Consider the following 72,089-nt stretch of genomic DNA (forward strand, 5'->3'; position numbering starts at 1 on the left):
CCAGATATCAAGAGATGTGGCTGTGCATGGCCAGCCTTGCTGCTGGACTGTTGTGGACAGTGGAGCCTGCTTGTCGCTGCAGAGCCCAGACCCTGCCGTCTTCCACTTGAGTCATTCTGGAGGCCTGCCTGGCCCATGTGTGCCTTGGCCCTGATTGTCCACTCGCCCTGGGCTGCTGCTTGGGTTGCTCAGACTCAGAACCATCCTGCTGCACCCAGTGAAGGGCCCCATGGGCTTTCCCATGAGAGCTGGGCCTGAAGCCCAGACTCAGGACCCAACCTTGTAGAATTTGATAGTTGGAGAAAATGTGGGTGAGATTCTCAAGAGAGAAATACTGAGTGCAAAGTTTCATAGGGCATAGGATCATCCTCAGGTAATTTTAGAAAAATGCACATATGGAATGTTCTCTTATTGTCTGAGTCACTGCCTCTGTCCCTTTATCATCATATTTGCACAGATGTTTCAACACTGAAGAAGTCCATCAAGTGTGCATTTAACTTCAGCAAATTCAACTGTATACACTCTGAAGAAGAAAGGAGTCCCTGGTTGATATTTTGCATATGTCTTCAGTCCCAGTATCTCATCTACACCTCATTCATGATGGAGGGGAATCCATGTCATTCCCACCCATTATCCCCACCTTATCCCACAAGGGCTTGTATACACAAACCCTGTTTACTGTACTTTGTGCATGATTGATAGGATTTCCCAGAGTAGTTCTGACCACACCCAGTTCTTTTTTCATGCATTGATTTAAAACCCAGACCTGGTGATTCTTGGGGAGACAAGGTGATTCCTGGGGAGAGAATCTGGAAGAAGCAGCCAAGTCAAGGCCTGCATGGAACTTATATTCTAGTGGGAGTTTTTAGTTTGGCACCATGAGCATTCAAATTTGGGCTTGCCAGTCTCTAAAGGCGGTATGCTTCCTTCCCTGCGTCTGAGGAACTGAGCTAGCAGATAGCCCACAGGCGCCAGCACCGAAGTTTCTGAGACACCTTGGAACCATGTAGTAGGTGAGAAAACATGGCAAAAACACAAACAATGAGAAGTTAACAGGACATTTCCTACTTGTTACCTGTGTGATATAAGCCATGTGTTTAACCTCTCTGATCTCAGGTTGTGTAATGGGGCCCCTACGTGGTGTTCATGAAGATTAGAAGTAGTAACAATGCCCACCATTTTATTGGACATGTATTATATTCTAGGTTCTGTGCTCAATATTTACATCCATTGCATCACCTAATCCTCCCAACTATCTCACGGATAGGTACCATCATTATCTCTAGTTTAAAAGATAAATTGACGCTCAGAGGAGTTTAGTAACCTATCCAAGTTCACACAAACTTTAAGTGGCAGAGCCAAGGTTCCAAAGGTCACAAGGAAAAATGATTCTGTAGATGAGGAAAAGGAGCATTGAAGAGGCTGAGTGCAATGGCTTACAAAGTTGATGAGAGTGTAAGATGCAATGATGACAACTCACATGCTTTAGACCAAGCTGAGAGCTTTACATGCAGTATGTGGTTTGGGAGGTACTGGCGCCATAAGTATTGACATTTTACAGATGAAAATGCTGCAGCTCCAAGAGGAGAGAGATCTGAGCCACGCTGTGTTCCTGGGCCCATCCTATGCCTGCATATAATACACCACAAATGTACATGGCAACTTTTCTATTGAAGCTGTTATTAAATTCCTAAAAAATGATTGGGAAAGCAGTTCATGGAATGGTAAAATGTAGAAACAGAGTGGCCCTTTCTTTGTAGTAATACTGTCTGACACCCTGTAGCCTGTGTGAAATGCCCTACTTAGACACTCTTCTAAGCCCTTGACATATAATAACTCTTATAATCCTCACATTTTACAGATAGGTAGGGGAACTGAGGCACAGAGAGGTTAAATAACTTGCCCAAGGTGACACGGTAAGCAGCCAAGCTGGAATTCAAGCTCAGGCATTCTGGCTCCCAATCCTCAACCCTAGACTATGCAGTTCTGTACTTCCCATCCTCAGGCCCTCCTCCTCCCCATGCTATATATACATTATAGCATATCTTGCTGAAGGGGCTAAATGATAACAGAAAGTTCTACCTTGTTCTTTTTAAAAGTTGCATGGATGAATCATAATTTATTCAACAGTGTTTTGGTTATTTTCATCTATTTGGTATTATGAAGGATTTTGTGATGAATAATTCTGCAGAGAAACCTTCATATGTCTATGGATGGATATCAATAGGGTAACTTCCCACCTGTATGAAAAAATAAGGCTTTTTTACATGACTTCTTGGAACCTGGCTTCATCTAAGCTTGATGTGGATTTTATTTGGGGCATAGCTCATTGATAGAGTAAGATTTCTTGTCTACATTGTAGTTCATTTTGGGCTGAGCCAAAATTGCTTCTTAGTTGCCTCAAAATGGCCACTCAAAATGCGGGTGCCTGAGCTGAATGTACTTTGCATGGCACTGGCCTCAGAGTCTAGGGCTGAAGCGCGTGCTGTGTTCAGAATTGATGATACCATTCCCTATTAGTCCAATCTCCTTTGTAATGCCTCCTCTGGAAGGAGGGGCGAGTCCAGGGGGAGGCATTATGCAGGCCATATGCGCAATGATCAAGCTCAAAGTTGGTTTCCATCTTGGCTTCACCAATTACTGCCTGGTGACCTTGACCCTGTGTTCCTCATTTATTAAATGCAGGTATAAGGAGAGCATCCTACCCATAGGGTCATTGGAAAGATTCAAAGAATACACACATTCAGGACGGTTCCTGGTTCCTGGTTGGCCCTCAAGAGATAGCAGGTATTATCACTGACTTTAGGGCAACCACAAAAAATGGGATTTAAAAAGTTGAAGTCTCCCAAATGCTGTTGTTAACCTCTCAATCCATTCTAACTCTCTACCTAATGGTCTGGTAAAGGCTCGGCAATAGAGTTGGTAAGACGAACTTCTACCCCACCCAACTAATGGACCCCACTCCAGATCCCACCTTCTGGGGAGCCAGCTCAGTGTGTCTAAAGTTGCTATCCTGTGCATGTCATTGGGACAATATTTTTGACTATTTACCCAAATATATGTGCATAATTTAGCAATACATGATGTTTTCATTTATGATTGTATTATTCACTATGAATTATAAATCATAAATTACACATAAGTACTAGGTTGAAACATATGAAATTGCCATTTTTGTAGCTTATAAGTCAAATATCTACAGTTTCCTGTGGTTTAACACCCCCCCCACCCACAATTTTTAAAATTAAAATTTTAGGAAGTGCAAATTTACTTTTTTACTTTTAGACAACACATGTAACAGGAGCTCTAATTCTTTTTGGAGACTTGGGCAAAATATTTGCAACGGCAAATCTTGACTTCTTATCTGCAGAGATAATAGCCCAACTTCATATTAACGTAGTGGGATTAAAAATTATATATGTAAATTACTTATTGTCGTAAGGGTGTAATCAAAGTTAAGCTATTAGTTCAACATTCTAAATTCTGTATATATTTATATGCTTGTTTTACAAAAATGAAGCAATTCTTGCCCTGCTGTTTGTTAACCTAACAGCACGTGTGGCATTCACATATAATCCTCAGTGTCATGCACAATGGCTGTAGCACATTTCATCATAAGGATTTTTAACAGTTTTTAAACTGAGCCCCTGTGATGGCCCATTTTGGTTCTTTGAATCTTTCACATCCTTGGAGTTTTAGCTTTGTGCATACCCTGTGTTTTAGTGTAAATCCCCGGGCAAGGCAGTGTTTTCTTCTGGCCCCACCCTGCTGTTTCCCTCCCTTCACTCTGGGAAAGGAAAGTTTGTTTGAAAATGACAAAAGAAGGTCTTGGCCAGGGATTTTGTGCTGTGGAAGTAGGGCGGGGACTCTGCTGCCCCAGGTAGAGCCAGATAAAAAGGCTGATTATGCATGCTGATGGAAGCCCAGATAACCTCCAGTTTACAGAACCCTCCTCAAAGATAGTTTAAAGATGCCTCTTCTTTTGTGATTTTAATATGTCCCAACTCCACCCACCAACTGAAACTTAGTTCCAGTTTGAAGGCTACAAAGAGCCAGGGAACCAGCAATCCCTATCTTTCTCTCTTATCTTCCTTCTTTGTCTATTTTCAGCCCACCAGAAAGACCTTGTTTTTAAGGTTTTTCTCAGGGAAATGAGATTTTTCACATGTTTGGAAAGAGAAGCATGGCTTTGGGAAAACAAACTGATGGAAGTGCTTCCTTAGACTGATTTGAGCTTCTGCTCCATGCTAGGGCTGGGGCCCTGGGTGTGAATGCCCACTTTTGAAGATTTGAGGGTGAAACAGGTAGAATGCTAGTAAGATGTAGGTGTAGGGTGGGCTGAGCTGTTTAGGGTTTTCTCATGAGAAACGGGGACCTATCTCGGGTTCCCTCATGAGAAACGGGGACCTATCTTGGGTTCCTGCGAGATTAAGAAGCAAAAGCCATCGTATTCAAATCCTTTTACCAATGATTGTAAAACTACAAACAGAAATCAGTCTCTCAAGGAAAGCTTGAGCACGAGGCTTTCGCTTAGATTTGGAGGTGCTTCCCTGGGAGACAGCCAGACCCGCACACAGCCTTTTCTCCCCTCTAATCACACGCTAGTACAAGTACCCCTCCCTGTTCTCCCAACATGCCAAGCCCCAAACAGCTTCAGAACCTTTGATGTGCTGTTCTCTCTGCCTGGAACACACTTGCCCCCAATCTGATTGGTTCTTTCTTGACTTTCAATTCCAAGGTTAAATATCTCAGAAAAACCTCCATCACTCTCTAACTACCTCCTTTAATTTTTCTTCACAATACTTAATTGCTTGCTGAAATCTGTTCACTTTCTGCTCCTAGATCTGTCTTTTTTTCCTCCCCCGGGGCCTTGTAGATAGTCAGTGCTCATCCAGCGGTACCCCTGAGGACACGCACTGCGTGGAGAACCTTGTTAAAGGTCAAGGGTTCGGAAGTAGCTCTGGGGCAGCGCCCAGGTTCCTCTCCCAGGCAGAGATGCTGCGTAGGTGGACCACGCTTTGAGCAGCAAGGTTTAGGAGTGTTCTTGGTGATACAAACCCTGCATGGCAGGTCAGCACATGCGTCACGGAGAAGACCCTGGCAGGGAGTAAGATGAGCATTGTTTGGAGTAAGACTTCTTGGGACCTTGGGGTCATTCGAGCCCTGATGTTGAACACTGGACTTTGGGGCTCCCCTTTCCATGGCTCCCCGCCCCCTGCTATCAGCACTTCCCCACCACTGTTTTTTGGGGGGAGGTTAAGGGAGATACTGGGGATTGAACCCAGAACCTCATACATGCTAAACAGTGCTGTACCACTGAACTAAACTTAGAACCCATACCCCTCCCGCATTATTGATCTTCACACCATACCTTCTTTGCCCCGCATCTGACTATTGTCCCTACATTTGGGTGAGCTTTCCAAAGTACTGGGCTTGCCGTGGCCTCAGACGCTGGACTACTCAGCCTGGCAACGAACAGGTGCGTGAAAACATTTGCTGACTGAGGGATGAGGTGATGTCACAGGGCCACAATCACCTCTGGGGGCTCTGTTGTCCCTCCCCTCCACCCCTCATCTGCATGTGAGAGCCTCCCAGCTGGATTGGAAAAAGGTTTAGTTCCTCCTTTCATTCTGTAAGCAAGCTCTGCATAAAACTTTTAAATGGAACAATAGGCCCCCTGCCTTTGAAAAAAAATCTTAATATCTGTTATTCTGGCTAATTCTCAGGTTCTGCTCTCTCCAAAAGCCACATGTTCTCAGGGGATTAGGGCCCAGGCTCAGGGAGCAAGTCCGGGCTTCCCGATTCGCGCGTTTTAACTTTTTTATGCCTTGGTTTTCTCATCTGTGTAATGGGGATCATAAAACATATCTTAGATTGCTGGGAGGATGGTAAGGAGTTAAGACCTGTAACTCAAGTCGAATGGCACCTGACACCATGAGCCTTTGATGGGCATTAGATGTTACTGCTGTTATTTTGTTAGCAGAGTGAGCAACACAGACTGCAAGAAGCTCAAGCCTGCCTACCTTGCTAGTGGGAGAAGGGGTGGAACAAATTCCCCCTTGATTTAGGATTACGGTGGAGATCAGCTCTATGGTTATGTTACACCCCTGCAGATTTATGCTGGTTGCCCTCCACAAAGAGATTCTTAGGTTTGACTCTCTGTTCATTCAGATTGATGAATTGGGCACCTACTGTGTGCAGACACCACTCTTAGTACTGGAGAGACAACCGTGAGCAGGAAAAGTTCTGGTCCTCATGCTAATCGTGATGATAAGGCAAATAGAAACGGTGCAGCTCGTAAGTCCCTATCTTCCTCATTGCCAGGCACCACCTGGTGACAAACTCCGTCCCCTCCACTCATTTTACAGATAAGGAAACTGGTAACTTGTCCGAGATCCCACAGCTAGAAAGTGCCAGAGGCAAGATAGAAACCCTCTGTCCTTCAGAGCCTGAGCCCCACAGTGTGTGTATTAGTTTGTTTTTGTTTTTGTTTTTGTTTTTTTGCTGTTTGTGGCTTAAAACAACACAAATGTAGTATCTTACTGTTCTGGAGGTCAGGTGCCGAAATCGTTCTCACTAGACTAAAATCAGGTGTGTTCCTCTGGTGGCTGCAAGGGAGAATCTTGCTTCCTGCCTTCTCTGGCTTTTTCTGCATTCTTTGCCTTGTGGGCCCTTGTTCATCTTCAAGCCAGAAGTGTAGCATCTTCTAATCTCTCCTGACTCTGACCTTCCTGCCTCCCTGTTATAAGGACCCCTGTGACTACATCCAGGATCACCTCCTATCTCAAGATCCTTAACCTTTTCACACCTGCAAAGTCCCCTTTGTCGTGCCAGGTGGCATATTCACAGGTTTCGGGCATTAGGACTTGGACATCTTGAGGAGCCACTGTTCTGCCTCCTACAGTGTGTAGAGCAAGGGAGAGCATGGCTCCCGGTGCCGGGGTGCATCTTAGATTGGTTACTGGGCCCCTCGTGCCTCTGTTTCCTCACTAGTATGAGGGGGTGAGGATGACATCCATCTTGTGGGGCTGATGGAAGAGGAAAGGAGTTGACAATTTCAAAGTGCTGACCGTGTGCCTGGCACTGAGGACGCATTCGCCGTCTGGCCAGCCCGCATCTGTCCTCGTCCCTGCCCGTAACTAGGTATTACTTCGGGGGCAAGTACCTTGCCCACCTTTGACCACCCCACCCTGGCTGGATTCCCTGTCACTCCAGTATGGGGGCTGGCCCACGTGACTTTAAAGTTCTCTTTCAGTTTTGACACTTGATTGCCGGTGGCTCTGTGGTGTGTGTGTTTGTGTGTGTCTGTGTTTATGGGGAGTGAGGGTGGGTGGGACGGAGGCCGGGAAAGACACTCTGTGAAATGTTTATATTTTATGTCTTTTGATGTAATTCCAGTCAAACCAGACCTTAAAACATGCAGCAGGAAGCTCCTTTAAATGTTTAATTTGTTGTTTTTCTTAGAAATGATTATTTCCACATTGAGCCCAGAGACACTCCAGTCTCATCCTGTCTTCCCTTCTTTTATTGTTCCTAAAATTCCCCAGGGAATCAGCTCTTTACTGCTGCCAATCAGGTGGGCTTCGCACAAACCACGTTCTTGGAACTTACAGTTGCCCCCAAAAAAGTGACACACAGAGAAACTTGGGTCCACCCTGTCACTTGGGAAAGCTGTATATCTTTAGGGGAACTCTCTGCAATTTGTCCTGGATCGACTGGGTAAGGGGTATCATTTAGAAGAAATCCAAACTGTAGAATTCCTTGCTAAAAGCCCCAGTGATGTTTTACAAGATGGATTAAGAGGGAGAGCTGGGGCTGGGGGTGAGGGGGCAGTGTGGAACTAGATTTCTTGGGGGAAACTTCTCAGAGTTTAATTTTTGGTGCCAACAGCATGGTCCTGATTATGAACAACAATGGAGGGAAGAAGAAAAAAAATCATGTAAATTTAGTAAGAATTGAGGCAGGAGATACTTGTGTTCTTTAAGAGACTTAAACCCCAAACAAGTCACAGGTGGCCGCTGGCAGCATCCCTGGCCTTTCACCTGATGACCCAGGAGGATGTCAGATGGAACTGGGGAATATTTATGAACAGGGATGGGGGGTGCAGTTAATACCTGACCCAAAAGAGAGCTGACATCAAAGGCTTGTTATTTACAGGAGAGCAAGGACACTGGGAGCCCCTGTGAGGAGCAGGGGAGCCTCTAGGGGCTGGGTCTGCAGGATTCCACACCCAGGGCTCAGAGACATGGTCAATGAAGGATTCTACCATGTATCCACACGTATTGTCAATGAATTTAAGCAAAAGATAAAATATTCAGAATTTGAATTCAGCTAAGTCATTTTGGATACTTATTTGCAGCAGAGGAGGAGTCAGGACTCTTTGGTAGCTAAGTGATGGAGCAACTCATTATGCATTTCGTAAATGTTGGAGTGGTGGCAGTTCTTAGCAGCTCCTGAACGAGGGACCCCACATTTTTGTTTTGCACTGGGCCCGGCAGACTCTGTGGCCAGACCTGGTGTTAACTCCTTCTCCCCCAGCCAAGTCTCCAGCCACCTTGAGGTACTGACTCCCTCCTCTCAGAGCTCCAGGGTCTCTGCACATGTGTTTACAGGATTTGTCTCTTCTTTTGAAGCAAGGTTTGCAAGTACCAGATGTAGGCACAAAGGAGCTGGGGGAAGAAAAACACAGTTCCAAGGAAAGCCCAAACTCTGTCTCAAGGGGCCATTGCCCCTCAGATCCAGCCACACCCTCTTGACTTCTCACCGACAGCAAACCTTCAGATTTTAAGATAAATATCAGACTTTTAAAGGTTGACAGCAATTCATATTTTTTTAGAAATGCAAATCCAAATTAAGAGACTTTCTACAAAAAACTAACCTGGACTTTTAAAAAATTGCTCATGTCTTAAAAGACAAAAACCAAAAATGACAGCAGACTAGTCCTAGATAAAAGGAGACTGAGGAGATATGACAGCTAGGTGCCAGACAAGGGAGCACAAAGGACATTATTGGGACAGCTGGGGACAGGGGGATGTGGGCTGTGTATTAGGTAATGGTATGTGAACTACTATGTTGGTAGTAGAACAAGCCATGTGCTATTATCACGCTAATATGTGTATTATATATAATATTCCACACTAAATAGTGTGGAAACTGTGATGTGGTTATGTAAGAGAATGTCCTTAGGAGACATATACACATCTGGCTTGTGAGCCCCCTGGTTTATGACATCTGACACGTGGGCAACTTCCTGCCTGACTTTTACTTCTGTGAAGCCTCCCTGACCCTGAGAGCTAAGCTGATAACTTGTACTGGTCACGTACTGTAGTTCAGGCCACCGGTTAGAGATAGGTGCCTATTTGTCTTCTCTTAATGAGGCTATAAACGGAGAAGGGAATGTTTCTTACTCACTTTGGTATCCTTCTCCTCACTCCTCTCTTCTTAGGACTGGAATGAGCTACTAGGAATTCAAAGCCCCCAAATCACAGAGATTTGGACAAGAGAAGTGTTTATGTCTCTCATATGCTTAAAAGATCATCAGAAAGGGGATCCAGGTCTGGTGTGGCGAGCACTCCAGGGAGTGAACCTTTCTGTATTGTTGCTCCACTACACAAAGCTTCCATTCCTGAGGATAACTCATGGACCAGGATGGCTTCTAGAGCTCCAGCCATCATATCCACGTTTCAACCATCAGGAAAGAAAAAAGGACAAAGGAACAACTGAGGAATGGCTATGTGCTAGCCACCTTTTGGGAAAGGTTCCCAGAAGCTTTCACATGATACTGCATGATTCACATGATATTTGCATCTCATTGGGGAAACTTCCCTACATGGCCATGCCTAGCTGCAAGGGAGGCTGTGACATATAGTCTTTATTTCAAGATACCATGTGCCCACCTGAAGTTCAGGAGTTCTGTTCCTTCTGAAGGGGAGAATGGTGACACTAAGGGATGAACTGCAGCCTCTGCCACACTCCCGAACCAGCAAGTGGCCTGGCATATACTTAATCAAGAGTCAGCAGACTACATCCCATGGGCCAAATCTGGCCAGCTGCCTATTTGTTAACAGTCCATGAGCTAAGAGCAACTCTTAGATTTTTCAGTGGTAGCACTGAAAATGGTTATGTGAGAGACTACAGAACAGCCTGTTGTTTCTTAGCCAGTAAAGCCTAAAATATCTACTGTCCCTTTGGGAAAACTTTTGCTGACCTCCTGTACTAGATGATTAATAAATTCTTGTAAAGATTCACCTTTTCGAGTACCAGTCATTTGCCATGTACCAAGCCCTGGAGAGGCAGCAGCAAGCTGTCCTCATGGGGCTCAGGGATAGTAAGGGACAGAGATAAGAAATAACTAGTCAAATGTAATTAATTAATTACAGTGGTGCTTTGTGCTATGAAGCGTATGGGGTACGATGAATGTATTGGATGGGGGAAACTAATCTATTTGGGGCAGGACAGGGAAGGGCTGAAGAACGACTGGCTGAAATGTGAAGTAGATTAGCCTGGTTAGCTTGGACATGTGTGTAAATTGAGGAGAGGGGAGCATTTCAGGCACAGGGGAAGATGCATGAAGCCCACAAGGGGGGAAAGATCTCGATTTTGTCTGGAAGTGACGTACAGCCCATGTGGGGTGTTGTGTACGAATGCAGGGAGAGGGTAGAGGGGCAGCAGAGAAATGAAGGAAATCCTTCTCTACTGGGAAATGAAGGAAATCCTTCTCTACTGGGATGTGCAGGAAACCTATCACCTGGGGTGATTCACATTGTCTCCATTTGTTTTTGTCTCAGCAGCCTCTCAAATCCCATGAAATAATCTTATTTCCAAAATGTACCCAGTGCCCTCCTTTCTTTTCATCCCCACTGCCTTCCTCTGAGTCTCTTATAGAAAAAAAAAAATGCAGGAGTTCCAGAAAGACTGGTCCAGTCACATGGAAAGCGGCCCAGAAAACTGCTTGGTGATGGCTGCAAATGCCGTGAGAAGAAAATTATCCTGTAATTGAAGGGGAAATTCTTTATTAGGATTGTTGAAGAGTTCTACAAGCTTCTTTCATCTGTAGCTTGCTCCATGCTTTCATTAATTTGGATTCAGGAGGCTTCCCAAGCCGCTGGTTGCACCATCTCCCTTAGAACTCAGGCTTTGTGTTGCAGGGAGAGAAACTGAGGCCAGAGAGACCCTGGGATGTGGAGCTGCGGGACAGGTCCTGCATCAGACCTGCATCAGGTCCTGGTTTCTGTACGTGTCAAACCTCAGGCTTTCAGGAAAGAGCTCAACAGCTATTCCAAAGAAGGGGAAGAATTTCTATCAAAAAAATGTTTTTATTATAGAACTGGTTAAATCACATTTTACATACGACTGGAAAAAAACAACATAAAAACACATGGAATTCATTACCTCTTTTTATATTACAACTGGCTGACGTTGCCCCTGGGTTGTTCTCCTTTTTCTTTATTTCTAACTGAAGCCCAACTCAAACTGGCTTAAACAAAAACGGTAGTTTGTTGTCACCCATAAACAAGAGGGACCCGGAGGTAGATCTGCCCTCAGGCATGTCTGGTTCCATGGGTTTAAGTGATGTCACCAGCTTTCTCTCTCTCTTTCGAATGATCTTTCTCTCTCACTTCCTCAAGTATTCTCTCTCTTTTTTGCTTTCTAGACGATGAGGTAGCTTCCAGCAGCTCACAGAGGTTTTTTGCAGCTTCAAGAGGAAGATGATTTTTTCTTCCCAATAAAGCCATGAAAATCCCAGGAGAGAATAATTCTGAGAGGCACAGCGATAGTAAAGGACTTCAAAGAATTTTGCTCATTGCTATCATAATATTCCTTCCCTTGGGCATTTTCAAGAGACTTTTGTAAAGTTTCCAATTACTTTCAACTTTTTGTTTTGTTCTATTTTGTTACTGGACTGTTTCTTTGAAACTATGTAGAAAAACAGGCACACACCAATCACCCATTATCCTACGAAGTTACTGCAATCACCACTGTATCATATTGAGGGGTGTGTCTTCTTGACTAGGTCCCAAAGCATTTCTGTACCAAGTGTAATTGTGGTGGTGGTGTGGTGGGCAACACTTTATGTGGGCTTTGGAGCCAAATGGACTTGGGTCTGAATCCTGCCTTTTTCATTCTTAATAAGTGTGTGATCTTAAGGAGTAGAAGAGAGAGAGAAAGAATTCTTTCCATCCTTGGACCAAAAAACCCTGAGCTCCATGATGATTGGACCACCTCTGACCAATGCCCGTGGCCAGGGGAATGCCACGTGCTGATTGGCTTAGGTGTGAGTTATCTAAACCAATCATGGTGGAAGTCCAGGAGGGAGCATTCTGATTGGCTTAGACAGGTGGCTGCAGTCAGGGGGTCAAGCTGCGAACATCCTGCTGCACTGTGAAGTCCGCATCCCCAGGGCTGGCTCCGCGGCAGGCAGGCTGTGTCGCCTCCCCGTGCGGGACATTGTGGTCCTTAGGAGTGACGGGAGTAGTTGTTGGTCCATCTTAGCTTCCTCCCCGTGGTCTGTGGCTCAGCTTTCCACCTGGGACTTGACCCGTGTCCTTTGCTGCACTGCCCACCCTGCATTGCTGCACCCTCACCTCCACTGCAAACCCCCAACCCCGAACCCACATCCCTAAGCCAGGGTTGCACCATGTTCTCAGCCTACACCTTTCTCCTGAACTCAGGGACAGTCCTCGCTGCTACAGTTTGGAGGCTAGAGTTTTGTTTGTTTTCTCCATGACAAAACATGAATCCTCTCTTGTAAGATAATAAAATAACTTTTTTTTTTTAAAGAAAAAAGAAGAAAGGGGGGAAAAGCACATAAAAATGAAAGCCCAAATCCCAACTCCGGTAGCAAATTGTACTTCAAATAACTCTTAACAAACTAGACTTGAAACAGTTCTATGAGATCCAACCAGATGCATCAGAATTAAGGTTCTCATAAAGGCAGAGACAAAGAGAGATTCTCAAGGGAAAAGGCCCTTGAGGCTTCTGAAGCAGAGAGTTCAATAACTGTTGTCAATACCTGAAGCTTACTGAGGGCTTACTATGTGCTAGACACTTACATATTATCTGTCCTCCTCTCTAAGGCCTTGTTACACAGAAGAGGCACCCGAGGCACAGAAGTCAGGTGGCTTGCCCCAGGGTACGCTTTTTGCAGCCGTGGGGCTGACACCCAAGCTTGTGTTTCTTTCTCTGGAGCTTCCTAACCACAGTCTGCCTTCATATCTGGGATTTGAGAAAGTTTGCAGGGTGAGGTTTCTGGGGTTAGTTGGGGCCTGAGGCAGACAGGGGCCCCCCACCCCCAACTCCCGCCCCTGGGTTTGCATATTCTGTTTGGTTTTGGTGTGGTCCATGTAGGTCTATTTCAAACTGTGGAGAAGGGGCCTTACTCTTTTTTACTTCCTGCTCCCTGGATTCCTCCACGAAGTCAATTGGCTCCAGCAAGCCTAGTGTCAACTATCTTTTGGGGTATTTTAGATGGAAGGGAAGCAATGTACTAGTAACCTTTCCAGTGGGCAGGTTCCCTGGACTTGGGGAGGAATGAGGATTCCTTCTCACCCTGACTTTGTCGGGGAGAGGCAGACCAGAAAGAGTTAAGATAATTTCACCCAGGGATACGTGCTGAAAAGACAAGAAAGCAGCAGGGTAGGGTGGTAGAGGGAGACTACTTCGAGTGGGCTCAGGCAACACCTCTCTGAGCAGGTGCCCCTCTCTGGGGAGACTCCTCTTGAGCGGTACTCTAAATGAGAGGGAAGAACCAGCTCGGAGAGAATCTGGGGAGAGAGTGTTGCAGGCAGAGGGAGCAGCAGGTGTTGAGATTTGGAGGATGAGAAGAGGGGAAGGGGACATGGGAGGGAAGGCACCCCTGGAAGAAGGAACATTCCTGTATGACCTGCAGTATCATACCTGAAATGTGTCTAAGCCCATGAAAGTTTTTGTCACTGTCAGTATGATGTCGTGTGAGTCTACGCCCAGTTGTCCCCCCAGCCTGGTGCACAACAGCCCACTCAGTGGCCAAGGAGCACAGTAGTCGGTCATTTGGGCCTGCAGAGGGTGGGGCTGTGGGTGTCACCCTGCCCTCTGTGGGCAAAGGAAACCACAGGTAAGGAAGGTGTCCCCCTCCATGGCGACGCTAGGGCTTGCGCACTAGCTGCCTTCACTCTCAGGCTTAGCAACCTGTGAGGCAGCCTGCCGGGGAGGACGCAGCCTGCCCGGCCGCCAGGCCCGGGACGCCGGGAGGGAAGAAGAGCACGCTTTGCTGAGAACGCATGAGTAGTCACTTAGAAAATGCTTTCTTTTTTCTTTCTTTTCCTCTTTCCAGTTCAGAGCAAAAGGCGCCGCCTTATCCTGGAGGCAACGTCAGGTCGTTTTCCAAAAGTGCAAATTGATATTTGCTCTCTGAGCTGTGTTGATCTTCATTTTAGTGGCCCTGCAGGCAAGCAAATAAGAAAATACCAATTTCCGGGATGGGAGAGCAGAGAGATGCCACAACTGAGGGGCAGCAGCCCAAGATTTAATATGGATGATTTGTTTAAATATTCACTGAGTCTGTTTAAACTTTCCAAATAACCAAAATTATATCCTGGTGAGGCTGCAGAGTGCATATTTAAACGGTCAAGTGCGTGGGTCATGAACACTTGGGTTTTAGTCTTCCTTTTGCCTCTTAACGAGCCCTGAGAATTTGGGCAGGTTCCTCAGCCTCTATAAGCCTCGATTTACTTGCATAAAAAGTAGAAACAATAAACCTTTCTCTTAGAATTGTTGTTCCTGGCAAATAACAGATGCTTAGTACCCACTTGCATATACGTAAGGTGCTCGGATAGTGCTGGGACATGACGGCAGTCTGTGTGTGACATTTAAACTATTCGTGTAATAATAATAATCAGTGTCGTAGTGGTGATACCGTGTGCTGGCTAGTGGAACCAGACCTTCAATTCAGTTACATTCAAGTTCAGTTACCTGGCTCTGTCACTTACCAGCTTTGTGAGTTTAAGAAAGTTACTTGGCTTCTCTGAGCCTCAGTTTTCTTGACTACAAAGTGAAGATGATAGTAATACATGGTTATTATAAAGATTAAATGAATGAGAACTTAGAACTGAGCCAGCTGCAGGGTGAGCACCTCATGAGTACTATTATATTATTATGAGTAGTCTATTGCTATTCTAGTGCTAGAGGGTATCCTTCCTGACTGCAGGGACTTGGGCCTATTCCCCACTAAATCCCGAGTGTCTGCAACACTCAGTAGGTGCTCAATAAATTTTCACCATCCTTGTCGCATAAATGACACAGAAGGTGAGGAATCATTCTTGTGTTTCTCTGCAGATGGAAAGATCCTGAGCCCTCTATATGCTAAGCATTGTTAAGTCTAGAATAGAAGCCCCTCCTTACTGCCTCCAAGTCAGTCCCTTTCATGTTCAAATCTTGTGCCCCAAATACACACAACACTCAGCAAATGGGTTGCAAGGACTCCCTGGTTCCCTGTGAACAGGCAGCACTAAACACCAACTCTGTTTCCAGGTCACTGCTGGCTCAGGAGCCTGGAATCTCATTGGAGACTCGCTGTGTTCAGTTCATTTGCATCTCTAGAGCCTTCCACATGGTGGGTACTCAGGGAGGGCTGGTAAAATAGTATCGATGCATGTAGATGGCACCCAGTAATGCCATTTTGATGGGGTTTTGTGTTTCACACATGTGATTGAAGGGGAGAAGAAGGAGCTGCATAGTTCCCTTTTCAAGCTGGGCACACTGGCTGTTGAGGGGGCAGAGCTGGATTAGAGACTGAGCCAGCTACGGAGCCACAGAGGCTGCTAGCCTCCCTAGGGTACTAACTTAGGTTGGCAGGATGAGACTTTCTGTCAGAGAATAACTGATTGTCACCAGACTGCCTCTGTAGGAGGGCGTGCCAGTAAACTGCAGGGATGCTGAGTAGGGCATGCAAGTGTAGGCCAGACCTGAATTGCTCTAGAGAATAAACCCTGAGGTCTGTCTGGCATTTTCTTGGCTTGAAAGCTAGTAGAACTTAGAGCCTGCTTCCTAAAGTGGTCATGTCTGGGGCAGGTAGTGATGTGCCAGGGGTACAGCCATAGCTTAAACAATGACATGTCTTTCAAAGCTGGTCAGAAACCCTTTTAAGACAATTTAATTGAAGTATCAGTATGTCATGCAATAGAATGATGAACTGCTTCATAGATTTTTAAGCTAAAACACAGGACCTCAAAAAAATGTCAAGCCAACTCCAGTCACATCATCCAGACCCTCAGATAACTTGTTTGCTTTTCTCTCTGCAATTAGGAAAATTTCGGCAGGCACATTTATGAAATACTGGTGTTCTTAAAACCCTGAAGTGGGACCCAGCCAACTAGCCATCTCTCTTTAATTCTTCCCGTGAGACTGATTTCTGGAAGGAGTTGACGTCTTTGATCTTGAACTCCCTCAGAGGAGCAGGCTAGAGTTAGGCTATTATTAGTACCGATGGGGCATTTAGGAGGAGAGTTTTTTGGTTTCTGGGACAAAACCCAATCAAAACTAGTTAAAGCCAAAAAAGGACACTGTTTGGCTCACAAAATTTGGAAACACAAGGATGGATTCATGGATTTATATGTTGTCATCAGCACTCTCTCGTTCTCTCTCTCTCTTTTTTTTTTTTGAAGCATAGTCAGTTTACATCGTGGTGTCAGTTTCTGGTGTACAGCATAATGTTTCAGTCACCCATGTATGTACGTATATTCCTTTTCATATTCTTTTTCATTATATTGAATATAATTCATTATATTCCATTTCATTATATATTGAATATGATTTCCTGTGCTAAACAGTAGAAACTTGTTTATACCCTCTCTCTTTTTCTTTCCCTGTCTGGTCTCTTGATATTTTTCCACAGAGGGACTTCCTTTATGCAGTTGGGCAAAGGTGGAGAGGGTCATAGACGTCGACAGAGCCAGACTTACACACAAGACCCCCTTGCCCATGGCCAGCACAGGGGCACTAGAGAGCTTGGATTTCTCAGGGTCGGCCTATAAAATCCCAGGGCAGGGCTCTGATTGGTCCAGCCTGGATCATGTGCTTGTGCCAGGAAGATGGCACAATGTGATTGGCCAGTCTGGGGTTACTATCTTTCTTTAAGGGAGGTAAGGGGGAAGTATATAACTGACAGCCCAACCAGAACCACATGGAGGAAGGGGCAGATCCATAAATATAGGAGGAAATCATTTACCAGAATTGAGGAGGAGCACTGGGCAGAAATAAAGCACAGATGTCCACCACTCAGAAGAAGGTATCCTCACTTGGAGAAATGAAAATCCAGAAGGCGAATCTTTTTATGAAATTAGCCCCAGGTAGGTGTGGGCTTCATTTAAAAACAGGAAACTTTAGGGGCTTCCACATTTGCAAGGGCCTTATCTGCCTTCGCAGAAGAATTAGAAAAAGGAAACTTAAAAACTAGAAAAATAAACTTATTTTCATGACTAGAACATGACTTTGGTTCCGGTTTCTGTACATGTTAAGAAAGGGAGAATGTTCTGGAGCAAATGGCTCAGTCTTGGTGCCAGTTTCTAATTCTGTGCATCTGGCAATCCAAAGGCTGGCTGGGTAGCTTGACAGGAGCACTGAAGAAGAAAGATTCACGGACAAAACTTTTCAAGTATTTAATAATTTTAAGCCCAAGGCCACAAAGCAATGGCATGCTTTCTTTGACTAGCACAGAGTTTAGGAAAAAAGAAAACCAAATGCTTGCCAACATTTTAAGAATTGGGATATTTCACGTGAAAGCATGGATTTCTGGCTTCTCTAGGAAAACCATAAGATCTGGCCCTGCTGGCTCCAGAGTTGCACGTGGTCACAACTGGCTGAAGCTGAGGAGCAGTAACCCCTTTAGACAGGATGGAAAAGTCTAGTTTGCCACAGTCTCCACCACTGCCTATTGCCCTACCCGACTGGCCCACTTCATTCATTCATTCCTATTACCTGTGTGGCCTCTGTAAACATTTGCCTTCTCAATTCTTGTGTTTTACAACAACAAATTCCATGAGCAAAATCTCTGAGGAACTAGGTCTGTCTTGTTCTAGTTTTGTGACCTTAGGCAAGTTACTTTCTCTCTCTAAACCTCAGTTTTTTGATCTGCAAGTTGGGCATGAAATACTCACTTCATTTATCAATCTTTACTGAGCATCTGTTTTTCCAAGTGCTGTGTTTACAGCAGTGAACAAGGAGACATGGTGGGGCCAGAAGAGGGCAGGTGTTAGTGAGGCAGGAAAGTGGGAAGCATACTCTGGGGAGGTACAGAATGACATCCTGTATTGGGCACTTAGTCCAGGGGTCAGCAAACTATGCGCCCGTGCAACAAACCTACCTGGCAGCTGCTTTTTGTAAATATAGTGTTATTGGTACACGGCTGCCCGCGTTCACTTACACATTATGTGTAGCGCCGCAGCTGTCTGTGTGTGGTGGCAGAGTTTAGTGTTTGCAGCAGAGCCCAGAGGACCCGCAAAGCCTAAAATATTTACTATCTGCCCCTTTGCAGAAAAAGTTTGCCAGCTCTTGCCTTAGCCCAAAGCCTGAATAAATAGAAAGAACTCAATAAATTGCAATTTATTATTAGTGATGCTCCCCCTCCCCACTCTCTCTTGCTGATCTTTCATATATTACTACGCCTCCCCTCCCCAGCAACTTTTTTATCTGCTTGCTTAACAGCTGTACTCCTTGTTTAGGTAAATACGCAGATCAAATATTGGCTACTTCTTCGTACATATTTCACAGAAAGTTTAATGTGGCCCTAATCAGGGGCAGGGTTGGGGTTCACCCACTGTCCCTTTCGGTGTGTCGGATCAGGTTAATCAGATCAAATTAAACACAGGATTAGGCAGGCCACAGCTTGAAGCCCCATACAGAAAAGGCTGGATCAGCGTTGACTTACATTTTTCAATGGGGTGTGTGGCAGGCTTGCTGAGGTTTTACGGTCTCATCAATGGTTCTGCCTTGTGCCAGCTCCCACAGCCCGGCTACGTGCCAGAGACTTCTGCTCTTAACCCCCCGGGAAGATTCGTTTTCACCCCGACATCATCGGCACAGACCTCTGACCTGGGTGGGGTCACAGGGAGAAAGCAGGTGTTACCCAAGAACATGGAGCAACCGCGAAGAGGCTTGTGGGCACCCGCGGAGGTCAGCAGAGTCCTTGGGTGGGGCCAGCTTCATGGGCGTGTGGCCTGGGTGCTCATGCAGGGCCCTGTGCTCAGAGAGGCCCTGCACTTAATTTAATGCTCTGTTGTTAATGTCCTGAAATTCTTAATAATTTGTACCATTCGCATTAACTAGGCCCTGTAAATTCTGTAGCCAATCCTGACCCTGAGGGTAGGGACTTGCTTAGATTCCAGTTTTAGAGGGGCTGCAGGAGGCACCATGGGACTTGGAGATGACCTGGTTTCCTAGGGGGCCTAACAGCTCTGGGTTCCTGCACTCATGAGATTTCTGGGGGTGGGAAGAGAGTTAATAACATGGAGTTGGAGACAAAAAGGAGCCCCCCTTCTTCCTCCTCTGGCAGCTGATGGGGCAAGACCATGACGACAACTGCATCATTTCTGGGGGCCAAGTGCTTCATATTTATCATTACATTCACCCCCCGTGAGAACTCTGTGAAGGGGGCATCCTTGTGTGGGATTTGAGGATCAGGCAGGTTAGGAATTTGCCAGAGGTCACACAGCTAGTAACGATGTAGAGTGGCCATTTGGCTGGCTGAGCTCAGAGCTCTGGGTAAATTATTTAATGTCTCAGTTTCCTAGCCTGAAAAACGGAAACAATTAGAGCTAACTTGTAGCATCATTGGGAAGATTGAAGAAGGGATATGTAGTGCCTAGCACACAGCATGTAGTACCTACTCCCTAGATGATAACCTGTGATGGTGGTGGTGGTGGTGGTGGTGAGGATGGTGATGGTGATGATGATGGTGGTGTTGATGATAATGGGTGATGATGGTGATAATGAGGATGATGGTGAGCACACCAGTTGTCATCTGAGATCCATCTCCAGCAGAGCTGGGCCAAGTTACAGAAACAACCCTCTGCTTCACTGTCTATGAAGCTGGCCAGGGGATTGAATCCAAATACGGACACAGCCAGGAGGAAAAGGGTGTGTCTTCCTTAAAAAGCCTTGAATAAAGAAATTCTATTCAGCACCTTGAAAGACCAAGTTTAAGTGAGTGGCAACCTGTCCAGGCAGGTCTGTGTACACAGTGACCTCTTAGAGGAGGGCGGTTTGCTGCTTGAAAGTTTGTCCCTTCTGCCTGTGGAGGAATCTCCTCAAGCAAAATCCGACACGTTTAGTTAGTTGCAATCTCTGCTTTGATGCTGCAGAAATAGGTTCCTAACTTTCCTCTGGGGATTATGAGAAGGGGCCTCCTGGGCACAGCTGTCTCATCCCTGCCTCCAGCGAGGAGAACTGAAGTTCAACCCCTAAAGAGAGTCTGCAGTCAGTGTGTCAATGAGCACGTGACTCATTTAACGAAGAGGTGGTTGGTGTCCAGCTGAGTGGCAGGAAGTCAACCGAGTCTACACTCTTGGTTGCATGTGACAGAAAGTGAACCTACATTGGGCTAAACAAACAAAAGAAGGTGACAAACATGGGTGGACCTGGAGGGCATTGTGCTAAGTGAAATAAGTCAGACAGAGAAAGACAAATACTGTATCCCACCTGTATGTGGAATCTAAAAAAACCAAACTCATAGAAAAAGAGATCAGATTGGTAGTTGCCAGAGGTGAGGGGTTGGGGGTGGAGGAAATGGATGAAGGGGCTCAAAAGTACAAACTTCCAGTTATAAGATGAGTTAAGTCCTGGGGATGTCATGGACAATAGGATGACTATAGTTAACACTGCTGGATAGTATATTTGAAAGTTGTCAAGAGAATAGATCCTAGATGTTCTCATCACAAGGAAAAAAAAATTTTTGTAACTATATGAGATGATGGATATTAACTAAATTTATTGTGATAATCATTTTGCAATGTATACGTGTATCAATTCATGTACACCTTATACAGTGTTGTATGTCAATTGTATCTCAAGAAAACTGGAAGAAAAAAAACATGAGTTCTGGATCCAGAGGGCTGCAGTTAAACTGGCTCAAGCCACTTATTAGTTGTGTTATCTTGGACTCTGTACCTTGGTTGCCTCATCTGTAAAATGGGAAAGCAATAGTACCTACTTCATGAGGCTGTGGTAGAGATTAAGTAAATTATTATACGAAAACTCTTAGAATCATCCTTGGGACACAGCAAAGACCATTAATGTTTACTGTTGTATCAGGTAGGAATTAGGGTCAACTGTAGCTACGGTTTATCTTCCACTTAATGCCAGAGATGAGCAGTTGCAAGCATTCAGTTATAGGCTCACTAGTGCCAGAGCTGTGGTGGCTGTTCTTCCTTTGGCCTTTTCCTTTAGTCCTAAGATGGCTGCTGGCGCTCCAACCATCATATCCATATTCCAATCAGGAAGCATGAGGACTGGGGAGTGGCAGAATTGCTACCTTCCAGCTAAGTCAGCTCCTTAAAGAAATCTCATGGGTGCCACACCTGCTGACTTCTGCTTATATAACAATCGCCACACACTTTGCAAAGGAGGCATCAAAATGTGGTCCTTCAGCCAAACTCATCTCAGGCTTTGATGATTCAGGATTTCTGTTAGAGAGGAGGAAGGAGACTGGATAATGGGAAGGTATCCAGCAGTCTATGCTATGGGTTTTTTTTTTTTTTTTGAAGCCATTATGCATTCAGGGTTTATTTTTTTTTAATCTTTTAAAATTTTATCTAATTTTTTTTTTGTTTGTGGGGAGGCAGTTAGGTTTGTTTGTTTGTTTGTTTGTTTAAATGGAGGTACTGGGGATTGAACCCAGGACCTCGTTCAAGTGGTAAGCATGCACTCTACCACTGAGCTATACCCTCCCTGCTTCATACAGGGTTTAAAACAAGAGTCACACAATTACATGCCCATGGACAGGTGTCCTTAGAACCATGAGGTAGGCTTCAGAGGGACAGAAGCAATAGAGAGTGGTGGGGATTGGGGCAAACTGGAGAATGTACATTCTGTCTCTGGGTGGCTATAGACCAGATATAGCTGATACTCGTCAGGTAAGAAAGAGATCAATGTTACCAGAGCCTCAGATGTATCAAGAAAAGTGGATATACACAGTTTTTGATGAAATCTCCTGATTTTTAAATGATGACAATAAAGTTTCAATTTTACCCACTCTGTCCCCTGCCCTCCAAAAATTACATGGGTCAAATAACATACAATTATGAGCTGGCTCTCACTTGGGGCTGACTTTTTTTTTTAAGTCAAGTTTATCGAGGTATAATTTATAGACACAATAAAATCCACCCTTTTTAGGTGTATAGTCCTGTGAATTTTGCAACATACGCAGTTGTGTAACCATCATCACAACCAAGCTATACATTTCCATCACCCCTAAAAGTTTCCTTAGTTGCTTTTTAGTCAGCCACCACCCCTCCTCTCAGCCTGTGGCAACTAATGATCTTTTTCTGTCCCTGCAGTTTTGCTTCTCCAGCACGTCATAGAAATGGAATCACACAGGATATAGCTTTTGAGTCGACTTCTTTCACTTAGCACAACGCAGCTGAAATTCCTTCATGCTGCTGTGTGTAGCAGTAGTTTGTTCCTTTTTATTGCTGAATACTTAGTCATTGTATAGATATACCACAGTTTGTTTATCCTTTTACCTGTTGATGGACATTTGGCTTGCTTCCAGTTTTGGGTGATTATGAATTAAACCATTATAAACATTCACATACAGGTTTATGTGTAAACATATGTTTTTATTTATCTTGGGTAAATATGGAGGGTAAATCTAGAATGTTTTCCAAGGTGGTTGTACAGTTTTGCCTTCTGTCCAATGGTGTGACAGGCTCCTAGTTGCTCCACAACCTTGCCAGCACTTGGTATTGTCAGGTAGGTTATTTTGGGGAGAATGGGGATTGTTTTGTTTGTTTAGCCGTTCTAGTGATATGGAGCATCTTTTCATTTGTTTATTTTGACATCCATATATATTCTTTGGTGAGGTGTCAGTTCACATTTTTAACAGAGTCACTTGTTTTTTATTGTTCTATTGTGAGAGTTATTTATATATTCTGGATACCAGTCCTTTAAGGAGGTATCTTTTGCAAACATAATGTCCCAGTCTGTGGCTTGTCCTTTCATTTATATGACAGTGCCTTTTGAAGAACAGAAATTTTAAATTTTGATAAAAGTCTAATTTATCAAGTTTTTTCATCTATTTTTTGTGTTTTTTTGTGTTCTATTTGAAAAAATCCTGGGCATAATCCACAGTCACAAAGATTTTCTCCAATGTTTTCTTCTAGAAGATTGATAGTTTCAGGTTTTACATTTAGACCTATGATCCACATTAACTTATTTTCTGTATATGGTGTGAGGCATGGGTTGAGGTTCATTCTTTGTATATGGATGTCCTGTTGTTCCAGTGTCATTTGTTGAATGATTTTCCCCACTTCACTGAATTGCCTTGACACTGTTGATGAAGATCAGTTGGCATTACGTGTGTGGATCTGTTTCTGGAGTCTATTCTGTTCCATTGGTCTGTGTGTTGTCCTTTCCCCAATACCACACTAGTGCCCAGACACAAGTGCTGCATCAGTGTTCGCACTTACCATATTTTTATTAATGTTTTTAAAGTAAACTTTATTTTAGAATAATTTTAGATTTACAAAACAGTTGCAAAGATAGTACAGAGGATTCCTCTATACCTTTCACCTAGCTTCTCCTAATAGTAACATTTTACACGCCCATGGTACATTTGTCAAAACGAACACGTTAACAGTACTATTAACTAAACTTTTTGGATTTTACCAGTTTTTCTATTAATGTTCTTTCTTCCTGTTCTGGGATCCAACCCAGGATAACTCATTGCCTTTAGCCATGGGTTTCCTAGAGGCATATTTTAATGTCTGTAAAGTCAAGATTCATCTTATAGTCAATACTGTCTTACAATGATAGCTGGGTGTATTTTTTTTTCTTAGTGTCACATAAAATTACAGAATGCCTTTGATTTAAAGAAATATGGTATTAGTAGTATTATTTGATCTCCTTAAGCCTCCACTTCCCCATCTGTAAAATGGGAACAGTGCTAGGGCTCACCTCATACAGATGTGGGAGGGTAAAATGAGAGACTCTGTGGAGAAGGCGCAGCACAGACCTATTCACTAATGGTTAGCATTAAACCAAAATGTCAGCTCTATCCAGAGCCTACTTGCTGGGGGCTGTGAACACACCTTTCCTTACCTTCCCCTATATCGAAGAAAAGTTGCCTGGAGCACCGATTTCTTAGCAGCTTTTGTTCTCCATGCAGGAGCCCACAGGAATAGCTACCAATTAAAATAACAAAGTTTCGGGTGACAACATTTGCAGAAAAAGCTGCAAACGTTTAATAAAAACTCAGTTGCTGGGAGAGCGAGACAGCTACGTCTACTGGAAGACCTGAAGCTGCATTTCCAGTTGGCCAGCAAATTTGCTTTTGTTAGAACAAGACCCTTCTTTGCTCAAGCTCCAGACCCTGGCCTTCTCCTTTGTGCCTCGGTTTCTCCAACTGTAAGGTAGGGATAATGTCACTCTCAGCCTTACAGAGTTGCCTTTGGAGGGTCACATGAAATAATGTACTTAACACCATGCCCAGCAGCTGGTAAGCTCTTGGAATCTGTGAGATATTATGATTCCTGAGCAACGTGGCTTTCTTGTTCCCGGAAGGCAAAGGCCCCAGCAGAGGCTGTTCTGTCTCTCTCTCCTCCAGGTCCCTCCTCCTTCCTGCACGCACAGGTCCCTGCAAACAGGCCATGGGCCTCACACTGAAGGATTCATCCTGGTCCCTACTCAGTCCTTGCTGTCCCTCAGCCCTGCCCTTGGCCACAGTGATTGGGGTGGACACTGGACAGAAGCTGGGCCAAAGTCCTACCCTTTCAAACTGGACTGGATAGAGAAAAAATAATTCTGTCCTCACAGAGCCTGGCTTTTCTGTGAATTGCACAAACCTGGGAATAATTTACTCCTGGCCATCTATCTGGTCTCTGCTTGGCTGGAAGCTCCCTGAAGGCAGGGAGACCAATGTCCTATTTGCCCCTTTGTGTTCAGTACAGAGCTCAGTGCCTTCCCATGGTGAGTGGTTAATTTGATGAATGAATGAATGAATGAATGAACTGTGCTGCTTCCTACTCCTTTTTCCATTGATCCGAAATCATTGCTTTCTCTGAGAAGACTGCAGGCTTTTCTTTCCTTCTTATTTATTTTTAACTTTTTATTAATGGACTATTTAAAACCTGAGAATAGGATAAGAAACTCCCACACACCTGTTCTCAGCGTCAACAATTATCATTCTGATGTTCGTTTCCCATATTTCCTTCCCTCCTTCATCAAGGGAGTGGGGATGGAGGTGCTGAAATATTTTAAAGCAAATCCCAGACACTGAATCATTCCACCCCAAAATATTTCTCTCTATATATCCTTAACAGGTAAGTATTTTTTCCAAGTAACCACAATTCCGCCATCACACTTAACTAAAACAATAATAATTTCTCAATACCACATAATATCCAGTCCATATTCAAATTTCCCCCATTATCTCAAAAACTTTTTCAGGTTTGCTCAAATCTTGGCAAGGTACATTCACGCTGAGGTTTATCAGGAGGAATTGTTTGGTGGCAAGTGACAGAAACCTAGTTCAAACCAGCTGAAGCCAGAAAGGGTGATTTGTTAGCTCCTGTAAGGAAACTGAGAAATGAGAAGCCAAGGGGTGTCAGGGACACTGGATCCAGAACCCCATCCAGTCAGGGCTGTCTTTCCTGCCCCTGCTTCTCTCCATCTGTCTTTATTTTCTCAGACTGTTCCAGAGAAGCTGAGATGGTGACCTCCGGCAATTGTCTGCCTACGTGCTTTGTTTCGTGATAGAAATTAGTTTACCTCTAAGCAGGCCCATTGGAAACGGAAGAATTTTGATTGGCTCGGCTTCTGTCGAGTGCCTACCCCTTCACCAATCATTGTGACCAAGGGGCGGGGCCTGGTGATTGACGGCACATACTACCACTTACTGTCTGAGTGAGGGGAGGAGCCGTTACCCAGTGGGCGAAGCATTTCGTTTACCTAGAAAGTGAGCAGGGACCAGAGCAGACAGAATGACAGTGTCTGCACGTGGGATGCTTCTAGAAACTCCTGATAAACAGGTTTCCATTGTCAAGAGGCCAGGAAAATACTGAACTGAAGATAGTTAAGCTGCTCTCCCCGACCCTTCTTTTAGGAGGCTTAAGTGTGTGGCGAATCCCTAAGAGAATTTTGCAAACTTAGTTGATCTTGGACATCTTTTTATTTTCATGCATTCTCTAATGAAGGTGCTATCTCCCCTAAAGAGGCGAAAATTGGCTCGTGGGGGAGAGGGGAGAACAATTCTTTTTATGTATAAAGCCCAGATATTCATATAGTGCGTCAACAGATATGTATCTGTGGTATTAAGATTTCATGGGATGGCAGTGAATAGGGGAAAATGTCCAAAAAGTCTCCTTAGTGGAGTGATGATGGGGAAAAAAATTGAGAAACATTGTTTTATTTTCCATCTGGGCCTCAATTTCCTCATCTGTAAAATTGGGATACTATAATGCCCAATTCAGAGAGTTTCTGCAATGACTAAAGGCACTTAGAAGAGTGCCTGGCAGAGAGGAAGCACCATGCTTGTGCTGGTTATTTCCTGGTGGTTGTTGATGATGCTTTAGGAGCATTTTGTAAGTGTTGGGAAATTAAAGAGCGCAGGTCTGGTGTCATATGAACTAGGTTTAAGAACTTCCTTTGAATTTCTGAATACTGCATTTTCTTATCTGCAGAAGGAATCAGAAAGACTAGCTTTGTAGAGTCACTGTCAAGATTAAGGGGAATAACATAGGTGAAGTCCCTGGCACATGTTAAGCCGTTGTATTATCACCTGCTGCTGCAGATGGGGAAACTGAGGCTCTGAGCCCTGGAGAGAGATGCTTGGGGAAGTATAGCCAGCCCCGCACCACCAGCTCCAGCCCTGCAGCCTTCAGTTTGCCTTTGATTTACTGCTTTCTCTGGGAAGTTGCACCTCTGCTCTTCCCCTCCAAGTTCAGTGAGCCTGCATCCACCCTGGTCAGCTCAAAGGCCTGGTTAGTCCTGACAGATGTGAGGTCTTTGTTTATATTACTTTTTTCCCCCTCCAGCCTTCAACTTTACCTTGATCTGAACAGAACCACAGTGAAGGCAGAGAGCATGCTTGTCCCTCGGCCAGGTGCTGCCTCCAGTCAACCAAAGCCTCCCGCTGCTATCTTTTCTGCTGGAGGCCGTAGAGGCAGCCAGTCTGGGTCTAGGACTCACACTTACAAACGCCAGGTCAGAACTCTCACTGGTTTTCTGGGCCTGGTTTTCTGGTCTGGGTACAGGAGCCTCTGGGTTTGTACCCAACTAACTGACTCCAATGCATCTGCCTTTTGGAACAGGGAGGCCGAGGATCTGGGCTCTCAAGCCAGATTGCAGAGACGGATTCTTTCTTTTTGTCTTCATTCCATCAGCTATGAGGGCGTGTTGCTGTGCAGTCACCTGGGTGTGACCTCTGCCTGGCGGCCAGCTCCAGCTCTGGGAGGCATGGAGGGAGGGTCAGGAATGCCCGCCTTGTCCACCACCAGCTCACACATGTCTGAAAATCAAAGGCTCTGCCTGCACTGGGGGAGGCACTGAGGGCAGAACCTTCCAGTGGCTTCCTATTGCCCTGCTATTCTTAACAGCAGAGTAGGATCTCTGGAGTTGGGCGACTTGCAATCAAAGGCTCATTTTCTTCCATCCTGTGCTGACTGAATAACCTTGGCCAAGAAATTTAACCTCTTCAGGCCTCAGTTTCCTTATCTGCACAGTGAGGACAATGATAGTGCCTTTCTAACAGGGTTGTCATGAGTGTGAAATGGGCGGATGCACACAGGGCACACTCAGCGACTGTCAGCGTTACTAATCATGTCTTAGGGCATGTGTGAACTGGCCTGTCCCCCTTGCTGACCCTGTCCCCTGACCTATGCAGCCGCCCTGGCCTTTCTTTCCCTTCCTGACACACACCAGGCTGTGCCAGCCTCAGGGCTGTCCTCCTTGCTGGTTCCTCCTGAGATGTGTTCCCCAGAACTTTGCCAGGCAGGCCCCCCACCTCCTCCTTGTCTCGGGTCACAGGTCACTTCTCCCAGGAGGCCTCAGCTTACCCCTAGCCTTGACGCTTTCTTTCTTGTGACTTTGTTTTATTTTCTTTGTAAACTTTACCCCTCTTGAAATTATTCAGCGTATTTATCTCTTTGCTTGTGTATTTTCTGATCCACCCTAGCAAAGTAAATTTCCATTTTTAGGAACACTCTCCCTGAGTGCCTCAAAAAGTGGCAGCATGTGACTGTGGAATGAATGAATGGGCAGCTGAGTGGAGTATCGATTTATGTAACTATCAAGGCAGATGCTGGTTCAGTTTTGCTATATAATGTGCCTGGCATTCTGAGAAGCCTTTTGTATGTCATTCTTCTTTTAATTCTACGATGGCCCTTCACGATAGGTGCCCTTTTTGTCTTCATATCACAGATGAGGTAACGGTCTCAGAGAGGTTAAGTAATGTCCCCAAGGCCATGCAGCTCATAAGTGGCTCAGAAAGGCTCAAGTGTGGGTCCCTCTTGGAATTTTGAGGGAAGCAGAGAAGAGAGTTTTTGCAAATCCCCATGAGAGTAACATTGCTCATGAGTCTTGTCTAAAGCATGCTTTTATTCTTCACTGATTATATTCATATCCAAAGTCGTGTGCAAGCCCCTGTGTGTAGATGCTGTGTGGGTGGGATGGACATTGCTGTCCTTGTTTCACAGGCAGGAAAATTGAGGCTCAGAGCAGGTACGGGTCTGCTCAGTGTTCTGGGGCATGGGTGGTTGTCACACTTGAGAAAGGTCTTGGCTGGGACCCTACCGCTCTGGGAAGCCTCCCTGGACCAGCCTTGGTCAGCCGATCCTCCTCCATCCCACTGCTGGCATGTCCCCCATCCGAGCATTTGCCCTGGTGCATCACAGTTGCTCATTGTATCGTCCCTCCTCCTGGGCCTGTGCTGTCCAGAGTGATGGCCAGCAGACCAAGGGTTCTCACCCAGGGGCAGTATTGCTCCCCACCTCCAGGGGACATTTGGCAGTATCCGGAGACATTTGTGGTCGTCACCTCTGGAGGGCTGGGATACTACTGGCATCTAGGGAGGCTGCTAAAGACCCTACAATGCACAGGACAGCCCCCATGACAGAGAAGTATTTGGTCTAAATGTCAGCAGTACTTGCCCTAGACACAGGGGCTGTTGAGCTCTTGAGATGTGCCTGAGCCAAATGGAAACACCAGATTTCAAAGACTTAGTATGAAAAAAAGAATGCAAAATATGCCATTAATAATTTTAAAATGTTAAAACTATGTATGGAATAATATTTTGGATATATTGGGTTAAATGAAATAGATGATGAAAATTAGTTTTACCTATTTAAAAAATGACTTTAATTGTAGCTCCCATAAAATTTTAAATCACGTGTATGGTTCTCATTGCATTTTGAATGGGCAGCGCTGTGCTTGACGGTGCATGCCATTCAAGCAGGGGTCTGTCTGCCTCTGTCTGGGTTTGTTCATTGTTGTGAACGCAGCACTAAGCAGAGAGCTGACACATGCTGGGTGCTTGGTAGGTAGTTATGGAAGAAGGAAGGGAGGAAGGAAGGGAGGGAGGGCCAGCACCCCCAGGAGCTGTCCACATAGGATCCCAAGGACTTACTGGTGAGCCCAGAATTCTCCCCTTAAGTCCAGTCTCTAAGGCAGCTGCCAAGGAGAGCTCCTTCCTTCTAGAAGGTGCCCTGCTGCCCACTGTTCTGATTCCCTGACCCCGCCCTCTGGGTCTTTTGGCCGTGTCTCCTCCCACTGCACCTAGCTGAGAGTGATCTTGAGTGAATCACTTAATCCCTTGTTTTGGAGCTTCGCCACTTGCAACCTATCCCCCGCCCCTGCCCCAACTTGGTCCCCATCAACATGAGGTTCACTTTGATTTTTAAGTCTAGCTCTCCGCCCAGGATCCTCTGGGGTATACGTCCAGACGACAGGGGAGCAGTTGCAGGCTTTCTGTGACTTTAATTATCTTTAGCAAATGGGTTGATCATCCCCACAGGAAAAAGGATGAGCCCCAGAACACATATTTGGAAACGTCTGTCCTGTCCTGACAGTGGGCTTTCTGAGAACACAGCTAACTCTTCATCATTACACAACACAGAGATGATTGAGCAAGTGTCAGCCGCAGTGAACGCCAGCTGGATTTGACTGGATTCTGTCCCCGAATATTAAAAACAGGTTGATTTTCTTCTCAGCGCTCTGAAGATTTGTGGGGTGGCTGGACATGGCTTTGAGGGTTGGACTGATTCTCAGTGGCACCGAGAGGATGTCCAGAGGGGATCTATTTTAACCATGAACCTGGCCTTTTGATTCCCCAGGCAATTGTCAACACCTAGCAGCCTGACCTGGAAATTGGAATTACAGATATAAATGACAAGTCCGTTTTACTGTAAATGTTCCTGTTTTTTTTTTTTTCCCCTTAAAAAAAATCTGAATGTGAGAGATAACATGTACATGAAATGACAAAATGTAGGAAAATGCGAAGAAAAAGTCAAGCTTACCCAGAATCCCATCACCCAGTGATTATCACTGCAAACACAATACCTTTCAGCCTTCTTTCGTACATAAGGATTCCTAATTTATTGCGTATACTATTTGATAGTATTGCTGTCCTACAGCCTGAGCTGCCTTAAACTTTTTTTTGCTTTGTATCAAGAATCTTTTGTTTTCTTATTCAATATTTGATATCAATTTAAATAATTGCATAGCCCTTCACTGTGAAAGCAAGCCAACACCTATTTGAACAATTCCTCATTGTTGGATGTTTAGGTTGGTTCCAACTTTTTTCTCTTGTACATAACTCTACAGTGAACATCCTTGAACATAGATCTTTGCACACATCTCTGATTATTTCGTTAGGGTAAATTCCTAGAAGTAAAACTACTTGTGAAATGGTTCACACATATGAAGACTTTTGATAAGGACTGTTGTGTTAGTCTGGAAAGTTTATGATAAGTAACATTTCCAACAGCAGTAGAGTCTCTTCTCTCTCACCCTTGCCATTCTTGGTATATATCAGTTGAAACACAGAAAACACAGATCCCTGATTTTTGAATTTAGTAATTTAGTATACTGTCATTATCTTTCATGAAGTATCCTTCTTTTCCATGACTTCATAATATTATGTTGGAAATCTGTGCTATAGCATATTTCACCAGTTCCTTGATTTTGAACAGATAAGGCTGCTTCCAGCTTTTCCCACAGAAATGGTATAGGGGAAAATTTCCTTCCTTATCCATAGGTTCTGAATAATTCCTTAGAAACAGAAAAATGCTAGAACAAGAAAGAATGCACATTGTAAGGATTTTAATATATATCACAGAACTTAGAGAGGCCAAGGCCCTGTTCCCTCCAGTAGTCGCAGTGTTTCTCCCATCCTTGGTATCACTACGCGTTTCTGTTCTTTTTTAATATTGCTACTCCGAACAGCATGAAAAGTTATCTCATTACAGTTTTCATTTCGATTGCTTTGATTGTTAATGAATTTAAACATTTCTCATAAGTTTACTGCCCATATGCATTTCCACTTATGTGATTCATTGCTCATTTTTCTTTAGCCATTTTTATTGATCTGTAAGAACTTTCTATATTTTGATGGTCTTAAAATTTTGTCATATATGTTGGAACTATTCTTCTTAGTTGTTACATGTTTTAAAATTTTATTGGTGGTGGTGTTTGACATCCTGGCATTTTTAATGTTTATGTTGAATCATTTTGTCTTTTCCTTTGTGGTGTCCGGCCTCATGAGCCTGGAAAAGCCTTCCGTGGGAATGATGCTAGGGCTCATTGCCACAGTGGTTGGTTGGGCAGATGTCCCGAGTGAACTAGATGTGTGTTGAGTGAATAAAATGGCCTTTGACTTTGGAGGAGCTGTGACGATCACTTGGCAATGCAGCCCTGGCAGACAAGAGCCCTCTGTCTTTTCTTAATTTTTATTAGGAATCTGTCTCTAACTAATTACGTAGTGGAAGGAGGGCTGGGCAGAGAGTCAGGGCTGCTACCTTGGGCCATGCTTACTCACCGTGGAGCTTCAGTCCTCTCATTTGTAGAATGAAGGAATGATCAGGATCTTTTCCTTTGTCCCCTAACTATCATAGGATGACCTTGAACAGGGCCCTAGCAGTCACTCCCCAGTGAAGCCCTTTCTAGGCATATAAAGCCAGACCTTCCAAAGAAAGACAAAAAGCTTTCATCATATAAACATTAAAAATTCCTGGATATCAAGAAAGACCATAGATACCATGAAAAGACAAAGAACAAACTAGGAAAAATATTTTCAACCCAGCCAATGGACAGATAATTCCTGCACATCCTCCCTCAGAGGGTGGGGGAGGGTGAACAGCCTCCAGGAAGGCACCAAGCTCCGGCGCACGGAAAGTGCTCGGTGCAGGCTTTTTATTCTCCCAAATGAATGAATCAATCAGTGATGAAACCTGCATCCTAGACAGTGTGTTTGCCTTCCTTTAAATTGAGAGGAGACAGGATGCTTGATCCTAGAAAGGCAGTGGTTTCGCTTCTGTCATTTACTGTGGGGTTCACTGCAGAACCTCCTGTTCTCCTCTGAGCTCATCTGAAAAATGGGTTTGGAAGTATTTACTCTGTCAACTCCCGCCTCCTCCCTCTGAACGGATGTCAGTTGGGATGAATCAGAGCATAGGTATTTTGGCCCGACCATTGTTTTGACAATAGGAATGATTAAACAGATAGTTTATTTATTTTATTCTCATCTTTCATACCCACATCTCCAGAAGAGCTTTGTTTGCAGGTGTAGACAAGAAAGGAACTTTCTGCAAAGTCAGAAACTGGTTGTGGGAAAAAAATGAGGGCATCTTTGGAGTGAAGGAGTTTTTATTTTTTTCCTCAGTGTTTCTTCTCACTTTAAACTGGTTCTTTTCTGCTCTTATGTGGGCTGGAATGTCTGCTGAACTCCAGGCATGAGAAAAGACTTGAGTTGCAGCATGAAAGATTGGACTAGACACCAGGAAGGACTTCCTGGTTAACAAGCTTGTGTAGGTAGAGGAAGGAGTGAAGGAGGAAAATCACACCACCTCCTTCCTTGTGAGTAGGAGGCGGTTTGCTGGGAGACACTCCAGTGCTTATGGGTGAGACCCTCTCTCCATGTTCTCAAAGGTCTGGGAAACAGTAATAGAAGCAAAGCACAGCCCTGCTGGAAGGATCCCGATAGAAAATGTAATGCCTCCCTCCCATTTCACAGGTGGAGAAACAGAGGCAGGACCATGCAACAGGTATTTACCAAGGACCTCCTATGTGCCATGCCTGTTCTGAGCACTAGTGAGTGAGACAGATGACTAGCAAACAAGGTCAGGAGTACAGAATTTAATGTTGGGGAGTGATGGGACTGGACTAGGACAGGAAGTGATGGGGGAGGAGGCGGGAAAGCATCCTTAAAGGAGTGGTCATGGTGATGCAAGATGAAATGACTCACCAGGGTCACATGAAGATACAGTCAGAGTCTGGTGTCCTGACTCTTGGTGAATGGCTCCTCCAGGGCATTTTGGTTGCAAGTGATAGAAACTCAACTCAAAAAAGGCTTATGCCCAAAGGAGATTGATTGGCTGAAAAAAGCCAAGGGTAGATCTTATTTTAGGAATGTCTTGATCCAGGTTCCCAAACAATGTCACCCTGCCTTCTCTCCATGTGTCTGCCTCTTCCATGGGGGTTTTAATGCCCAGGCTCCTTGTGAGTGCAAGGTGACTCCAGCAGCTCCAGGCCTATGTCTGAGAGTCAAGCTCAGCAGGGCAGATTCCTTCTCTTTCCCAAGCATTTTGATGAAAGTCCTGAGCCTGACTCCCTCTGCCAAGTTTGGGTCACAGCCCCATTTCTGAACCACTCACAGTGGCTTAGGGGATGTTCAGCACCACTTGTCCAGGCCTGGGTCAGAGTCTCACCCTGGAGCACTGGGCTGAGAGAGTGGAGGACGTGTTCCCAAGGTGAATTCTGAGCAGCCCAAACCCAGCTGTGCCAGTGATGTCTTCTCACCTCTCCACACTGTACCCCCACCAGCCACTTCCCTAGGCTGTATGAGATGCCTACTGTGTGCGTCCATCTCTGTTTCTCAGAACTTAGCTTTCAATATATAGGAGATACTCCCCCACCCCCGCCCCAATCCTCCAGGATCTTACAATCTACTTGAGGAAACAAATGCTATATCCTTATTTTCATCCTGCCTTTTAGTGGTTTGCTAATGACATGAATTTTCTGTCCACAAAGGGAAGGATGTCTGTGGGCTGGAGGAGTCAAGGCAGGCTCCGGAACGAGGGAGGCTTCTGGTGCATTTCAAAGGATGGGTTGTATTGGGCAAGGGTTGACAGAGGGTAAAATTCGGCAGTGCACGCAGGATGCTGGCTATGGTAGACTGCACACACAGCCACTTGATTATGATTTGTCAGGGTACGTGGTCGGGATTTGTATAGTTCTTGTACCACTGGCAGTTTACAAGATTATAAGGTGGGTACCAGGCAAATGTGTATTTTAGTAGTCAGGTATTTACTCCAAATCTGTCTTAAAAACAAATGTATTATTAAGTTATCAGACCGGGATAATATGGCTAGGGTTGGAGGGAAAATTGCAAAGAAAAAAAAGGGGAGGGAAGGAGTCGATTTAAAGAAAGAAATGGCAAACATATTGTGATGAGAAGGAACCAGATTTGAGAAATTCTTGTCTAGAGCTTGAATTCTGGGTTCAGACTTGGATTCAGGTGTCAGACCCACTGTGTATCCACAGTGAAACTTTGGGCAAATTGCTTCACCTTTCTAGTCCTCAGTTTTCTTACCTGTAAGATTGGCCCAGCTTCGTAGGGGATTTTGAGGAATCTGTGAGATAGATAGTGCGTGTGAAACACTTAGTGTGGCGTCTGATGCAAGTGAAGATTCATTCAGTTAGCTCTTACTAATCTGTGTTATTTTCACTGGAGCGGAAGGGAAGGCAGTCCAAGGAGCAAGCGGCAAGAGCAAAGGCCCCGAGGCGGGAATGGATGTGTCAGGTTGGGGGAGGCTGTGCGGGTGGGATTTGTGAAAGAACAGCAGGGATGACGTAAGGTTTGGAGGGGAGGATGTACCATTTGAAAGGAAACCCCTGAGGATGAATAGGCTCCTTCGGAGGTTGGGACTCACTGTTCCCTCCCGAATCTTCTCCCTCCCAGATGACCACCGACCACCACCACCCTCCCTCTCCCACATGGACAGCTGTCTGTGCAGACAGATCCCTGAAAACTGGGGTTGTGCTCCGTAGAGTTAATCTATGTTGTTTATCTTTTAAACACCATTAACCACAAATTAGCTGATTCTTTTGTGGCCATAAATTAATAGATTCCATTAGTAAACAGTCAATTATGGGATGATTACTTTTTCTCTTCGAACCTCGGGGTTTTTTTTATAGCTATTTGAGAGCATTTGCTTCTGTCCTCTTCCCACTCCCAGTCTCCTTCCTGGGTTCTTGGTTCATTGGACCAGATCTTCCAAATGGACTGGAGGGGCTGAGGGTGGGTGGCTTGGATTCTCTCTGTAATGAGCTTGTAAGCAGCGGCCTATTATTTGTTTTGCAGAAACAAAACCAACAGGAGGTTTATTTTCAAGAGAAATTTTATTTCCAACACAAACCAAAACAGCAATGTTTCCACCTCCTTTTATTTTTGTGTGTGCCATAAACATATCCTATTTGATTTTTCTTCCATATCTTTCCTACTTTTGGGACCTCATCCTGGTAAACCCTGATAATCTGTTTTTTAATGTTTACCCATCCATCCATCCATCCCACCATCTGTCCATCCATCTATCCTACATTCATCCAACCAGTCATCCATCCATCCATCCATGCATCTCTCCATTCTTCTGACTGTAGTACATCCTTCTGTCCTTGGCTGGAATTGCCAAGAAGGACATTGATCCCACTGTATCCATCTGCTAAGTCCTAAATTATTCAGGTAGTGATATAGAGTTAGTCTTTGGAACCCAAAGTCATAAATCTGCTACAAGGAGGGCAAACCTAGTGCCCTCAAGGGTTAGGCAGACAACTTAAACAACTAAAAGTAAAAGAGAGTCCCAGGGCTTCAGTGAATGGTGGGGTTCTAGCCATTCCTAAGGCCTTCTAATTCAAGTTAAAAGCAAAATGTAATATCTTCAGACCTTTAGTTTGTGACTTTTACTGTATCAGTCACAATTCTTCGGTTGCAAGCAATAGAAATTGACTCTTAGAGTAATGGTCCCTGAGGATGTCCATGTCCTAATCCTCAGAACCTGTGAGTATGGTCTCTTCCCTGGTAAACAGGACTTTACAGATGTGAATAAGGATCTTGAGATGGGAGATTATTCTGGATTAGTCCAATGAGGCTGATGTGATCACAAGGGAGGCAGGAGGGTCAGTCAGTAGTAGGAGATGTGAAGACGGAAGCAGATGTTAGAGTGATGCAGGGGAGGGGCCATAAGTCAAGGAATGAGCACGGCCTCCAGAAGCTGGGAAAGGAGAAGAAATAGATTCTCCCAATCCACTTTTCAGAAAGAACGCAGCCCACCATCATTTGACTTTAGCCCTGTGACTGATTTTGGACTTCAAACCTCCAGGATTGTGAGATAATAAATGTACATTGTTTTATGGAGCCACGGAGTCATGGAGTTGATGGTAATTTGTTACTGCAGTCATAGGCAACTCATCCACCAGCACCCCCCCCCCCCAAAAGAGAGAATTTATTGTAAGGGCTTTTAGAAGCCTCCAACTCCAACTGAAAACAGAAACTCAGGAAGGGCTGTATTTAGGGGGAGTTCTGGGGTTTTAGAGAGTGGAAACTGAGGAGTGGTTCCCTGGGCACCTCCACTGGGATAAAATCAGCATTTCCCGTTCTTGTTTAAGGCTGCTCAAAGTCAGATTCCTAGGAGAGGGTCTGATTGACTGAGCTTGAGTCATCTCAACCTTCTGCCTCACTAGAATGGACGTTCTCCAAAGCAAAACCAGGGGCCATGTTTGGGTGAGTTGTCCCCTCCTCATCCAGTCAGCTCTGACAAGTGGTGGGTCCGTGGACTACAGATACGATGGTTGGAGCCCCTCTTTGAGGATGGGGCTGCTGGGCAGACACTCCAGTGTGACCTAGAATATTCCCAGCTATGTTCCATCCTCAGCAAGCCCAGCTGTGGGTGCCTTCTAGTTGAACATTTGAATCCTCAGCCTCTGGGAGGGTGATTCAGTCCTTGTGACCTCAGCCTGCAGTCTCAGCCCCTTGATGATTCTTGCTGGGACGAAAGACCCACCTCCCTCCTAACCCAGCCTGGTCTTTGGTCTTTTCCCTCTCAGCCTCCGACATTTCCAGTACGTGTCCGGTTTTCTTCTTAAATACAAACATATTTAAACAGGAATTTTCAGCCTCAACACTTCTGACTTTTTGGGCCAGATCATTCTCTGTCCTGGGGCACGTGCTGTGCACTGTAGGGTGTTCAGCAGCATCGCTGACCTCTGTCTGTGAGATGTCAGGAGCACCCTCCTCTACTAGGGTGGGTGTACCCAACCGACGGCAACAGGTTCAGGCTTAACACTCTTTCCAGGCAGGCGGCTCAGTCTGCTGGGCACCTTGGGTGCTGGCCGTGGGCAAAATATTTAGCTGATGTACCCCCAAAGGCTCTTCCAACCAGGAGCATGCCAGCAATTTCTCAGACAGGGCAAGCTCTGAGTTTATTCAATATCCAAAACAATCAAATCAGGAAAAAAAAAAAAAGATGTATCCTTTCAGCCATATCCAATAGAGGAAAAACAAATACTTGCTTTCCCTATGGATTTTCTGATCAGTTGTGAGTTTTAGTAATGTTCCATACTTTGGACTGACCCTTTTGAAGGATGATGGCAATTTTACATTTGGCCACCAGAAAAAAATGAAGAGAAGCCGGCTGGCGGATGTCCCAATGTGGTACCCCATCCTGGGTCTGTGTTTTCGAGTTGATTCACGTAGCTGCCACTTAAGAGTTTTCTTCTCACCATGATGATGGGACCCCAGGAGTCTAGGGGGAGATGAGCTCCAGGGACCTCTGTGGTATACGGTTTTGCTTCTCCCTGGCTGTATTCCTGACACTTAAAAAAAGAAAAAAAAAATTTAAAAGCCTGGTCATTTTATCTCTTTGGTTACAAAAGTCTTTCATTTCTCCTGAAAGAAATGAGAACACACATTGCTATGTAATGATGTTTACTGAAAAAAAAAATCCCCTAGTAAAATCAACAGACACAATCTGGATAAAATAGATCATTCAGCGACTTCCTTGCAAACTCTGCACCTTAATCCCTGCCAGCAGCCCATGCACTTTGAGCTCTTTGGCGTTTATTTGTTTTACTATCTTGAAAGTGCACGAGTGGGGAGAGGCAGGTCCCTAATCGTGCAGGTGAATAGCGAGGACACATTCTCCGAATAGCTCGTCAAAATAGCATCCATCAGTAGTTTTTCTCCTCAGCTCATGGCAGTGAATCAAATATTTAAATGTGATTTTTAGACTTAAAGGCACATGCAGAGATTTGTTTGACGAAGGAGGAGTGAATTAGAAACCTCTGCTCCAATGACGGGGAAGAATTTTCTGCTGGGATGAGGCTAACTCACCTGCAACACATTTTGCCTGAAAACTTAATGTCCCCTTCGTGTTTTTCCAAAGGGGAAGACCCCACTGGCCAGACCCTTTGTTGGGGGTCAGGGCTGGACCCCACCAGTGGGTTTGGGGGCTGAGGTGCCCTTTGTCCTGAGAGCACGTTCCTCCCCATGGATAGTCCCCTTGGCAGCTTTCTGAGTTGAGTGCTGACAGCTCTGATTTGCCAACAAGGTGGGGAGAAATCAGAAATTATTCATCCGCCTGCTCAGTCTAGTGAGAAAGGGACTGACAGGGCTGTCAGCCCACTCTGGTGTCTCAACTGCAGAAGGAAATGCTAACGGGAGCGGACAGCTCGGGGCTGAGGGTAGCTGCAGGGGGCTGGGGAGAAAGGAACGGGATGGGGTCTGATGAGGGCACGTCAGGTGGATTCAGGCAAAACCTGGGAGGGTGGCACCGCCAGAGCATCCTCCTGGGAACCCGGCTTCTGCCTCCCCTGGATCAACAGTCCCAAGAGAGGCAGGAATCCAGGTGTGGTCTTTCAACTGTGGCTGGTAACTGCAGTGTAATGTGAGGTGGTCTACAAATGGACATTTTTCATTTAGAAAAATGCATATTAGTGAAAACACCATTAGCACTCCAAACCCATGATTTCAGGTACTGGTTCTATTTTTTTCTAATAGAAAGATCAAGAATCTCTAATTGTGAAGGCTTTGCCTCAAGCCAGGCATGTTGCTAAGTGGTAAGTAGGTATGTATGCTTGTATGAATTTATGTACACACACACCTGTCTTTATGTGGTCCTTTTAAGACCTAAAAGAGCCCTATGAAGAGTTAGCAGCATCTCCGTGTTACAGGTGGGAAAACGATACCAAAGAGCTTAAATCTATTACTGAACACACGTAAGCCCACTGGTTGATTTTTGTAACACAGCAATAATAAATCCAGCTTCTTTCTCCCTACAAATACCATCCCTGTAGGTGCTCAGTGGAAACCTGTTGATTAATTGCTCTGTTAACCCATGACCCTTGTATTTTTTCAGCCCTTTTTCTTGGACCCGTTCTATGATTTTGCTTTATTTAAACCCTGCTCATCAAAGTCCTACTGTATGTCTACACTGGAGCAGAGCTCATGGTCCCTCTTCCAGAAAAGCCTGCTTTTCTACATTTAGGAAATAATGATGCAGGTGAAATACAGGCAATTTGATCACTCATGGTTTAGAAAACAACATTTCACCTCCAGTGGGTTCGATTCTAAAGCAACCACATGCTTGCTTACGTGTGAGATCTCAGGCGTCTGCAGTGAGGAAAGGAGGCCCTTCCCCTCAAAATTCTCTCCTTAGAGCTTCAGCTTCCTAGTGGTCAGACTACACAGGACAGAAGGCAGTTCTCCTCCTCTGTCTTTGGGATTGACTGTTGGCCATTCGCACCCAAGACCTGTCTGGTAGCCCTGGAAACGGGCCCTTAAAACACACACACACACACACATGCACTCATTTACCCTCATTCTTACTCTCCCAATGCCCTCATGCACACAGGCACACACATTCACAACCAGTCACACTCACTCGTAGCCCCTCACACACTTCCTCGTAATCATTGACACACACACCCACACACATGCACCCACTCATGGACACACACACGCACTCAAAGAGGTGACCACCTGTGTGTATTTGGAATTCACGGTTAAAGCCGAGGAAATCCTCGCGGGACTGGCATATGGGGCAGGATGAGTTTTAGCAACAGTCAGTCCTTGGGTCACCTGAATCCAGCTGAATTCATCCAGAAGCTACTGCCAGGTACCAGGCTCCATGTGGGAGTCTGGGGGGACCAAAGTAGGAGAGAAGCAGCCGGTGAGGTGAGAGGAGCCCAGACTGATGGTGGATGAGGACCCATGTCTCCCAACTCTCCAGTGAGGTGAAGTCGCCTCTCTGGGCCTCAGTTTCCCCATTTGTAACGACTTGATCCCTTCGCCTCCTTCCATTCTGTGATGCAAAAAAGCTCCTTCCTGCAAGACTGGTGTCTTCAAATCCAAGGTGAAGCTTTGCCTTGTTTGCTCTGGAAAGTCCATGCCCTAACCCCTGGATTCTGTGGATATGTTACCTTACACACTCGCCACTGGCACCCTTCTCCCAGCCTCTGCTCATGAACATACTCTCTAAGTAGAAATGGCTTCCTCTGCAAATGCAGTCTTAAGACAAGCCCCAGCTTCCCTTCCATCCGACTTATCCCTGAGCCTCTCTGTACAAATTCTAAAACCCCTTTGGCTAGACTTGACCGCAGGAGCCATGGCTCTCCTCCGTCCCTCTCACTCACTTGCCAAGTGACCACAGGAAATCACCAATCCCTCTGGAAAAACTCCTGCCCGGCAGCCACCTCTTCCACTCCAGGAGAGCTATGTCACCAGACATCCCTCTGCCCTTTAACCGAATCACCTCCTAACCTGACGGAGCCTCCACTTACTCATCTGCAAACCAGGACAGGTGCAGCTGGGCTTCCCCTGAGCAGTGGTGAGGTGGGGAGTCTGCTGAAGCGGGGGTTGAGGGCGCATTGATTTGCCTGCTGCAGCCCTTCTGTGCTTCTGTGTCTTTTTTCAGTGCTTCTGAAAAAAATTCTGCTTTTGATTTTTCCTGCATCTCTTGGAAAAGGATTAACATCTTATTGCTCAGAGGAGTGGCCCGGGGAGGGGCAAGGGCTCAGAGTGAAGGGTTCAAAACCCCAAGTGATTTTGTCCAAGACAGAGGAGGGAGATTCTGAGGCAGGGAGGAGGCAGTTGTGGCGGCCGTTCCTCCTGGCTGGGCTCTCTGGCTCTCATAACAGGCCAGTGCTTATCTCCCCTAATTCTTACCCGCCACCTGCTGAGAGTTCCCCAGGCCGTGGGAGCGGGGACTTTTGCTTGTGTGCCGGTAATGTCTGTCCCTGGAGTCTGCACATAGTAGTTGAATCAGACAGAGGAGGAACATGTGGTTCCCACTCCATTGTTGGGGACCGCAGCCTCCCAGCCTGCACCCGGGTTAACCTGCTCTCCTGGGTCCTCCCCCATCTGTTCTCAGAGCTTCCTCCAGGAGCCTTTATCTCCTGAGATCTGCACCCATCACCAGCTGGCACGGGAGGGCTGTGTGGGGAGGAGGGAGGCAAGAGCCTGGTGCAAGTAACAGTCCTTAGTTCCTTCAGATGCTTATCTTCCCATTTCAAAACCTTCCCTCTGGAATAACTTGTTTGGTGAAAAAGGCTTTCTTTCCTCATTTTATGGCTGGGAGGTGTCATCAGACAGTCACTTCTGTGTGCTGGTCTGAGGCGAGGGCTGGTCAGGAAGAGCCCCTTACCCTCTGGTCTCCAGCTGCCTCTGCCTTCCTCCACTTTAAGGGGCAGGAGGTCTGGGATGAGAGATGGAAGCTGGGAAGGCCACCATGTGAAGGAGCATGTGCCACTCAGCTGTGCCTTTCGAAGTGAGATCAACTTTCAGATCAGACTCCACCCACCCCATCCCTTCCCCAGGAAAAGCAAGGCACCCCTGCTCCTGTCCACTTCTCCCCCTCATATACCTGCACTGCACCCCACACACCTGAGCTTCATACATTCCAGAGTATTCACACAACGGGCAAAAATGCATTGTTTGACCATATGTGTTCATCCTTAAAGTCAAGTCCAAGGTCATTGTCAGCGAAGAAGATCCACTCTTGTAGAATCACTTGTTCGTTTATTAATTCATTCAATAAACATTGATTTACTGCCAACACCATGTGGGCCACTGGGCCAAGACTGAGGTCAAGAAGAAGAAAATGAATAAATCAAACACTTAACCCAGCTTGGAGGAGAGACGAGGCTTTCGACAGATAAAGAGCAGGAGTGAACTGGGCACTGGCTGTATGCCTAGCGCTAAGTGCTTTACCTCTGGCACCTCATTTAATCTTACCAGAAAGCAGTCTGGTAGGTTGGTCACATCCCCAGTTAGGGCACTGAGGCCAGGAGAGGTGGAGCGACTTGCCCAAGATCACACAGCTGGTGAGTAGAAGGGCCTGGATCTGAACATGGGCTACCCAACTGCAGGGGCCACATCTGTACACCCCAATGATGAGATCATACTTACCATGAGAAGGGCTGGGTGACTCTGGGTAATTCTGGGTAATTCTAGAAAGGGGACCTGATTTAGTCTGGAGGTCATCAAGAGTGTCTAAGGAAACGGCCTGGATGCACTTGGAAAGATGGGGAGGAATCAGACACGCCAAGAATGGGAAGAAGTATGTTCCAAGAAGAGGGAACAGGGCAGCAGGTGCCAAGGCCCTGAGGTAGCAAGAACGTGGCATATGGGGGAATGCAAGACGATCCCTGTGGCTGGAGCCCTGTGCACAAGTCGCCCCCCTTCTTGTGGCAGATGCAGTTACCTACTGGACGCTCCCCTGCCATCCACCTAACGAACAGCGCTGCTCCTCCCATAGGTGAGGCTGTGCTTCAGGGGAGGCAGGCTCCAACTCTGACACCTTCTCAAAATGGCTCCAGCAATGTACCTGCTTCTACACACTCTTCCAGAGTCTCATCACCCTCCTTGAAGAGGCAGTCTATTTCTCGGTCCTTTGAACCTGGGTGGATTTTGTCACTGCCTCAGTGAAGAGAATACAGTGAAAATGATGTCGTGTGATTTCTGAATCTAGGTTGAAAAAGGTGATGTGGCTGGTGAACGCTCTCTTTCGACACTTAACCCTTGGAACCCAGCCCCTATGCTGTGAAAAAGCCCAACCAAGCCCATGTGGGTAGATTACATGTGGAGAAAAACCGAGGTCTCCAGCCAACAGCCAACATCACCCACCAGACCTGAGGGTGAACTAGCCTTCAGATAATTCCAGCCCCAGCCTTTGAGACTTTGGGCTGAGGCCCTAGAGGTGCTGAAGCAGATCCAGGCTGCCCCTCTTGTGCTCTGCCCAAATTCTTGACACATAGAATCCATTAGAATAATAAGATGACTTTGTGTTACCAAAGTTTGGGGTCATTTGTTATGCAGCCATAGTAACTGGGTTTCTATGGGAAGTCATGACTTGTCTGAGAAGCCCATTCTCTTTTCTGAGGGTTGGTTTGGGACCCAGTCCTGGCTAATGAGAAGTGAAGAGATGTCTACTGAGGGAACTTCTAGGGAAGGTTTTCTGATTTTGAAAGAGAAGTATCAAAAAGATGCAGTCTTTTTCTACCTCCAGATGAAGCTCTGTGAGGAGATAATGCCTGGGCCACTGCAGCCATTTTGTGACTAAGAGGGGAGTTACCTAAAGGTGGCAGAACAGGAAGAGAGAAAGATCCTTGGTGCATAGATTATGAGACACTGATTATCCAATCTTGAGCCCACCCTATTACCATGAAATAATAGCCCCTCCTGTTATTTAAAGCATTTTGAGTTGGACCTTTACTTACTTTCTCAGTGATACACCTTCTTTCCCCTCACAAACCACCTTTCCCCTGCTCTGGCTCATCTCTGAGATAGGGGCAGGGAAGACTGAAGAAGCTCTGATACACAGAGGAGGGTTTCTGCCTGTTTATCCTCTAAACCAAGAGCAAGAAAGACTCAGAAAGGGAATTCCAGGGGTCTGATGGTAGAGAAAATAGGTCTAGAAAGAAAGGAAACAAATCAAGAAGAAAGACCAATGAGGGAAGAAATAAAGAAGATCATGCTGTAAAGACTAGGGAAGTAGGAAAGAAGAAACAGAGAAGGACAGAGAAGACCTGGGAGGAAGTGGTAAAGAGTTCAAGATTATAAGACATTCTTAGTATCACTTTTTGATTCTAAAACCCTCTTCCTCACATCATCCCACAAGACTACACAAGACAGAGATTAAACACGCACACTCTAGAGTTAGAATTCTGACTCTTACTTTCTAGCTGAGTGATATTGGGCAAATTACTTAAGCACATTGAACTTCAGCTTCCTAATTTGTAAACTAGAGAAAGATGATAACAACACCCATCTCGAAGTGTTGTTGAAAGGAATTTAGACAGGACTCTACTAGTTGTCAGCACAGAAACTCAATTCAGACTGACAAGCAAAAGAGTGATTCTTTTGGTGCCTGTCCCTAAAAGGTAAAGGAGTAGTGGGCTTCAGGCATGGCTGGATCCAGGGGCTCAAATGATACCAGGGTTTGATCTCTGTATATCTTTTGTCTATTTTTCTTCCAATGGCATTACATTCAACTAAGCTTTCTCTTTATGGTTGCGAGCAGATGCAGCCCTATCTTCTTAGTGGGTTCGAAGGGGACAGTACCTTGTCTTTGGTCCGATCAGCCAGCCTGGTGGGTCCTGTCCTCATTCCTATACCTATTGTATAACAAGGAGATGGATTATGCTAACTGACCAGACCTGGGTCAGGTGTGCCCAGCCTGGGATATGGAGATGGGGCCAGCTCTACTCACCTGCGTGGGCTGTCATAGGGTATGTGTGTTGGGGGTGGGAGTGGGAAAGGCTTCGAGGAAAGTTGAGGGCCTCACTGGAAGAAGAGGGAGTGACCAGCAGACAGACAGCACAGCAGCATCCACAGTGAGCCCTGCGGCAGACACCGCAGCCACCGCCTTGGCTCAGCCTAGGAGGAGCAATTGCGCTGAAGACAAGCCCTCAGCCACACGTGGCTCCTCAGTGGAAAACTTGTCAAGGGAAAATGGCTTTTCAAAAAATTGTGGTAAAATACACATCACATAAAATTTACCATTTTACACATTATTAAGTATGCAGTTCCGGGACGTTAAGTACATTCACACTGTTGTGCAACAGTCTCCACCATTCATCTTCAGAATTTTTTCATCTTCTCAAACTGAAACCTTGTCCTCATTAAACAACAACTCCCCATTCCCCTTCCCCCGACCCCTGGGCAACCACCCTTCTACTTTCTGTCTCTGTAAATTTGCCTATTCTAGGTCACTCATATGAGTGGAATCATACAGTATTGGTCTTTTTTGTGTCTGGCTTATTTCACTTAGCGTAATGTCCTCAAGGTTTATCTATGTTGCAGCATGTGTCAAAATTTCATTCCTTTTAAGGCTAAATACTATTCCTTTGTATGTATATACCGTATTTTGTTTATCTAGTCATCTGTTGATGGACACTTGGGTTGTTTCCAGGGTAAATGCCTTTTAAGCCAAGAGTGTGCCCACCTTCATTTTTATAGGCAGCATGACACCTAAGCCACCATTCTGCTTGTCCCCTCCTGTCTGTCCCCAAGCCCAGTTATTTAGCTTCAGAAAGTAGTAAGAGCAAAGTGGAGTCACTTAGGAATAGAAGGGATAAGGAAAAAGAGAGAGGGAGAGGATTAATAATTTTTTTAAAAAGTTTTTAACAAAGGAAACTTACTTTTGAGAGAGAGAGAGAGGGAAAAAAACCAATTAGGTTTGGTGGCAGCAGCTCACAAAGGAAGCACAGTTGTCAAAAGGGGGGCTGGGACTTTTCAAAGCGCTTACTGGAACTAAACAGAAATGCTGAACTTTGTTTTGTCTTTCCCAAGAACATGCTCTTTTTGGAATCAAAAAGCTCTGAGGGTGGTGAAAGACTTCGGAGCATGAAATTGCATTACTGGAAATGGTTTGGGGCTTTTGTTCTTAAGGCTGGGACCTCGTGAGGGATAGGCTTAGCAACAAACCCAGCCAGGCTGCAGAGGGGCATGGAGGGGCAGGGGTCAGGCCGCACTCCTGCCTCCAGAAGGGGGCTGGTGGAACTGCCTTCCGAGTTTCTCAGCTCTTCAGACACAGAGGGAAGATTCTCAGGGGCCATGGTGTGATGCTACACTGGGGAAAGTGAGGGCCTTGTCAAATGTATCAAACAGACATAAAAAAAAAAAAAAGCCACCTAGACACAATGCAAGGGCAGCAGCGGAACAGGCAGAAGTGGGCCAGGGCTGACAGCTTTGGGACCCCTGCAGCCTACTTTGAGGTCCTTAAATACTGCTGCGTGACCACAGATATCTCCTAAAGGGTCTCCTTGCCTGTTTCTCTAAAAGGTCAATCTAATTGCATCACTTCTTTGCTTCAGAACCTTCTATGGCTCACCATTGTCCTTGAGATTGAGTCAAACTCCTTAACTATACACTCTACCTGAGCTGGCCTCTGTGTATCAATTCTTTGACCTCATCTCTTCCATTCTTCCCTTTGCACTCTCCCTCCAGCAGCACTGAGTCCCCGCTGGTTCCTCCAAGGAAACCAGCCATCTCCTATCTCTCGATTTTGCACCTGCTGTTCCATCTGCCTGATGCACACTTTCTGTTCCCTCTTTGCCCACCAACACTGTGTGTTCTTTTGGTTTTAGTACAGATGTCACTGGCTAAGGGCCTCTCTGTGCTCCTCAAGTCTGCTGGGCTGATTATAGACATATAACTTAATTATATTTATGCTTTCATCTGTCCCTCTCAGTGTGTCCCTCTCAACCTTGGCACTGCTGACATTTGATGTTGGGTAATTCCTTGTTGTGGGGGCTGTCTTGTGTATTGTAAGATGTTTAGTGGCATCTCTAACCTCTACCCACCAGCTGCCAATAGCAATCCCCCCATCCTCAGCTGTGGCAACTGAACTACATCACCTGATCCAATATGGCTGCTGGAGCTCCAGCTATCACTTCTACATTTCAGGCAACAGAAAGAAGAGAAAAGAAGAAGCAAAGGGTCTTTCATAAAACATTTTATGCATTTAATGTGCTAAATATTGCACTAGGTGTTATGAGTACAAGAGTGAACAAAATAAACACTCCTGTGTTCCTTTAATAATCAACAACATGAATCTTTCCTAATGCCTTTCAGTCTCTCCCCAGCCCTCTTCTGATCCTCTGGCAAATCCTGCCAGCTCTACTGAGATCTATGTCCAGAGCCCCCCACCCATTGTCACCTGCTCAGAGTCACCCTTACTTCACCTGGGACACCATAGTACCTCCTACGAATCTCCCAGCTTTGCTGTCACCCACCCATGCCCTGGGCTATTCTCCACACAGCAGCCTTTTTAAAACAACACAAGTTATTCTTGGCATGTTGTTGCTACAACCCTCCTGTGGCTCCCATCTCATCCAGAGTAAAAGTCAAAGACCTCACAGCAGCCCTGTGTCTCCTGCACTACCCCCCACCCCCAGCATGTGTATTTTCTCTCCTACTCCACCCTTCCCCCTTCCCCTTGCCCTCTTCACTCCAGGCCCACTCTCTTGAGAGTCTCCAAATAGTCATTGCCCTGTCCCAGGGCCTTTGCACTGGCTATTCTAATTGCCTGGAAAACTCTCCCCCTAAACATCTGCATGGCTTCGTCCTGCTCCATCTTCAGGTCTCTGTTCCTGTCACCTCCCCAGAGAAGCCTTTGCTGACCAGCCCTGCCCACCCGCACTGTCTGTTTCACTCATCCAGCTTCTCAACTCCCCCAGAAGCTTACCCCCAACAGGAATGTCCAGCTGAGAGCCATTTCCTGGTGTTTTAACTGTGGGATCTTTAATCTTGAAATTGAGCTTGACTCACAGCAGGCTCTCACTTATACCTGTGAAATGAACCCCAAGTTTTCAAGGTCCAGTCTTTGCTGATACCATTAACCTTATTTGGTAAGAGCTTTGCTGAGTGGGAAAGCCTGTCACGTTAGAAATGGCATAAACGCCCAAGCCAGAGTAGACTTTATTCTTTGTTCGGCTTTATTTTCTGCCTCTAGCTTATTCTTGCTTTTGGATCTGAGAGTGTCTTGGGATAAGAACTTTCCCCTACCTGCCACTACACCTCCAGGAATTAGTCTGATCCTTTCTGTTGTGATGGATTGACTGATGGCCAGTGTCTCCAGGCTAAATTGAACATTTGGCTGCCAGGATAACCTACACTCAGGTTTCTCAATCAAGACACTAGTGACGGTTGGGGCTGGATAATTCCTTGTGGTGGGGGCTATTCTGTGCACTGTAGGACATTTAGCAGCATCCCTGGCCTCCATTGACTAGAAACTAGTAGTACCCTCCTGCTGTGACAACCAAAAATGTCTCCAGACATTTCGATATGTCCTCTGGGGGAAAAAATTTTTCCGGTTTAGAAGCACTGCTCTATTTAATTAACAGCTCACTGTGTCAGGGAGTTGGGAGATGACTGTGGGTGAGTCTAGCCCAGTGTCCCCCAACTTCTCCCTGACTTTCAGTAAACTTTTCACCCATCAAGTGGCAGCCATGAGGGAGCTCTTGTCTTCTTAAGAGCTTCCAGTCAAAGGCATTTTGAGTACAAACAAAAAGACAACCCACGTTTCCATTGAAGCTGTAGTTGTTTCCAAAGTGCCCCAGTGCTGTTAAATTGTTCATGATGAAGAAAAATATTACTGTCCTTCTTTCCCCCTTGATTCAACAAAACAATTCTTGAAAATCACATTGAAGGCTTTTAAGAGCTCATCATAAAAATAATAAGTTAATACCAATTTTAAATGACCCTGTGTAGATGAAGCACAGTGTATTCCCAGGTCCTGTCTAGGAACCTTTGCAGAGTTACATTTAGAATTTAGAATTATTGCCCATTTTAAGGATGAAGAAACTGAGTCTCAGAGTGACTTGCTCAGAATGGTGTGGGCTTGGGACTTTCTCAGTTATGCATGTCATGAACCTAGTAAAGGCTTGTTTTACCAAAAGGGATGTGTTGGCTTAGAAAATGGGAATGTTTACTGTGAAGCTCAAAGAAAGAGAAGGCAGGTGAGAAAGAAAAGAACTGGAGTTGAGACTATGCTTCCTGCCCACCTGCCTTCCTTCTCTGCTTATCTCTACAGACAGCCTCCGCCGCGGGCTGGAGCCGCCCCCTGCAGCCCAGGCCCCATGCGTCACGGTGCGGGAAATCAGGCTTGCCTCTCCCAGTCTTCCTGCCCAGTTCCCGGGGACGGTCTCTGGGAATTGGCTCTGCTTAAATCATACGCACATCTCTGAGCCAAATCCTGATTGGTCTTGCCTGAGTCATATGTCATGCGGGCGGGGTCCCTTACCAAAATACGGAGAACTGGCAGCCAAAACGTAATAGCTGCTCAGCTCGGAACCGAGATGTGGGTCCAAGTTTGCCGTAGTCATCCTTCTGGAACATGTCCGCTGTTGCCATATATATTGGATGTTTTGAAATAAATACCTGAAAACCCCCCACAATTTAATCTTAATAATCCTACAGGCAAGAGATCACTATCTCCATTTTGCAGATGAGGAAACAGAGGCTTGGAGAATTTTTTAAAGTGCCTTGGGATTAGCTGAGTCCAGTCTTACTCCAAAGTTCCAATTTGTAATCTCTGTGTTTTAGTGCCTCCCATGTAGCTCAGGTTTGTCCCAGAGAAATATCCCCCTGGTCCTTGGTCCCCTGTTGACCCTGATTACTTGGAGAGGGCCAAGGAGGTAGGAGTGGGAGGCATATGGGGAGACACTTGCAGGGCAGAGGCAGGGCTTCTTGGAGGAGACGTCACCACACTGGCAGCGTAGGGTGAGGCTGGGCTGGCCTGTGCAGAAGTTGGGTCCAGGCAGGGGCGCGGTGCTGAGGTCCAGAAGCGAGAGGGCCTTTACCTTCACGGAGCCGAACACACTCCTTGTGTCTAGAGCATGGGAAGGAGGAGTGATGACACTGAAGATGTAGCAAGGGTCAGATCCCTCGGGACGCGGAGACTTGCTCAGGAGCTGGAATTTACACCCTCAGAGCAAGAGGGGACACTGAGGGTTTGAGCTGAATGGGAGAGCCTCCCAGTCAGTCTGCATTTTGGAAAGATGTTGCCAGCTGCGGTGTGGAAAATGGTTTGGAGGTGGGCACCGACTGTGCCAGGCACTGTTCTAGGCATTGGGGATACAAAAGTGAATAAGACAAAGTCCCAGTCCTCATGGCATTCTAGCAGACACAGAAACCAAACAAGCAAATAGATTCAGTATAATGCGTCTCACTCAGTAAGGGCTGTAAAGAGAAATATCATAGGGGCAGAGGAGAGAGGGTGATGGCAGTGGATGCTATGTTAGTCTGAGTCACAATCCAGGAGAGAGATGATGGAGGTCTGGAGTGGGGACCGGGGAGCACAGAGAATTTCATTTTGTTTGCCCCTAGCGGCACGTGTCAAATAGTGGGGAGGGGGCGTCTGGGCTTGCGTCCGGGCTTGGCCTCCAGGGAACCCGCGTTGCCTTTGCTTTGGAGCAGCTGCCGAGCCGATATAAACATTTAAAAGTGGATATAGCTTGGCTTTCATTCAGCATGTAAATAGTTGTCAAATCTTCAACTTTGAAAGGACTGCTTCCCTGAGATTTGTATAAATTTTGGACCAGAGGAGAGGCCGCCCACACGGAGAACCAGGTCTCTCCACATGAGGGACATGTCCTCAGTTTCAGAGATACAAACCTTTCAGATGGGAGCCGATTTCAGAGGTGGAGACGAGCTAAAATTAAGGAGGATAACAAAGGAAGATCAGAAGCATCCCACATCCGACAGGTGCAGCCTCCATCTAGAAAAGTAGAAACACTTAGAGATTTGATGGTTTGGAATTCTTAGATTAAAAATGCAATTTGATTTTAATTCTTATATTTCTCCTATGTTTTCCAGATAGTTAGCATTAAAGAGGATTTTCTTTGGAGACGGGCTCCAATAACTTATTCTTTTCTGAAATTAGACTTTGGAGTACCAGCCCACCAGCCTAAGTAGTCAAATTCCAGGAAAGCCAACAGACTTAGCATATAATGTATTTACCGCCACTCCAAACCCCCCAACATTGGCAGAGATGAAAGAGATGGCAAAGACTGTTTCTTGGGAAGATGAGGGGAACTTGTACCTGTTCGTGGGTGGATAAACTGAAACACTGGTTTTTGATGGCAATTTGGCAGGATCTGGCAAAATTTAAAAGAAGCTAACCCTTCAAAACCGGGCAGTTGATTTCCAGGAGTCATATCACAGAAACATCTGAAACACTGAGTAAAGATGGTGGTTACAAGGGTGTCACTGTGGTGTGGGTTCATACAGGTGTATGTGTGAGATGCATATACACTGTTTTCACTAGCCCCCAGCTGGTTTATAATAATGATTTTACTTCCCAACAATGGAATACTTTGCAACTGTTTAGAAATGAAGTAGGCCTCCGCCACGTGATTGAGGTCAATGTCAATAGTGATGGGTCACACTGACAGCCTGTGCCCTTGATTGGCTGTGATGAGAAGGGCACATCACCTCTGTGGTCATCCTTTCCCAAACCCACCCTCCAGACTGCCAAGGTCATCCAAATAAGGAAAGTCTGCGAAACTGCCCCAACCAAGAAGAGCCTAAGGAATCACAAGCACTAGATGTCATGTGGGGCCCTGGTGGGATCCTGGACCAGGAAAAAGACATTTGGGCAAGACTAGGGGAATGTGAATAAGATAGGACTTTAGTTAATAGCAACGTATCAATATGGGTTCATCGATTACGGCAAATGTACAATGATAGCGTAAGTTGCTAATAACAGGAGAAACTATTATTAATAGGGTGTGGGGTATATAGGAACTCTTTGTAATATCCCTGTAATTTTTCTGTAAATCTGAAACTGTTCTTAAAAATAATGTATATTGCAAAAAATGAGACAGAAATTTATGGATGAATGTGATGGTTGTTCAAGACTTAAGTTTGAATGAAAACAGTGGTCCCGTTTTTGTAAAGCAGAATTGCGTGTGTGTAATGGAGTTTGAAAAGGCGCTCCCTCTCCCCCCATAAGTGGTTATCTTGAGGGTTTAGGGTGAAAATGCACAGTGGGAGGGGATCTTTTACATTTCTATAATGTTTTGAAATTATTATGCACTAATTATGTATTCATGCAAGATTTTTACAATGCAAAGTTGAGTAAAGATATTTCAAACACACAAACACAGTGAAAAATAACTTCCTGGTGGGCAGAAGAAGGCAAGGGAAGTTCGCATAGCCTGCTTCAATTTCATTTCACACAAATAGGCCCCAAATTAACCTCCCTTGATTCATAATTCAGAGTCAACAGCATGGAAAAATTAGAATCCCCTCCAGGTTTCTGGGCACATTGTAACAGCCTTATTCCTAGAAAGTCAGATCTTGGCTGGGGTCTGTGGACTGTCACTGTCCCGGGGCTTGCCATGCAGTGGCTGCCACTCACTCAGTGGCCAGCCCTGGGTGGGATTCCCACACATGCCCTCAGAGGAGCCTTCGAGATAGATTATGTCATCACTACCCCTTTAAATGTGAGGCACAGACAGGGCAGATCACTTGTCACCCAGCCGGTAAGGGAAGGCTCAAAGTCTAATCCAGAGCTGTCTGTTTCCGGACCCCAGCTTAACCACTTGCCCCAACGCCTCAAAGGTAGCGGCTGTGACAAAGGGAGCTGCTCACCTGCACACAAATCCCCATCTCAGTCCCCTCAGTGAGGAGGTGCCTGTTACACAAGATGGTTCCAATGAGCCTGAATCTCTAATGCCATTGTTTATCTTTCTGGCGGAATATTTTGGTCCCATAACCAGGTGCATGTGGAATTTTGGTAACAATCAAAAAGTCCCAGGGTGTGTGAAAACCCAACACATGTTGGCTAAGGCTGGGCCGTATGGAAAGTATACATTCGTCATCAGTGTTTACATTTTACTTATTTATTTTTCCTGAAATCCCATCAAAATAAGAATCAACCATGTTCCCCTGAAGCCCTTTCTGATGTGTGGGAGGTGCCCTGGACATCATTTTCTGTTAGGGGGACAGAAAGCAGCAAAATGGAAATACACAGCAGGGTGGGTGGGGTGGACGGGCCATTGTTGGGAGGAAGAGGGACCTTTTCTCTTATTTAACCCAGGTGCCCTTTGGAGAGGAGAGCATGTCTACGAGGTGGCTGATGGGAGCAGACTTAGCGTTAAACAGACTCGGGCAAGACCTTTGGAAACTGTGTTTCCAGTGTCACTTAAATTTTGACCTTTAACTTATGCAGCCATGTGATCTAGTTCATTTTTATAGATGTGTAAAATGACCTGTCACGTGCATATAGACAAATAGCGAGTGGGGCCACATTTTTTTCCTTAAAAGATCCCCTGCTATGCCAGGATCTTTAGGTAAGAAGATCCTTCTTTTGGACTTGTTACAAGGTGAAAAGATGTCACACCTTGACTCCCTTCCATCAAAGTGCTTTTTCCTCCCCCAGCTTTATGAGATATAATTGACGTATAACATTGTGTACATTTAGGGTATACAACATGATTTTTTAAAATATATTATTTATTTATTATTTTATTTTAGTGAGGGTTGGGGAGGTAATTAGGTTTATTTATTTTTGGAGGAGGTGCTGGGGATTGAACCCAGGACCTCATGCATGCTAAGCATGTGCTCTACCCCTGAGCTATACCCTCCCCCTGCAACATGATGTTTTGACATATATATATATAAAAGTGATTACCACAATAAAGTTAGTTAACACATCCATCACCTCACATAATTACAATTGGGATGGATTTTTTTTTCAATTTGATGAATTTTGATAGATGTATACACCCATGAAACCACCACCACAATCAAGATAGCTAACATTTCCACTCCCCAAGAGGTGTAATTTTCAAATGCCCAATTTATCCCTTCCTACCTCTTTTACCCCTAGTAACTATAAGTTTGTTCTCTATGCCTATGAGTCAGTTTCTGTTTTGTAGATAAGTTCATTTGTGTCTTTTTATTTAGATTCCACATATAAACGATATCATATGGCATTTTTTCCTTCTCTTCCTGGCTTACTTCACTCAGAATGATGATCTTCAGGTCCATTTATGTTGCTGCAAATGGCATTATTTTATTCTTTTTTTATGGCTGAGTAGTATTCCGTTGTAAATATATACACCGCATCTGTCGATGGGCATTGGGGTCGTTTCCGTGTCTTGGCTATTGTAAATAGTGCTGCTTTGAACACTGGGGTGCATGTGTCTCTTTGAATTATATTTTTCTCCTGATATATGCCCAGGAATGGAATTGCTGGATCATATGGTAAGTCTGTTTTTAGTGTTTGTAAGAAACTTCCATACTGCCCTCCATAGTGGCTGCACCAATTTACACTCCTACCAACAGTGTAGGAGGGTTCCTTTTTCTCCACACCCTCTCTTTCCAGCATTTATCCTTTGAACTTTTTAATGATGGCCATTCTGACCGATGTGAGGTGATATCTCATTGTAGTTTTGACTTGCATTTCTTTACTATTAGTCATGTTGAGCATCTTTTCATGTGCTTGTTGGCCATCTATCTGTCTTCTTTGGCAAAATGTCTGTTTAAGTCTTCTCTCCATTTTTTGATTGGGTTGCTTGTTTCTTTGATATTAAGGTGTAGGAGCTGTTTGTATATTTTGGAAATTAGTCCCTTGTCAGTCGCATCATTTGCAAATATTTTCTCCCGTTCTGTAGGTTGTCTTTTCGTTTTGTTTATAGTGTCCTTAGCTGTGCAAAAGCTTTTAAGTTTAATTAGATCCCATTTGTTTATTTTACCACCAAAGTGCTTTTGTGGAATGGACCTCAAAGTGTATTCTTGGACAAGGAGCTCTGCTTCAAACTGCAAGTGGAAAGCTTTGCCACTTTCTGGCCACGTATAAGTGTCATGTGATTCCCACGTGAGGAATTAGAAGCTTACTTCCTTGGTTGCCCTCACTGACGGAAACCGAAATTCATGTTAAACATGTTTCTTGGAGGTGTTCTTCCTTTTCTTTTTTTCCCCTTTTCCATTTTTATTATTGAACTTCATCTGGTGCAAAGGTTTCTACTAGAGAAGTAATTTAGAGCATCGTGGCATTTCCTTTCTTAATTAATCCCAACTGGGGCTTCATCTAGAGCAAGCATCCGTGGTTGATGGCTTCATCACCGCGCAGAGGGCTCTTCCTGCTGCATTTGTAAACACCAGCCCGGCCACAGCACTACAGCAGGGCTCTGGTTTGAATTAAAGCCCAGACTGAAGGATCAACCCAGCTGTGCTTTCCTGTAAGCTGTCAGTTTTCCAAAGCTTGTTAACATGCTAATATAAAAGGAAATAGGACGAACTTCAAGGAATTTACAACTGGTCTTAAACTTCAAAGACGAAAGCTGCATCTATGCGCACGCGTGCACACACACACACACACACACGAAACCAATATGTCCCTCCATCCCCTCCTTCCCTAAACATAACTGAACACAAAGCAAAAAAACCCAATTAATAAAAAATTCATTTAGCAGCCCAGGGATGGCTCTAGACGCCGGTTTGAGACATTGTGGCCACAATCCACGATGTTGCAGGCGCAGTTACAACACCAGACTTTTGAGCATTGTGAAACATGGGGCAAAATTTGTAGGTCTGATTGGAGGCATGATAAATATTTCTCCAGACCCTGAGAGGGTGACGCCAACCCAGCCTACAACCCTGCCTAAAAGGTTGGCTCCCTTGTTCTTCCCCAGACAGAGCTGGCCAGATGGGTTGGGTGAGAAGGGAGGACCCGACCGTCCTCACCTGCCACCTCCCCCGTCCAGCCCGGCCCTCGAACAAGGCACAGCACATCCATCCTGACGACAGGGTCTTGTGATGAACTCAGGAGGGAGAGGCCAGGGCACGTTTCTTAGCAAACGGTGATTCATTTTCAGAGCCGTCTCTTAGAGATTCTGACAACAAATAGAAAAGCGGACTAAAAGGACTTTTTAATTTCCGTTTAATCTTCTCTTTTCTCCAGTGAGTATCAGCAGATCATATTCATCTCAGCCTGCCTGGGCGTGGATGCCAAAACCTGGTTCAAAGATTCATTAACTTCCTCTGAGCATTTCCAAATTGGAACCCAAAGAGTGAAACTGAAGGTCCCATTCATGATGAGGCTAATGGCTGTGGCTGTGACTCCCTCATTCCTCAGCCTTCTTAATCACTCACCTTGGCAGAGTGTTCACACAAATGCCTGTGTGGGTCCACTTAGGTTGTCCAAGAATTGCCACTTTGCCCACTCCCTTTACATCTTCAGCGCTAGAGATGGAGGGATGTGGTTCTCAACCTCAGCACTGTTGACAGTTTGGGCAGGATTGTTCTTTGCTGTGGGGTCCTGGGCGTTGCAGGATGTAGCAGCATCCCTGGTCTCTAACCACTGGATGCCAGAGCACAACTCCCCACCTCCCAGGTCGTGACAATAGAAAGTATTTCCAGGCGCTCCTGAATATCCCCTGGGGGTAGAGTTACCAGATAAAATACAGGATGCTCAGTTACATTTGACTTTCAGTTAAACAATGACTACTTTTATCTATAGAATATCTTATGTACTATTTGGAACATGCTTAGAACATGCTTAGAAATTATTTTTTATTTATCTGAAATTCACATTCCATTGGGCATCCTATATTTGTGTTTGCTAAATATGGCAGTCCTACCTGGGAGGCAGTGTTTTCCACCAATCCCTTCCTTCCACCGTGCCTTGAGACCCACTGACTTAGGGGCAAGAACAAGTAAGAATAACTGTGTCTGGGCTCTGGTTTGCCCCATTCTTGGCCGTATTATCTCAGAAAAGCCATTTAAATTCTTGGAGCTTTCCTCTCTTCAGTGGAAAAAGGAGTCATGATCTCTTGTTGTTGAGAAGATTCAGAGACAAACCTTCATGGTGTAGGTGAGTGTCCTGCCACGAAGCCCCATCTTCGTGGGGAACATTGCAGCCCGCCCTGGGTGGGGGGCTGCTTTTGCCCTGGCTCCAGGCTTGACCAAGCAGAGAATTACATTCCTCCAGGCACACCATCTGACTGGAGCAGAGCCAACGGGAGATACTGCGGTTTTGCTGGGAGAGTTCTGTGAGACGTGCTCTTCCGTGAACCTGACCTTGGGAGCTGTAAGGTGGGAGTTGCTGGGGCTGAGGAGGAGCCAGTACAGAGCAAAGCAGAGCTGAGGGATGGGAAGAAGAAGCTGATTCCTGGTGGAGCGACCACCAAAGCCATCTCCCACCTCTGGTCTTGACTTTGTATAAACCAGTAAGTCCCCTCTTTACCTGGAATAGGTTTGAGTTGGGGTTTCGGCCCCACCTAGCAAAGGAGGCCTGACTGCCTCCATGTGTGAAAGGGCTGGCCAGGCCTCGCCCACTCTAAGCGGTCAGTAGATGTTAGGTCTTCTTGTTGTTGCTGTGGGTTTCCTCAACTAGAATATAATGTCCTCAAGGCCATCTCTTCTCTCCTGTTGGCTTTCTGGCGGGTGGGCACCTGGGGGCCTGAATCAGAATGGATAAAGAAGTGGAGGATGGGTGGGTGGGTGGGTAAATGAACAAGCAAGATGCATGGAAAGCCAAGAAGGTAAACCCTATCCTGGCTGCACCTGAGAAGCTTTTAATGAACAATCCTGCAGGGCCTCCCTTTTCTGCCTCCACCCTCTCGTTCCCGCCCCTTGGCGCTTAGCCCTCGTGCGCTGATTAATGCAGAGCTGGTTCCCACCAAGCGCAGTTCCCACCGCGGGGCCATTGTCCTTTCTGGTCGCTTTACCTGGACCGCCCTCTCCAGTGTCTTCTCGTGGCCCGTTCCTTACAACTCAGATCTTCACTCAAGTGCCGCCTCCTCCAGGAGGCCTTCCCTCCTCACCCCTGGCAGCCCCTGTCCTGTCAGCGTCCCTGCTTTATTTCATTCGTGGCCATTATCACCATCCAGAGTTATGTGCTCTGTGTGTCAGCTGACTATCCGTCCCCTCCCTCCTACCACGTCAACTTCGCCCTTTCCCACCGCGCTGTCCCCAGCCCCTAGGAGTTCTGACCACAGAGCAGGTGCTCGATAAATACCTGCTGAATAAACGAACAAGTGAGTTACGTGTCTGGCTTCCTCTGCCAACTGTGAGCCTGTCTCACGCGTTGTTGCGGAATGAGGCCTCAGCACGTGCGTATTGAATGAGTAAATGATTTTTAAGACCACGCCAATCTCTGAGGAAGCCAGGGCGACAGAAAGGTCTTGTGGCACCTCTGTCACTCCTGTCTTGGCAGCATCAGCAGGCAGGACTGGGGGGATGGGGTCAGCATGAAGCCAGGCAGGGCAGAATTAGGGCGTCGGGGCAGCTGCTTCCCGACACTGTGGGCCTGGGTGTCGGAAGTTTATCTGTAAAGTGCGGGGAGCAGCAGTACGCCCTCACTGGGCGACGGTGAGCACTAACTGAGGCCTAGCAGTGGCCGGTCGTGCTAGCACAGAGTTGTGTTGATGTATTTGTTTGTTTGTCTGTGCATCCCCCCATCCATTGTCCATCTGTCCCTCCAGAGAAGGGAACGTACCTCCAGAGAGAGAAGGTGGTCTGTTCAAGGTCACACAGTAAATCAGAGTTTTCTGATTGACTCACGGAGGTGAAACCTCCCGCCTTGTTGCCCCCTGCCCCGCTCCACACCCCCGTACCTCCTGGCTTCCACCCTGGGCCCATTTTCCTGTAGTGAGATCCTCAGGACCTTTTTCTGCAGGGTGGGCATGTTTTATTCTCAACTGAAAAAAAATGATGAAGTCACTCATAAACTGAGCTGGTTTTCACACTGTTCTGTCTCTGACAGGCTGTTAGAACCGTTGGGAGGAGAGGTGCTACTGTTAAACTTTTGTTATTCGGTGCTAATTAGAAGGGAGCTGAGCAGTGGGATGGAGAACGGTTCCCGAGAGGCACTTACTGTTTCCATTGGAATTAAAGAGAATCCAGATTAAAGTCTTCTGATTCCCGGGCATCACATTCCAGGCAAAATATTTTGTTTTGCTTTTAAACAATTAAAATTACCTGGTCAATTGAATAGCATGGATGCGTTAAAAATTTTTCCATATTCTGAGTGTTTAAAGGCATCTAACTGTTAGCCCTTTGTGCAGCATTTATAATGAAGATGCTGAGTGAGTTTGCCATGTGGGAAAGTGTGTTTCTGATCAGCAGAAATGCACAATCTAGGTCCACAGACTGAACAGAAGAGGTGGATGAGGGTTTCCACACCTTTGAGGGAGTCAGGGTGCCGGAAGGAAGAGCTTTAGCTGAGAAGACTAGAAAGGTGGGAGGGAACTGTACTGAACATTTTTTCCTCCAAAGTCCACTCTGCTCTAATCACACAACTCAGTCTGTGTTCCAGCAGCAAGGCTGCCATGCTGGATATGGGGGTATCCTACTGAATCTCCACACTAGACCACAGGGTGGGCACTCATCATTGTTCCCATTTCTGTAGAGGAGAATGAGGCACAGAGAGGTTGTCACGTGCCCAGAGTCACACAGGAGGTACATGCAGTCCCAGGATTTGATCCCAGCACATAGAGCTCGAGTGTGTATGCTTTCGGCTGCAGTATTGGGCAGCCTTGCTGTGGGAGCGTTATTACTACCCAACTGTACAGGTGAGGGAACCAAGAGTCAGAGGCCACCCGGCGTGGAGAGGTGGAGCCCTGACCCAGAGTGGCCTCCGGCTCTGGGAAGAAGGAGGCACAAAGAATGGTGGAGGATGTGTGCTGTGGGGGCCCTGGGTCACCAGCATGTGAGGCCTGGCTCTGCTTTCCAGGGGGTGACTGCGGGCAAATGACTTCACTTCTTTGTGCCTCAGTTTCCCTCCTGTGAAGTGAGGATAACAGCAGTTCCCACTTCATAGTGGGGTTTGAGGATTGAAGGAGATGATCCACATTAACTCTTCACAGCATGCTGGTCACCTGGCCCACGCCAGTTCAAAGCTGGCTGATACTGTTACCATCATTATTAATCTCATTCTTAATCTTGCCTCTTCTGGATACCAGCATGCTGCTGGCAAAAGCTCTCTGTGATCATTCAAGTTGGATCATTCTGAGTAAGCATGTAACCTACTTTGGGCTTCAGTGTCCCCAGAGCAGAACCAGAGAGTCAGAGAGTCAGAACAGAGGACCTCGAAGGCACTGAGTGGCTCTTACTGCCCTACCCCCGAATCCTTACCACTTTATTTCATTCATTCATTGAGTGATGCCGGGCACAGTGCTAGGCTCTGGGACAAAGAGCAGTGACCCTTGTTAAGTTCCCAAGTCTTATATGTAGAAGGACAGAGATTCACAAGGCTGAGGACAGCGATAAACTCTCTGAAACCACGGGGTTTCTGCCCACCTCTCTCTGAGATGACCGATCATTAGGGATACTTGTTGGCACATTTGCTTCCCAAACTGCTTTCACTTCCGCCCTCTGGGGCAATCTTCATTACTACTTTCTGAACTACTTGGCAGACTGAGAAACTCTCATTTATTCCTATTTGACAGATGAGAAAATTGAGGTGATTTGCCCAAGGCCAGGGAGCTAATTATTGGTGGAATCGGGTCTCAGCTTTGTGCTTGTCCCCACAACATCCTCTCCTGCCTCCTCATGCCCAGTGAAGCAATAGTTTCTGGTCATGTCACCCTTGGCAGGTCTTACAAGGGCTGGTAGCTAGAAAAATGGGCTGGTAGCCCTTCAACCACCATTTTAGTATCATCTCCTTTGGTTCTAGCTCAGCAGAAGGATATGGTCCCATTCTTTGTGGAAACCACTCAATGAGTCAACCAATAAATGCTGAATAAACATTTTCCTGTACCTGGAAGGGATATAAAACCCAATCAAAACCTCCGAGGCTTATTCTGGGTGCGGCAACATAATCAAAATAAATATTGCACAGAGCACCTCCTGTGTGCCTAGGACCCTGTGGCATCAGTATCATTTACTCCCAGACAGATTAGAAATTCACTTCATGAAGTTACATTTCCAGATCTGGGAAAGGAGGCTGAGGGAGGCTGAGGGAGGCTGAGGCACTTGCTAGGGTTGCCCGATGAAATACAGGACACAGACAATTTGGGGCACACTTATACTGAAAAATCATCTGTTGTTTACCTGAAATTCACATTTAACTGGACGTTCTGTGTTCTTGTTTGCTAAATCTGGCAATTCTTCCAAGATCACACAGAGTGTCAGGACTAGAACTGAGATGATGTGGCTCTTAAGCCTCCTTTGACCACTGTGCTGTTTGTCCTGTCTGCTTCAAGAGACTGCTGAGAGAGTAGGGTCAGCCCAAGACCAGTTGAGGACATTTGACAGATTAAAGGAAGAACTTCCTTGTCAAAGCTTTGGTGTGGAGACCCACAGAAGAAGCCACTTGGTTGGGAAGAAAACTCTTGTAACTTTTTTTGTATGAGTTAAGGTGAGTGGGAGTCTGTTTCAGGATGGTGATGGGGTTTGGGACCACTTGGCATAATAAAGACAGAGAATCGGGAGTTTGTATGTTAGCAGCTAAGAAAAGAAGGAAACAAAGGAAAGGAGAAAGTGGGACGACATGGTCAGATTCTGGGATCTGAGAAGCAAGAGCCAGAAAGAAACTCCCAGTGGCAGAGCTGGTGGAGGGAGTGATGAGGGTGTGGCGTCTGTATCCTGGTTCATGTTGTCTCCTGCTCTGTAGTGCAGTAGCCACTTGGCCTGGGATTCATCCATCACCCCTGTCTAGATACCAGCTGTCAGCTTTTCCAGGGGAAATTAGTGAGGCTGAGTATACGGGGGAGGGGGGGGGGCTTGAATTCTGGGTCTTCTGGCCAGTTAGCAAAGACCATGCCTCTGGCTGCTGCAGTTGGTCTAGGGATGGACATGTGACCTGAATCAGTTTAAAGTGATCCAGTGAATGGCAGCTCTGGAACTTTGGCAGAAGCTGTTGGAAACGAGACCTACTCCTTTTGATTCTTTTGGCTGCATACACAGAAACCCAGCCAGAGTAGTTTAGCTAAAAAGGGCTTATTTTTCTTACTCACCACTGGAAGTCAGCAGTCTAGATTGGGGATGCTGCATAAAAAGAGACTTTAAAGACCCAGACCCCTATTGACTTCCTATTTCTCCATCCTTGGCATGTGGCCCTTATCCTCATGGTTGCAATATGGCTGCTATACCTCCAGCAATTGCGTCCAGACTTTAGGTAAGAAGAACCAGGGGAGTGAAGGGAAAGGGCACTTGTCAGTAGATTCTATTGCTTTTTAATCTGGGGAAAAAAAAAAAAAGGATAGCTTTCCTGTGACCTCACCCTATAAATTTACTTTATATCTTACTGATCGGAACTGGGTCACCTAGTAACCTTTATTGCAAATGAGTCTGGGGAGGCAAGTGTTTTTACTTGGGCACATTGATGACCCAAATAAAACCAGAGATCTGTTTACAAGGAAATGGGGGAGTGGATATTTGGGAGCCAACACGTGGCATAGAAGTTAAGCCTGGACTTGCCAGCAACCTCCACAGGGGGAGAAACTGATGAAGAGTAAAGCAACTCAAGGAAGATGCATCCAAGCCAAGTAGAGAGACCGCATCTCAGGTCTGAACCCTGGGATTGTGCCTTACCTGAAGTCCGAGCAACCTCCAGACATTCTAGCTACTGGAGTCCACAGTAACTAAGTTGTTGGCTCCATGCACTTCCCATACACACACATACTGTTTTTCTTTCTCCCTTCTGAACATTTTGAGTTGGATTTCCATCCCTTGCAATGAAAGAGTCCTAATAAACCCCACGCTGGGCTGTGCTCTGACCATGTCACAAGCAAACCTTCAAAGCCTCCTGGACACACAGCTCTGGGACCATGTCACAGGGTAATCCATGCAGCAACACTGGACCCTCACCCAGTACCCTCCGCAGCAGTTGCAGGACAGTGTGGCTCTGGCACTGTAGGAGGTGACAGCAGGGACATAGGCAAAGGCTAAGGTGACCCGTCATCATGGCTGGCTCAGGACTGAGCATTTTCTGGGTCCTGAAATTTTCAGTGCTAAAGGTAGGAAAATCCAGCAAACTGAGACAAGTTGGTCACCCTAGGAGAGGCTCAAGATGGGACCATGGTGGGGGTCAGTGGTAGGGCTGAACGAGGTGATCGCAGAGAGCATGGTAATGGGGGCATTGACTCTACAGCCTTTGTGAGACAAATCCCTAGGTCAAGAGCCATACTCCTTGTCTTAATCCATTTGGCTGCTGTAACAAAAATTCCATACACAGGGTGGCTTACACAGCAATTTATTTCTCACAGTTCTGGAGCCTGAAAGTCTAAGATCAAGGACCCGGCAGATTCAGTGCCTGGTGAGAGCCCATTTCCTGCTTCACAGACGGCTGTCTTCTTTCTGTGTCCTCACACGGTAAAACGGGCGAGGGAGCTCTGTGGAGGTCTCTTTATCAAAGCACTAAGCCCACGCATGAGGGCTCCACTTTCATAACTTACCTCCCAGAGGCTCCACCTCCACATGGCATCACACTTGGGATTAGGATTCAACACGTGGATTTTGGTGGGATACAAACATTCAGGCTATAGCATCCCCCAGTCTTCATCATTCACTTGGAATTTCAGGAGTTTTGCTATAGTCTTATACAACCTTACTCATAATTGACTCACCTTTCTCAGATAAATGCTCTTATTTAAAAAGAACCTCTTTATCACCACTGTAAATGGAAAGCCATTAACACACATAAGGCAGCCATACAAATAAATAAGCAGAATTGTTACAAGAAAAGAACTGTTCATCTGTGTACCGTCTACAGATCATTTCATGTACCCCAGTGTTGTACCCTCAGCACCAGACATGGGGCACCTTGAGATAAGGAGACAGAAGAAAATGAAGACCCCCTTGAGAAGACCAGGTGCTTCAGAATAGTAGTTGTAGGACTAGGAAGAGGGGGAGATCATAGGAAAAGCCAGGGAGCCTTCCTGGAGGAGGCAGGGCTTGAATGGCCTTGGAGTCAGGGCCAAGTTTGGAGCAGAGAACCAAACCTTCATTGACTGGTTTGTTTCTGGAGTCACTCTCCACTGGCTTGTTTTAGGAAGGTCCTCACTTTGCTCAGTTCTGCTGTGCACACATTTCGATGACCATGTTTCAGTTAAATAACACTAGCCCCCCAATAACTGATTCAATTTTGAGTTACCATAGTATATTAATTATGAGTAATTTTTAAAAGTACAAACTTCACGGCTAGCTCTTCATAGCACATGTACAATCAGTGCCATGTAAGCTCCCGTGGCAGACATCACTAATCAATTCCAGCACTCTGCAAAGTGCAGAGGTTAAGAAGCTTTTGCTTGAAAACCATACTGGCTGGCTTTGAATCCAGGATCTTTCACTTTCTAGCTGTGTGTCCTGGGGCAAGCTATGTGACCCCTCTGAGCTTCTATTTCTTTATCTGCAAAATAGACATAAACAGTACTACCTCACAGAGTTGCTGTGAGAATAAAATGAGATCTTCATAAAGGACTTGACATTGTCTGGGGTATCGTGCCGCTCCATGCATGCTAGCTAGCTGCAGTAGCAGCGACACTGCCAACACGAGATTCAGCTACAGAAGACTTCTCAGCCCAGCGCGGCAGACAGTCACTACCGATCTGTCTGAGCTGGCAGGAGAGGTGGAATCTGCTTGCCATCTCTGCTGTGATCCAACCCTTGCAGATAAGAAAACAGACCCAGGAAGGTGAAGCAATGAGCCTACGGTCTCATGGAGAGCTAGAAGCCTTGGGCTTTGCTCTGGTTCAACCATGTGTCAACCACGCCTCCTCCTTGGGCGCTGAGGTCAGAAGGACACCCAGTGTGCTCTTGGAGTTGGGGGAGATGTTCGTAAGTCTTGCATCTTCCCATTCAGGCAAGGTCTCTGGGAGTGGTCCGGTGTCTGTCCTTTGTTGACCTCCAGGTCTGGAGTTTGGCTTTGACAGTAGAGAGAAGTGAGGAATGGAAGCCATTGTCTCATCCTGGGATGCCGCCGAGATGGGCAGCTTCTGTCTTCCCTTGTGGAGGGTGGACCCTGGTCAGGACGATCCAGCTGCCCTTTGCTTTGCTAAGAAGTGTTCTCACCCTTGCCCAGTGTTGCTTCATAGGAACTGGTCCTACCTGGTTGCTACAGGTAGTGAATTTCAAAGTCTGCAATTGTCACCTGGCCAGGCAGGCCTGGGAGCCAGACCCTGGGTGAAGGATGTCCAGAGATGATCATATAAGGAGAGAAAACCGCCTGGACGTGCGGGGAAGCTGGCTCCAGCCAGCCTCCAGGACCGCACACCTCAGCCAGGCTCATAGGTAAACCAAGATATGAACACAAGTCTGGACATATCTGTTAGGAAGCACCTCTGCTCCACACCCATGGACAAAACCACCCAGAGGCCAGAGCAGACTCACTCCAGCTTTTGAGGCAGATGAGATAAGAGGTCAGGAAGTCAGCTGGAGAAAAGAAAGTTTGCTAATATAAACAGCAACTTTGGCAACAATAATGCCAAATCTTGCTTATTTGAGAGATTTCTCATTATCTTTACTATTTATTGAGCATTTAGTATGTGCCAGACACTTAACTGTGTTTTGCCTTTTTAAATTTCCAGGCAACACCGTGAGATATGTCTTAGTGCTGTTATTTTAAAGATGAGACAACTGATACTCAGATAGGTTGTTGGCGTGCTGAGGTCACCCAGTTCTGGTAGAAATGGAACTTGAATCCGAGACACTGTGTCTCAAAGTCCTATCTATTGTCCCCATGTGATATCCTGGATGCTGCTCCTGGGTCAGCACTGTCTATAACCAGATTTAAAGGATGGGTAGGTTTTCATTAGACAGAAAATAAGAGGGCATTTCAGGTGGAAGGACAAGTTTGAGAAAAGTCAAGGAAGTAGAAATTTGCATGGTGTTTAGACACTGTGGAAGAATAATCTAATTTGACCAAATGGTAGCCAGTAGGATATGCCAGGGATAATTGTCCACAGACAATTGTGTCTGATGGTCATAGGTCTTGAAGGGTCTTGCATGTTAGACAGAGGCTTTACAATTAAATGCAATAGGTAATAGGGATTCATAGTTGGTTCCTGAGCAGGGCAGTGGCATGCAGAAAATAATATTTTGGGGAGGCTGGTCTGGCAGCCCTTTGCAGGATGGATACAGGTGAGGGGAGATGGAAGGCAGGAAGAGCCGCTTGGAGGGATGGTCCAGGCAGTAATGTGGGGCTTTGGGAAACAGCATAGGAGGATGGGTCTGTGGCAGGTTTGCCGCCATCCTGCTGTCCCCGCAAGGCTGGTTAAGGAGTGGACATGTGAACTGCAGGAGTTCAGAGTTGGACAGGATGGGAATGGGGGCAGTGGCCGGGGCCAGGTGCCCAGAGAAGGCGTTAGAAGGGCTAGTTAAGTTCTGAGAGTCCATAAGAGTAACTTTCTAGAAAGGTCTCCCTGCAGGCCCCTCGGAAACTTCTCCCGCAGAAGCAAGATCTCTAAGATGCAAAAGCAAAACGGGCCCTTTTCAAGATGTTTAATAAAGTCTGTTGTGGAGAAAGTTAGTAGAGTTTGTTATAGAGGTTTTTGGTTTATAATGCATGTCAGAGAGTTTTAGTGGCTGCGCACAGCCCAGCAGACACGACGTGGAAGATGCTGGAGCAAAGCCTTGGCTCCTGTGGGGAAGCTGTGTTGCCCCCAGGCTGTCCGAGGAAACCAGAAGTTTCCGTGTGGGGGCAGGGCTGGGCTGGGCCAGAGGGATGTCAGAGCTTTCGATGAAATGACATCCTGAGCTTTCCCTGTGTCCATTTAATGACTGGTAGGAAATCCACTCATTTGCTGCCTCTGATGTGAGTTATGAGGGGGTGGGGGAAACACTCCAGAAACTAGACAATGTCCTTTCTTTGTCTTCACAGCTATAATTACATGTTCAGGTGTTTCCTCCCACGACTTGGACAGAGTAGGGGAGGAGGAGCAGGGGGAGGCCTTTCCAGGGCTGAGAAGATGAGCTCAGCGTTTATAAAGGGTTCTTTGCAGGAAAGCGCTCTTGCTTCGGCAGGGTCGTGTTCAGGACCGGGTCCTTTATTCCTTCTATCCCTGATGAGATAATGGTCATCTGGAATAACAGTTCCCCCTCGGTTGTTGCAATAACTGTAGCTACCATTTCCTCTACAGGCCAAGTACTCAGTATTTTTGTTTTTTCACCTCAAAACCATGCTATGATGGTCCCATTTTACAAGTGAGAAAATCGAGGGTCAGAGTGGTTAACTAACTTACTCCCAGTCACACAGCTGGTAAGTGGCAGGACTGAAATTCAAAGCCAGACCTTTAGGCCCCTGCTGCCCCGTCCAGCCTCACACCCCCGACTTCCTCTCCCTCACTGGTGTCAGCCCCTCGGATGCCTTTCTGTGTCTTCAATTCAGAAAGCTTCTTCCTGCCTCCAGACCTTTGCCTGTGTCAGTCCCCCTGCCGGGAGCACCGGTTACAGATACCTCTTGTCCTTCAGTCTCTCCCTTACCTGTTATGTCCAGAGTCTGAAGGGGTCTCCCCTGCTCTCCCCATCTAAGTGGGGACTCCCTGCTTCCTCTATATCCTTTCTTCACAACCAGTCTCACCAGTTGTAATTATGTATTTATTTACTTGTCGATTTTTTAGTCCCTGTCGTTCCCAAGAGGGCAAGAACCATTGAAATTTTTATATCTTCCTCTCTTCCCAGAGCATCGCTTGGCATACGACAGGAGCGCAAACTGATTGGAGGGAGAGGGACCTGCATTCTTACACCCTGCGTGGAGGGTGCTTTGTGAGAAACAAAGTGCTGTGTCCTTGTCAGCTGTTGTACTCATCTGTAACTTTTGTTTTCACTCCAGCACAGGCTGAGGTGTGTTCTCTCTGGTTTAGCCCTTGGCCCCTTTGCTGAGGGCAGAGGAGGCTGTGCTCCATCCTGTTATACCCCTGGGCATCATCCGGGATCATCTTTTCTTCAGAACCCTTCCCCTAAATGAAGACACCCCCCCCCAAGTCCCAATCATATCCATTCTGGAGGAACCAACTGTTCTGGTTTGCTCGGGACTGAGGGGTTTCAGAGATAAAGCTGGGGTAATCCCTGGAAAAACCAGGATGCTTGGCTACTACAGACAAAAGCCTGAAGAGGGGCTTAAAGCAATGCAGGGTTTACTTAGCTCTTATGTAAAAGAAGAAGTCCAGGGCTGAATGGTGGCCCCATAATATAACAAGGGACCCAAGCTCCTTGCTTTCTGTCCTGCCATCCTAAAAGTGTAGCTTTCATCCTCAAGGTTGCCTCATGGTCCCAATGTGGAGGCTGAAGCTCCAGTCATCATATCCACATCCCAGGCAGGGAGATGCAAAGAGGTGGAAGGTTTAAAAGAATAGGTACCTATTAAATTAGCCCCCTTTAAAGAGCTTCCCTAGAAGCCCTATTTGGGACATCTACTCACATTTCATTGGCCAGAACTGTACCACACAACCATCCCTAACTGCAAGGGGAATGAAATTTTTTAGTAGGATGCATTGTTGCTCTGATTAAAATGTGGTTTTGCGTGTTTGGAAGAAAGCCAGATACGTGAGTTGGCCAGCTCATCTAGGTTTGCCCAGAACTTTCTCGGTTTTAGGACTGAAAGTCCTGCATTCCAGGAAGCCCTCCGTTCCAGCAACAGGATGGTTGCTCACTCTGTAGGTGAGCAACTACCAGTCTCCGACATGTGGACGTTCCTCAGCTCAGCAATAGCACCTGCCTTAGGAACACAGTGTTGGATGTTTGTCTAATACCTTGACATCTAGGCATAAATCAAACATCAAAACAGCTCGAGTGATACATTAAAATAATTTCACCATAGTCCAGGTGCTGAATTACAGCAGCTGAGCTATAATTATTTGATCCTATCTGTGCAACTGAGAAAACTCTGCCTCAATAGGGAGTAAAGTTAGGCTTCCAGATTTTCTCTGCCCGCGTCTCTCTTTCAGGGAAAAATTTCCCTCCTCTTCTCAAGTTCAATTTGTTTTGATACTTTAATTTGCTGTTTACTAAAAAGATATGATATTGGGCTTTTGTAGAATCTCCAGATATAGAAGAAAGGTGTAGGAGTGGGAAATGGAAAACACTGGTCTTTGGGATAACAGACATATCTTAGAACCAAGCATAAATGCTGCCAGGGGCCTCTTAGCCCACGAAAGGGGGTGACCAGGGAGAAACCATGACCGTCATTAGAAAATTGCCAGCAAACCTTCCTCAGCCACTTCCTGTGTCAGGCACTGGGCTAAATTATACCTTCAGCTTGTTGCATCTCCTTGATTCTTCTCTGCTCCATTTTGCATCTAAAGAGACTGAAGCGTCCAGAGGCTGTGTAATTTGCTAAATCCACACAGCTGGGAAGTGGGTGATGATGCTAGGATCAGAAACCACACCTGGCTGATTCCAGAGTCTGGTTAATGTATACTCCCTCGTGGAGAGAGCTGGTTTTAGCTGAGCTATTACAGAGGCTTGTAGGAAAAAAAGAAAAATAAGAAGGAAGTAAGGATGTCTGACTGCACCCAGATCTGTCTTAGCAGCATTCTTAAAGTTGAATGAAGGAAAGCAATTTGTAACTCCTGGCAATTTATGTTTCCCAGCATAAACGCATCGAGCACTTTAACATGCCCTGTGTTGTTAGGATAACAAATCTCATTGTATTTCTTATTATTTCTGCTTATTTCTTGAGATTGCTTGGCATCCGGCCTCTCTGTAACCACCCAGTTTTCCAGGGCCAGTTTCACAGATTAGAAGTTGCAAGGCAGGTTTTGCTCCTTATAATGAGACCACAGAGACTTCCCAGGTGGAGCTTCCTGAAATCCTGGTCTAAGTCATGGTGGAGATTCCTGCTGAAAGCCAGGTACCTGCTGGAGCACTGGGACCCTCTGCCGGTGCTCCAGGCTGCTGGGTGTGGGGGGCTTCTGGGGTCAGCTCTGGTTCCGGGGGTGCTGTGCTGGTTGTGCTTGCTGAGAACCCCACGTCTTCTGAGGCCAGCAGGGTGGACAGTTCCCACTGGTTTCTGAGTCCCAGCTGGGTCTGAGGCTTCCAAGTGTGATGCTGAGTCTTGGTTCCTTCATCTGGGAATTAGTGGTAAAGGCACCTACCTCCCAGGGCTGTTGGGGGGATTAACTGAGCTGGGACCAGTCTGGTGCCTGACATGGTGCCTGGCGTATATGGGGGCTCGATAAACCTCAGCCTGAGGAGGGATGAGGAAGAGGAGGAGGAAAAGGAACACAAGGAGAAGAAAGAGCGTGAGCCTCAATTTCTTTCATTATAAAGTGGGAACAATAATAAAGCCTTTTTCATAAGCCTGTGGAAAAGATCCATTGGTAGGATGTTGCTAGATACTTAGCATTATCCTCAGCACATACTAAGTGTTTGATAAATCTTAGCTGTTGGTACAGCCTTTAGAGCATCAACAAAAATGGGGGTAAGAATCCACCTTCCTCTTACGAGGTTGTAGTGAAAGTTGAGCAAGATAACGTGTTTGAAGTGACTGAGAAGTGCCTGGTACCACATCAGACCTCAGGACGTAATTATCATCATTCAAACAGAGGTGAGGAAGTCGTTCTGTGCCATTGGTGTCCGAGCTTGTGGCCTCGAGGGGGCTGGGACAGGGCCTGGGAATCTTTGGGAGAGAACGGAACAGAACAACTGTATAGCCCGTGGGCTCCCCTGGGTGAAACAGGTCACAGGGGCGATGTCCAGCAGCTGGGGGTGCTGGCCAGAGTGGCCGCAGTCTTCCCATCAGACCTGTCCTGGTGGCCAACGTCACTCTCCATTTCCTTTAGTACTCTCGCCAACGGCCAGGGAAGCAACATGGTGACCGGACCCCTGGGTGGTCTTGGCGCACGCGCTCGGCTGCCCCGGCCGCTTTGACATCTGCCTTCTGCAGAGCACATGTTGTCACCAGTTGACACTTACACAAGCCAGAAGCAGGCTGGCCCACACTCATCGCCGTAATAAACACATGTGGCAGTTTTTGAGAGCTGAGCTGTCCCATCCATCAATCTGACGTGACACCCAGAGAGTCCCCGTGGGGAGGAAGGCGGCACTTCAAAGTGCAGAGCCTTGTAACCAGGTGTGCACGTCAGGCACGTGGTGTGCCCCGGGCTGCAGCTGATGGGGTAGGCGAGCTACAGGGGCTCTGTGTGTGTGCATATATGTGTGTGGGTGTGAACATCTGCATGCAAGCATTGTATAAACACATGTACATGTATATGTGTGTATGCACATCTGTGTATGTGGGTGTGTGCACACATATTCATGTGCGTATGTATGTAGATGTGTGTGTTGGTGTGTGTGTGTGTGTGTGTGTGTGTGCACACAAGCAAGTTGACCAAGAATTCCAAATTCCAACACCTTCAGAGGCCAGCAACTTAGTGAAAACGGAATGGGATAGTTAGAAACTGACTTTGGTGCTCAGAATTTAGGGTACAGTAGAGAGTGGTGGGGACTGTGGCAAACACAAATCTCATGTCCTTTTGAAGGAGGAGATGCAGCTCAGTTCTTGGCACCTATTGCCTGTTGTATGCAAACCCAGCGTTACCAGGTAGTCCTATTTTTCAAGAGATGTCAGAAGGTTGGATTTTTATGTGAAATATTCTGATTTTTAAGACTCTTGTCAGCTCATCAAGATTTAAATTGTCTCCTGATCAAACAAAACACACCCAAGGCTGGAATTTGGCTTGTGGACATGCCAGCAGCATGTAGATATTCCCCTCTGGTGGGGAAGGGACTGCTCTGCCAGGCT

Source organism: Camelus bactrianus, chromosome 19 (assembly GCF_048773025.1).
Source record: "Camelus bactrianus isolate YW-2024 breed Bactrian camel chromosome 19, ASM4877302v1, whole genome shotgun sequence".
Lineage (NCBI taxonomy): Eukaryota > Metazoa > Chordata > Mammalia > Artiodactyla > Camelidae > Camelus > Camelus bactrianus.